Source organism: Agrilus planipennis, unplaced genomic scaffold, assembly GCF_000699045.2.
Source record: "Agrilus planipennis isolate EAB-ADULT unplaced genomic scaffold, Apla_2.0 scaffold218, whole genome shotgun sequence".
NCBI lineage: Eukaryota > Metazoa > Arthropoda > Insecta > Coleoptera > Buprestidae > Agrilus > Agrilus planipennis.
Window position 1 is genome coordinate 49,688 of NW_020440118.1, and position 54,266 is coordinate 103,953.

Sequence of the window (54,266 nt, forward strand, 5' to 3'; positions counted from 1 at the left end):
TGCCAGACGCGGATCGCGATTTCGATCTTTTTGGATCTCATCAGCGCGTCGCAGGCAGCTCCGACAGAACACAGACCAACTTTTACCTGCTGTCTTAATAGTGCGTTTTAGAAAATACTGCAAATGACGCAGTAAACGCCATCTGTATCACGATGCTACATTTTAGGATTACGTATGCTCCAACAAGACCACTTCAAATTATTTTATTCGATTAAGCCAACGTGCCTATCACGTTGAGGTTGGCTACGTCGGGATTCGTTTTCAGCAAGTAGATATCCACACACGTGGACCTTGTTGGAGCATACGTAATCCTAAAATGTAGCATCGTGCTACAGATAGCGTTTACTGTGCCATTTGTAGTATTTTCTAAAACGCACTGTTAAGACACTAGGTAAAAGTTGGTCTGTGTTCTGTCGGAGCTGCCTGCGACGCGCTGATGAGATTCAAAAATATCGAAATCACGATCCGCTTCTGGCAGTTTCCACAGAATACAGACCACTTCAAATTATTTTAAAGCCATTGTTACTTTAATTCATCAACTATCACTAGTTCCAAATGCTGTAGCTAAGCGAACCGTGTGTCGACGACGAAAAACTGAGAAGAGTCAGATCTTAACATCCTCGCCCTACAAAGATGCGCTAGCTGAGAATGAAGCAACAGTGGATAAGCCTGTACTGATTAAAAGGAAACAATTTCAAGGCAAGAAAACTAATGACCCGACCAAAATAAAAGAGTAGAAAACCGAATTCAACAACTAAGGCAATGATTCCTGCAACATCAAAATCATCAACATCAGTGATCGAAAATACAACAACTTGTTTGATCTACCAAGAAAATAATGATGAAGATTGGATTCGCTGTCAAGCTTGCAATCATTGGGCTCACGAAGCGTGTGCTGATGTTGCAGAGGGGTCATTTAACTACATTTGTGATTTTTGCAGGATGTACGATTAAAACTTCCTGATTTTTAGAAAATGTTCCTAGTTATGACCAAAGTTTGTTAAGATATAGTATAGTTTTCTTTGTTAATTCCTTAATTTGTTCTATTGTAGAGTTTAAATAATAAAGAAAAAGTTAACCGTCCGATGTTAGGGGACATTTTCGAAAATGTTATTTTTATTACATAACTTTTTGCTAGTATCTACTACAATAAGATAATATTTGGGAGCTCATACGGCTGTAATGATCGGATATATAGTTTAGAATTCTCTAAATCTAAGTAAACAAATTACATTATTGTAGATATTTTTTTATTTTTATTTTTCCTTAAGCGTCCGGTATTGCGGGAGGACCTCCCCTTTTAACCGGATGGTGGTGACTTGGAGGTTGCGTATTTTCTTCCGTGTTGTTCAGAAAGGTTTTTGTAGCAAACTACACACCTCCGGCGGCTACTTGTTCCAACTTCTTTAATATAATGTCTTTTTATTGATGGAGACTTTCCTTTTTGGGCAATTTCTTCTCTAAATTGTGTAATACTAACATCTTTTTGTGTTATGTTGATCTCAGAAGAATTTCAATTCCTATTTTGTGATACTATTTTATACTACGCCGGAGACAAGAGACATGTTTTTCTTTTGATCTAATAGATCAATAAAACTCTTATTTTGGTTGAAATACTTAATAGTTTCGGGTTTTTACTTTTTTGGAGTTATATTGTTTGTTTATTTGTCGTCAACATCAAGACTTCGCGTTTATCGCACCCTTTGATAATTACTATGCCAGTATTACTCTGGCATTTGTTTCACCTTTGTCTTTAGGATTGCCTTTTTTAGTTTTTCTTAGGGTTTTCACTAAGTGAGTTTGTCTATTTAACAACTTATGGGCTAGTTCAATGTTAGTGTTATAATTATCTATGTATATCCACTATCTAGTAAACTCTTGCAAAGTCCCATAACAATGGAAGAATGCAGCAATGAACATATTCTAGAAAACGAAACTAAACGCGACAATTTTGAAACAAAGTATTTTGAACTAATGGCACGTAGCAATAAAATTTTAATTAATGTGTAAACACCAACCCTTACAAACAGTACGAGCAGCAGCGACACTGCTTTTGCAACCAATAATAATAATACAGATGATAATTTTAACGCAAAATTACCCAGTAAACATTCCAGATTTTAAAGGCGATTATGCCAAATGGTCTAAATTTTATCATACACTCAGTTCACTCATAAATAACAATCCAAAATTAAATAACGAAGAAAAATTCTATTATTTGGAAAGCTTCATAAAAGATGAAGCTGCAAGTCTTATAAGTTCATCGACATCTCAGGTGAGGGCTACAAGGATGCATGGCAAACTTCAATTTATCGATACTATAACAACATTATTGGCGCACATTTAAAGAACATTGTTGAACAACGGGTAATTACAAAAGAATCGTATACTCAATTGCGACATTGTGTCGACGAATTTATTATTGATTTTCGGTCATTAAAAAATCTCAAAGAACCAGTTGATGGTTGGGACAGTTTTACTATTTTTGTTAAATTCAAAATTAGACAAAGACACCAGATGCGATTGGGAAAAACATAAAAAAGGGGCAACCAAAACCCAACAACATAAGAATTTATTGACTCTATAAGTGACAAATGCAATACATTACAGTCAATTGAAAGAAAAGGTAACGGTGCTTTGACAGCATAAATTAAAAAACAGTCAAATTATAAAACATTAAGTAATACATCATCAACGAATTCGGTTACTTGTCCAGTATGTCAATGAAACTATTTCATTTTTAGGTGCAAACAATTCTTAGGTTTAGCCTCGGAAGAACGGCTAAACGAAATTAAAAGTTTAAACTTGTGCATAAATTGTAATCACAGTGGTCATCTAAATTCAGAATTCCAAGGAGGTAATTGCAAACATAAAGGCGACATAATTCGCTCCTTCACTTCCAAACCAATTCACATATATCAGGCAAAAGTAAATGTTACGAGAATAATGCAAACACGTATTCTTCAACAAACTTTAATGAAAATAATATGCACACTTTGCTGGAATATAGTAATCAAACCTTACCAACAACACCAGTTCACTGTAATTTAAATACAGAAATAATATCGCAAGTACTTCTTTCTACAGCAATCGTCATCGTTCACGATTCATTAAACAAACCAATTAAATGCTACTACTTGACAGTGGCTCGCAATCGAACTTTGTCACAAACGATCTTATATCAAAATTAAATTTGAAAACGTCTCGTGTCAATCTCCCAATTTCCGTAATAAATATTGTTGAAATAAATATAACAAACACAGCAAATTTCATATTCAAATTATTACATGACCCATAGCAAGTTGATTTAATATTTTTAGTCATTAGCAAAATTACGCATCTAATTCCACAACAGACTATTAACGCATCAAGCTGGCACATCCAGAATTTAATAAAGCTTCAAAAACCGAAATTTTATAAGGTGCCGAAATATTTTTCGATTTATTATGCGTTGGTCAAATGAAATTAGGCAAATCCCTACCAACATGGCATAAAGCAAAAATAGGTTAATAAATGGTTATAAATGAAGTGAAGCAATCATGTTTTCTTGGTGTAGATGCTGACATTCACGAACAAATAGAACGTTTTTGGAAAATTGAGGAGAATTAACAACAACCCAAAATTACCAAAGAAGCTGCAGAATGCGAAGATAACTTAATCAAAAATGCATGACGAGATCCGACAGGTCGATTGGTAGTCAGCCTTCCATTTCGCGACAATTTAAAAAATTTGGGAAATTCTTTAAAAAACGCAACAAAATCGATTTCTTTCTTTCGAACGAAGATTAAATAAAAATACAGAATAAAAACGTGATTATTGCGACGTCATAAATGATTATCAGTTACTTAGACACATTTCAGAAATCTACCAAGAAACAGTAAAACACACTTCACTTATCTACCTCATCATTGCGTTGAGAAACAGGACAGCGTTACTACAAAATTAAGAGTGGTTCAGCAAAGACAAACATCGGTAATTCATTAAACAACACGTTAAAGGTAGGAGGTAGGTCCCAATGTACAAAATGATTTATTTTCCATTCTGATGATAAGGTTTCACAAACACGAAATACCATTAATCGCAGACATAACAAAAATGTATCGACAGATACTCATTGAACCCTCAGAAAGAAACTTCTCATTAATACTTTCACGAGACAACGACAATTTTGACGAGTAACGATTCCATGTTGCGTGACAAAAAGAACAATACACTCAGAGAAAACTGTAGAACAAATTTCTACAATTATAGAAATTTTTATTACAAATAGTAGCGAATATAGGAACGTAAACAAGTTGTAGTAAAAATTAATATAATATTGTAATTACTTTTTTCCTACAAACTGTTTGCCTCTCTACTACAACCTTTAAGGAATATGTACTGCAAATTCCTCTTAAAAATTACTTTTCATTGTAGCATATCTCTATACAATAATTAANTAAGAAATCGACAAATAAATGCAGTAACCCTTAATAATTTGGTAAAGGAGGAATACTTTAACAATAAAGTTGACCATAGTGTTGGTTTGAAGGTCATTGCATTGCAAACACGTCTTTCGGGTAGATGCTCGTTGGTTAAAATTGAAACAGTTTGGTTAGGCCATAACGAAGGATCTTTTATCAGCCAGAAAGGACCATTCCACCATAACTTATTATCAGTTAAAGAACTAACTGAGGCGCCGCGCGAAATTAAATCCGCTGGATTATCTAACGAACCAACATGATGCCATTCATTTTGGCTAGTTTTTCGTTGTATTTTAGCGACTCTGTTAGCCACAAACGTTTTTAAATTTCTAGTGGGGGCTGCTAACCAGGATAATACTATACTGGAATCAGTCCAATGATATTTTCGATGAAACTTAATGTTGAGTGAATTAATTAATTTGCTTACTAAATCGGTTAAAAGTACCGCTCCGCAAAGTTCTAGCCTGGGCAATGAAAGATTTTTGACAGGTGCGACTCGTGATTTCGAAGTTAATAAGTGGCAAGAAAAATTACCATCTGAATAACCAGTTCTTACATATACGCAAGCGCCATACGCCCTTTCAGAAGCATCACAAAATGCATGTAATTCTAACAAAGTAATAGTTTTATTTTCACATATCCATCGCGGAATTGTTACTCGTACAAGAGATTCTAAATTTTGAACATAATTTAACCATTCGCTGTAAAGGTGAGGAGGGAGTGACTCGTCCCACTCTAATTTTAAACTCCACAATTTTTGCATTAGTAGTTTAGCGATTATGATAATAGGGGATATTAGTCCTAATGGATCAAAAATTTGGCAAATGGCTGATAATACTTTACGTTTCGTAATTTTGACATTTTTTATAGATTTGAATTCGGTATTAAATTTGAATGAGTCGGTTGAGGGATTCCACCATAACCCTAATGTTTTTACGTCTTCGTTGTCTTTAATTAGCACTAAATCTTCCTTCTTAGTTAAATCAGAAAGTAAATTCGGTACATTGGAAGCCCATTTGTTAAGATGGAATCCCGCGTTTGCTAGAACCGTAGAGACCTCCCTTTTGATTTGTTCAATTTCCTTTATGGACTGAGCGCCTGTCAGCAGATCGTCTACATAAAAATCCCTACATATGATATTGTGCGCGATAGGATGGGTTTTGCTAGCATCTAACGCTGTTTGGTGTAAAATTCTAATAGCTAGAAAAGGAGCACATTTCGTACCGTACGTTACCGTACAGAGGCGATATTCACGGATGGGTTCCTGAGGGTCTGAACGCCAAAAAATTCTCTGCCAATCGCGATCTCTACTATCAACTTCAATTTGACGGTACATTTTGGTAATATCAGCGGTTAATGCAAATTGGTGGGTGCGAAACCGAGCTAATATAGAAAACAGATCTTCCTGAATGGTAGGACCTAACATTAATTTGTCATTTAAGCTTAATTGGTTAGTTGTTTTTGCGGAACCATCAAATACAATTCTGACTTTAGTTGTCAAACTATCGTCCTTAAATATCGCATGATGTGGAAGATAATAGACCTCATTTTGTTTATTAGTTTCGGGTTTAACCACCTCCATGTGACCTAATGAAATATATTCATCTAAGAATTGATTATAGTGTTGGTTTAAAGTAGCGTTATTTTTTAGTCTCCTCTCTAAGCTATAGAACCGTTTGAGGGCCATATCTCTAGAGTTTCCTATGTGAACTTCGGGCTTTAGGGGAAGGCGTACTACAAAACGTCCTGTTTCGTTTCTTTGGTAATTAATTTTAAAATGTGTTTCGCAGGCATTCTCCTCGTTGGTATAGTTATTACTTGTTTGATCAGTTATGTTTTCGATTTCCCAAAATCTTGATAATTGATTTTCCAGATGAACAAAATTGCACTGTTTATTTTGAATTTGATTATTAACTATTGAACCTCCTATGATCCATCCAAAATGTGTCTTTTGGAGATTTAAATTTGAACCTAACTTAATTCTACCTATACACAATAAATCCCAAAATAATTCCGCACCTATTAATAAATCTATTTCTCGGGATTCGTTAAAGTTGGGATCTGCTAAATTGATGTTATTTGGGATGTTGAATTGGGTTTTGGTAAATGAACTGGATGGTAAACAATCGGTTAGCCTTTCTAATACAAAACAAGTTAACTGTCTAGTAAATGAATTGATGCATGATTTTAGTTTTATATTGACGGATTGTTTAATTTGAGATGGATTGTTACCTATTCCTGCCATAGTGAAATTAACGTTCGAAATGGGCAGATCCAACTTTTGGCACAATTTTTTAGAAATTAAATTGAGTTGGGACCCTGCGTCCAATAATGCCCTACAAGATTGAAGTTGACCTTTACGGTCATATACTAAAAGTTGTACTGTTGATAGTAATACTTGCCTATTAGGAACAGAACTAGAAAAAGAATGACCTACGACAGCAGAGGTTGAAGGAGTCGAGTTTTCTAACGCTTCATTTGTTTCTGAAGTTGTATCGGTTTTTTCAATATGTAACATGGTATTATGTACCTTATTGCATTTACGACAAGAACTAGCATAGCATTCGCGTGTTTTGTGGTTGGTTCGGAAGCAATTGGAACATAAATTAGTCCTTTGAATAAATTTAATTCTTTCGATTACTGGCATTTTGATAAACCTTTCGCATTGATTGATAAAATGTTTACTTTTACATAAAGGACAACTTAGAGAGTTTGGTTGTACATAATTATTTAATGCACGTTGCCTTGTATTTGGCAACGAATAATTTTTTGCATTTTTCTGAAATTCTACAGCAATCCTATCTGATCTAATATTAGAGTTATTAGTTTGCTCCAATGTTTCCAACAATTGGCAGCGATTGGATAAAAATTTAATTAATTGTTCTAAATTAGGTATTTCGGAATTCATTGATGTCTCCCATTCCTTTTTGCTTGTTAAATCTAATTTGGTATTAATTAAATATATTAATAAGATATCCCACTGTTCGGTTGGTAACTCTAAAGTTGTGAGAGACCTAAAGTGAGTGTTAAATGAGTCCAATAATCGTCTTAAAGAACTGGAAGAGTCCTTTTGAACAGTTGGTAAATTGAATAACGCATTAACATGCCCCTGAATAATAAGACGTTTGTTTTGAAATCGTTCCCTTAATAATTGCCAAGCATTTGTATAGTTATCGGCTGATGCAGTTAACGAACTGATTACATGAGCAGCCTCAGAGGTAAGACACATTTTCAGGTAATGAAATTTTTCTATCTTGGTTAAATTGCAATTTTCATGAATAACTGAATTGAATAAATCATAGAAAGACAACCATTCTTCGTAATTACCACTAAAACGAGGTAGTTCGATTTTCGGTAGCTGAATATTATTATTAATTGTTTGCGACGGACTTTGATTATTAGAAATGTTGTTGCTACATGCGAGATTACTGGGAGATAATGAATTAATTTTAGCATTGTAACCAGCAAGTAAATTATAATATTCATTTTCGAATAAGCCCCTTTCTTTATTATCGATTTCTGACTTGTCTAATAGTTCGATTTCGAATTGCACGTTTTCGAAATCGTCTAATACTGATTTAAAACCTTCCAATCTACTAATTAATTGATCTTTTGTGTGAACACTCTGATCAAAAGACTCTAAAAAATGTTTCGCCCTAGTCAATTTTGATTTCAAGATAGCTCTCCTTTTAGTGAGGCTCTCTATATCCGCCATAATATTGAATTAGTATTAAAATTGACACAAAATTGAAACAATGACAAACGAAGAATTCCTTTACAATAAGGAAAAAAGGAAAATATAGAATCGGTTGGGAAAAACAATGCCACTTACCTTGTTTCGACTGTGGAATGCTGGTTACGCTTACAATGAAGGATCGACTCGAATGAAGATTCCTGTACAGCTGAATACTGGCAATCGGGGAATCGGAAAATTCGGAATATCCGGCTCGAAGGACCAATGTTCGGTGGTTGCAGTATTCGCTCACTGCCCCATATATTCTTTCGGATTTTGTTGATGAATAAATCACTTTTTTGGTTTGTTTGGTTTATTTTGTACAATATAATACACTATGTACACTTACTATTTTATTGTATATTGAATATTGGTTGATAATTGAATTGTTGTTGAATGTGAATTGATTTGAATGTTAAAGCTTGAATGTTGATTTTCGAATACTAAAAATTTGAATTGTCGTTGTTTAAATAACGTTGGCACAAAATAGGCAACGCCTATCGTGCACATTACCCCTTCGCCGTCGCTACGTACCCCTAAGGTATTATCTGCACATTCCGAAGTGATGACGTAGCGACGGACTTGGGTTTTCCATTAATGAATGGTTTTGTGAGACCTACCTGGACCGATCTCTTCGTTAAAATTGCTGCATTACCTATTCTAAGAAACTAATATTTATCTATACCTACAGAAATAAATACATTAAAATTGACTACAACTAGAATAAAATACAAAGTGTTGACTAACTAAAAATACGAACAAAATTGAATATTTACAAAAATTATAAACACTAACAAAATTGAATATATATATACAAATATTAATTGAAGCCGCAACATGCCGCCCGCCTTGAAAGGACTACGTCTCTTTCAATCATTAAAAAGAATTGTTATTAGGTAACGGGCACACCTTAGTCACTGCACTTTTCACTATTTCAGTCGTGGTTTTTATAGATACAGCGCGCACTAGGTTGTCTTGTCCTGGGTAAATTTCTACGACCCGGCCAACAGCCCACTGGAGCAGTGGAAGGTTGTCCTCATTGAGAATAATAAGAATAATTCCTACGGGAATATTGGTTTTGATTGGTTTCCATTTTGGCCTTGATTGTAGCGAAGTCAAGTATTTACGTTTCCAGAAATGTGGGTTGGGTTGTCGGATGTGTTGCCATCGGAATACCCGATTTGGATTTAACTCGGTTAGATCCGGTTCCGGGATCGTAGTAAGTGGCATACCGATTAGGAAGTGCCCGGGTGTGAGGGCTTCTTGGTCATTTGGTGCATCGGGAATAGGTGGGAGAGGACGGGAATTTAGGATTGCTTCAATCTGAGTTTGAATGGTGTACAATCCTTCGAATGTCATTGTCATGTTTCCAACAATGCGTTTGAAATAATTTTGGATAGACCTTATTCCAGCCTCCCAAATTCCTCCAAAGTGTGGGGATTTTGGTGGTATAAAGTGCTACGTTATTGATTCGTAAGAGAGAGCATCGCATAACTGATTTTTAAATTTATTATGATGATATACATGATCCAATTTTTTAAGCCTTCGATTAGCACAAACAAAATTGGTGCCATTGTCGTATGAAATATTTTTGATCCTACCCTGTCTAGTAATAAATCTTTTGAGTGCTGCTGAAAATGCCTCTGAGGTCAGGTCCGTAATCAATTCGATATGTACTACCTTTGTTGATAAGCACATAATAAGTGCAATATATACCTTAATGAATCTTTTGCCACGTCCGCAACCTTCTTTCATTAAGATATGACCGGCATAATCAACACCGGTATTAACAAAAAGTTTGAATTGTTGAAGTCTAATTGCAGGCAGATCAGTCATAAGCTGATGTATTGCATTCGGTTTTGCCTGCATTTGAAAATATTTGTTGTGATATTGGGATATTGTTAGCTTGGTAATATAATGTTTAGGCACGATATAAGAGTGTTTTTAATAATATGCCACATTTGCGTTACCCAATCTACCACCTACTCGTAAAATTCCGTGTAAGTCAAAAAAGGAATGGAGTAATAATATTGGACTTGACTTATGTAACGACTGAATTGAATTTAACTGCCTGAATTTTGGATAGAAAACTTCTTCTTGCACGGTTTTAACTGTTATATTATTTGCTTCTGCTATCGTTAAACTTGATATTTGTTTATTGTTTGAATTTCTACAATTATTAAGAAATCGACGAATGAGTGCCGTTACCCTTAATAATTTGGTATAGGACGAATATTTTAACAACAAAGTTGACCATGGTGTTGGTTTGAAGGTAACTACATTGCAAACTCGTATTTCGGGCTTTAGGGGAAGGCGTACTACAAAACGTCCTGTTTCGTTTCTTTGGTAATTAATTTTAAAATGTGTTTCGCAAGCATTCTCCTCGTTGGTACAGTTATTACTTGTTTGATCAGTTATGTTTTCGATTTCCCAAAATCTTGATAATTGATTTTCCAGATGAACAAAATTGCACTGTCTATTTTGAATTTGATTATTAACTATTGAACCTCCTATGATCCATCCAAAATTGAGTTGGGACCCTGCGTCCAATAATGCCCTACATAATTGAAGTTGACCTTTACGGTCATATACTAAAAGTTGTACTGTTGATAGTAATACTTGTCTATTAGGAACAGAACTAGAAAACGAATGACCTACGACAGCAGAAGTTGAAGGAGTAGAGTTTTCTAACGCTTCAGTTGGTTCTAAAGCTGTATCGGTTTTTTCAATATGTAACATGGTATTATGTACCTTATTGCATTTACGGCAAGAACCAGCATAGCATTCACGTGTTTTGTGGTTGGTTCGGAAGCAATTAGAACATAAATTTGTCTTTTGAATAAATTTAATTCTTTTGTTAACCGGCATTTTGATAAATTTATCGCATTGATTGATATAATGCTTACCTTTACATACAGGACAACTTAGAGAGTTTGGTTTTACATAAGTATTTAATACCCGTTGCCTTGCATTTGGCAACGAATAATTTTTTGCATTTCTCTGAGTTTCTACAGCAATCCTGTCTGAACTAATATTAGAGTTTTTTGTTTGTTCCAATGTTTCCAACAATTGGCAGCGATTAGATAAAAATTTAATTAATTGTTCTAAATTAGGTATTTCGGAATTCATTGATGTCTCCCATTCCTTTTTGCTTACTAAATCTAATTTGGTATTAATTAAATATATTAATAAGATATCCCACTGTTCGGTTGGTAACTCTAAAGTTGTGAGAGACCTAAAGTGAGTGTTAAATGAGTCCAATAATCGTCTTAAAGAACTGGAAGAGTCCTTTTGAACAGTTGGTAAATTGAATAACGCATTAACATGCCCCTGAATAATAAGACGTTTGTTTTGAAATCGTTCCCTTAATAATTGCCAAGCATTTGTATAGTTATCGGCTGATGCAGTTAACGAACTGATTACATGAGCAGCCTCAGAGGTAAGACACATTTTCAGGTAATGAAATTTTTCTATCTTGGTTAAATTGCAATTTTCATGAATAACTGAATTGAATAAATCATAGAAAGACAACCATTCTTCGTAATTACCACTAAAACGAGGTAGTTCGATTTTCGGTAGCTGAATATTATTATTAATTGTTTGCGACGGACTTTGATTATTAGAAATGTTGTTGCTACATGCGAGATTACTGGGAGATAATGAATTAATTTTAGCATTGTAACCAGCAAGTAAATTATAATATTCATTTTCGAATAAGCCCCTTTCTTTATTATCGATTTCTGACTTGTCTAATAGTTCGATTTCGAATTGCACGTTTTCGAAATCGTCTAATACTGATTTAAAACCTTCCAATCTACTAATTAATTGATCTTTTGTGTGAACACTCTGATCAAAAGACTCTAAAAAATGTTTCGCCCTAGTCAATTTTGATTTCAAGATAGCTCTCCTTTTAGTGAGGCTCTCTATATCCGCCATAATATTGAATTAGTATTAAAATTGACACAAAATTGAAACAATGACAAACGAAGAATTCCTTTACAATAAGGAAAAAAGGAAAATATAGAATCGGTTGGGAAAAACAATGCCACTTACCTTGTTTCGACTGTGGAATGCTGGTTACGCTTACAATGAAGGATCGACTCGAATGAAGATTCCTGTACAGCTGAATACTGGCAATCGGGGAATCGGAAAATTCGGAAAATCCGGCTCGAAGGAACAATGTTCGGTGGTTGCAGTATTCGCTCACTGCCCCATATATTCTTTCGGATTTTGTTGACGAATAAATCACTTTTTTGGTTTGTTTGGTTTATTTTGTACAATATAATACACTATGTACACTTACTATTTTATTGTATATTGAATATTGGTTGATAATTGAATTGTTGTTGAATGTGAATTGATTTGAATGTTAAAGCTTGAATGTTGATTTTCGAATACTAAAAATTTGAATTCGCGTTGTTTAAATAACGTTGGCACAAAATAGGCAACGCCTATCGTGCACATTACCCCTTCGCCGTCGCTACGTACCCCTAAGGTATTATCTGTACATTCCGAAGTGATGACGTAGCGACGGACTTGGGTTTTCCATTAATGAATGGTTTTGTGAGACCTACCTGGTCCGATCTCTTCGTTAAAATTGCTGCATTACCTATTCTAAGAAACTAATATTTATCTATACCTACAGAAATAAATACATTAAAATTGAATACAACTAGAATAAAATACAAAGTGTTGACTATCTAAAAATACGAACAAAATTAAATATTTACAAAAATTACAACCCTAACAAAATTGATTATGCATATATACAATTATTAATTGAAGCCGCAACACTACCTCTACAACGTTATAGTAATTTTTCTTGCAGTATTTTTCTGAGTGTACTTTCGTGTATTTCACAGATCTTTGATCAGTTGGGATTATTCGGTCCCATGATAATTCAAGCCATATTCATTTTACAGAAATTGTGACAGTTACGATTAGAGTATGATGAAGCCATAGCTACCGATTTATTTGTAAGTTGGCAAAATTTCCATCAGCAGTTAAGCAAAGTTGAGTCCATATATAAACCACGTCATGTTGGCATTTCAAATCAAACCAACATTCACTTACACAGTTTTTTGGGCGGGTTTCAATTATCCTACGGATGCTGTATATACATTCGGAGTCAGGATCACAACGGCAACAAAATGTCAAATTTACTTTGCACAAAATCGTGTGTCCTCTTAAGTCTATTTCCCTATCAAGAATTATGTGGTGCTTAACTTTTATCGAAACTCATGAACAAGGTCATGCAAGCATTAGAAGTATAAATATCAAACATTTTTTATTGGACAGACTCCGACTATTGTACTGTGTTGGTTGTCAGCTGAACCTAGCACTTTGTCAGCAATAGAATTTCAGAAATTCAACAATTATGTAATGCAAACAACTGGCATCACATCAGATCAAAAAGCAATCCAGCAGACATTATCTCTCGTGGTACAGATACTCATGAGAAATTCAGAAATTATCGAATACAAATCTAAATCAACAATTCAATTTTATTTAACTTGCACCAAACAGTTTGACATCTTTAACAAATTTTAAATTTTACAAAACTAATTTTTGTCATTGCTTACTGCCTGCGCTTTGCAAGAAATTGTACGATTATGCGTGAATCGCATAGCAAGGATTGTTTAACTCTTGAAGACATACAAATTCTCATAAGATTAGTACAATCACAATCATTTTTTCATGAAATTCAGTCTCCTAAAAATAAAAGCAGAGTCAAGGTTACCAGTACTTTAAGCACATTAAATCCTTTCATAGACAATCGCATTGATGATATATTAAAGCATTAATTCCTTGCTTATGATCAAAAACACCCAATAGTATTACCAGTCAAAAAATCAAACTAAATTCACTCACTTATTCACCATCATCAAGAAAAAATACTTCATAGTGGTATACAAACAACCCTATCACATATACGTTTGCGCTATTGACCACTAAATGGTAGGTCCATAGTTAGCTCAATTATTCGTAAATGTATCGTTTGTTTTACGACCAAACCATTAACAATTTCTTAGCAAATGGGTGACTTACCAGAAAGTCACGTAACATGCTGTTGGTCATTTGCCAATACTGGAATCAATTTCGCTGGTCCAGTGTATATTAAAGATGGACGGATTCGCAATCGGAATATTATTGAAGCTTATATTTACATTTTTGTTTGCATGGCCACCTAGTTTCGGACTTATGTACCCAAATATTCATGAATTCTCTGAAACGTTTCGTTGCAAAACGCGTTTTATATAAAAATATTTTTTCGGATATTGTTACATATTTTGTGGGCACCAATAACGAGTTGTTAGAGATAAACAAAGCATTGCAGGAGCCGTTGCAAGATACACCATTTCAAAATTATTTGCAAGAACAGGAAATTAAGTGGCATTTTATACCTGCGCCTTCCCCTAACTTTGGCAGTTTGTGGGACGCAGCCGTAAAGGCGGTTAAACATCATTTATGACGCATATTAAACAACATTGTTCTCACATACGAAGAGTATTATACTTTACTAATCCAAATCGAGACAATCCTCAACTCCCGGCCATTGTACCCTTCGCCAGGCGACCCCAACGACCTGAGCTCTCTGACGTTTGGATACTTCATCATTGGCCAACCGCTGACAGAAATTCGATGATCTGACATGTAAGATACTCAATTGACGCCACTGGCATGATTTCAAAACATAAGTCAGATGTCACAACACTTCTGGACAAGATGCAAAACCGTATATCTTCGCCATTTACTACCTGTTTGCCATTTTTATGTTAAATCAGTAGTATGCGCACTATGCACCAATACAAGTGACGAGTGACTAGTTGCGTATCAAACAGTACGCACCCATTCATTTCATCATTTATCATCATCAATAGATTTATAATTTTGCCCTATATTACAAAGGTCTTTAAAGTATATTTCCTATAATTAAACAACAAAAAGAAAGTGTTTTATTACTTCGACACGAAGAATGATATAGCAGTATCGGCATCTAGCAAGAATGAGTTAGAGATAGCTTTAAATGAAATGCAAGCGGTATTGACAAAACAGTACTGTATGAAAAAGTAGGGAAAGAGAAAATACAAAGACAGGAGACGAAAGATTAGAAGAAGTCAGATAAGTCAGGACGGAAGGAGTGGTAGGGATATAAAGCAGAGGATAGCGCAGGTCGAGTCGCCTCGAATAAAAGGAAGTCACTTCTATGTTCGCAAACGGTTAATTTAGAAATTCGAAAAGGGTTCTTAAAGGTATATGTTTGGAGCGCGGCGCTGTACGGGTGTAAAACATGGACGGAGGATGCGGCGGAAAAGAAAAGGTTAGAAACGTTCGAAATGTGGTGTTACAGCAAAATGATGAAGATACTGTGGATCGAGGAGATTAGAGATGAGGAGGTATTAGAAAGAATAGGAGAACAGAGAACTCTATAAAAATCAATAAGAAATAGGCGGAATAGGTTGGTAGGACACGTTCTCAGGCATGAAGGTTTAGTCGGAGACATATTAGAGGCAGAAATACTGTAATTAACAGGAGTAGAGGTAGGTCTAGAATAGATTATTATTCGCAAATAGTTAAGGATGTGGGATGTTCTAATTTTAGGGAAATGCGAAAATTAGCTCAGGCTAGAAAAATATTTTTAAGGATACCTTTGATTACAAAATTTTCCGCTTTTTCGAGTTATGAGATTGCTTTTTTATTAAAAAAAAATGACTTGATCAGCAAACAATCGCGAAGGTCATCAGCTATTTTCACTTTAGAAAGGAAACAACTTTTGTTAATGAGACCCATTTAAGGAATTTCTTTGTCTCAATATAAATTACTCACACTGTATTTATTTTGTGATTTTTACTATACGAAACAGAATACAATTTTTAATCAAGTACTTAAATCGTGCATGTACATTGCACATATTTCACATTAATTTGGACTGCATTTAAAAAGCGGTTAACTGCATTGTTTTACCTTATTTCTCGGTTGATCGACAATTGGTATTTATTTTTGTCGGGTAAGTTACCAGTATTCGTTTTCGCCAATCTTTCTTCTGTTTAAAGAAGAAATTACCCACTTAGTTTCTCTCAATGCAGTAGCAGTTGTATAAAGAAAAAAGAGTAAAAATATTAGCAAAATTTTAATCCTTAATCTGTGTAGATGTGTGATATTAAATCGGCATAATAATTGGCATAATAGAGTGAAGTGGTAGATGGAGAGATATATCGATTCAGATCAACTTCTATCCCAGAAGTTAAACTTCGTGTTATGATCTTTTCCTATCGTAGGAGAAAGAGATAGGTTTAATCTAAAGTTCAGTTAAAATATAACCATGAAGTTTTGAAATAGTATGAACAATGAAACTTACATACGTACATATCTAACATGTTATAGTTGATTATGTAATTAATCTGGTGATATGATACGTTTTTTCAATTAACTTTTAATTGAAATTGTAAATACGTAAATAACATACCTGAAGATAAGTTTTAATATAAACTTGCTTTATGTCTGATATCATTTTTAAGTGCTTTTAAGTAGTAGATCTAAACTATTGGATACTAATTAGAATATCTATAATTTAAATACTTTAAAAGTTAATATAGCAATAAAGGAAACTTTTTTTACTAATTTTATTGTATAATATTTCAAATGAAAAATATGAAAACTGTTGCTTTCCAAATTATATTTGTAAACGAATTCAGTTAAAACCAATAGGATATAATTTATGTTGTATATAATTGAAAGACAACGACCAGACTTTCAACGCAACAACTTGTTTCTTCATATAATAGGTAGGATATTATTCTGTAGCTACCACTTCCCCGGTTTAGTAAGTAGTTATTAATCCGTTGTGTCTAGAAGTGACTGTAGGTAGTGCTTCAGTTGTGGTAATAACAGTTCTTATTGAGCTGTCTACTCGTCAGCTTGCCTTCTTCGTACATCTAAAAAATGTGCCGCCTTTAAGGAGGTGTTATAATGCATACTTAATTATTCGTTTTTGATTAGTTTTATATTATCGTTAACATTTTATTCGACGCGATAAAAATGATGAACAGAGTTCATAAACCTCATTAAATTATTAAGAAGAGGATTACAATAATATAATCTGCACTGTAAGTTCTTTTCTATTTCTGTTTTTTTATTGTTGCTTTAGGATTGTTTACTAGTACATTTCATCAATATTGGTACATTTTTAGGCACATATTAGTTTTTTAAATTTATAACATGTAGGTACCAAGTTCAAACGTTTCGGTTATAACGTAATATATTGTTTTTATGGGTGTATTAATCACTTTTTAGGAGAATATAATTATTCAAATTAGCCGTATCGTTATGAAATAACATTTAATGAATCAAATTACAGAAATGAAATCGGTTGTGAAACGTACATAAAAGTAATTGGTCAGTACATCAAAATATGATTGCCAAGGTTTTAGGTTTCATTGGTAATTGCCATTCATTATTGTGTTACAATTCCGTTACCTACTGCAAAAGTAAAGGTGTTTTCGAAGGTCTCGGAGGATTTCAGTATTATTATCTTGTCATTCAACTTTCAAATATTGTTACGCCCATGTTTTCTCAATTTAACGGATATTAAAACTTCGTATGCACACATACCAACAATTAGCTATCCACAGAAGTTTTGTCGTTCGTTTTTTACCGAAATTACTAGACAAACCAAAAATAAAAATATTGTTACAGTCGTTATAATAAAGCAGCTGTAAAGATATATCTGTTAATAGCTACGTTATTCCATGAAATAAAGAAAAATAACTTGCGCTTGTTAAAAAAATCTTGGCAGCAGTACAATTTTGATACCACAACCACAAATAAGTGAAAAATTTATACCTGCTTAATTTTTCGACTATGCGATAACCGTGTAATACAATTATTTAAAATATTTGACCTAGAGTTGTACGGCTACTTTCGTAATTCTTCTAGGATATGGTCTAAAGGTTATGCCTTATTGGTATGGTACTAAAAGATATTTATTTGTCATTTAGATATTTTTAAAATCTATAATAGTATAAAATTCACAATTGTTCATGATTTTACGTAGCTAACGTTGAAAGTACATACATACAAATATACGTAGAACAAGAAAATCTTACTCGTAGTTTTGTAAACGATATTAGAGTATATAATTTAATTTGTAGTTCAAAGTACAGTATATGTTTCTCTGTGCGATAAAGAATTTTCTAAATTAATATAACAATATATTTTAGTAGTTATCGTCACAACCTTTTGTTCTATTTTGTATATACCTAATATCTAACTATGAAAATATTAAATTATGAAGTATTGAAAGCTATTAATATATCTGGAAACTACAAAAATGTAAAAATATTTCTAATCTGTTCAACAATGCATGTAACAGGTATATTTAAAGTGTTAGGCTGAAGTCATTGATTTGGTACCTCTACTGCTTAAGAACCAAGTTTTTCGATTCAAAGACTTACAGATATTTTACCGGTTTTGCAATCGACCTTTTGGTACAGTTAAAACGTAAAACATTCACGGATTATATCTCGCGTAACAGTAATATTCTTAAATTGCGAGTAATTCATCTAAAATATATATTTGTGTACAAAGTTTTGTGTTATAAAGCACATAATATGTTATTTACTCATTGATAAAATATCTTATTTCTCAATCAACTAAAATTTTAATGTTAGATGTAATGCATAATGCGTATGTACGTCCTTAATTGACTTAATGCTTCGTGACATTTATCTTGTACGTACTTTGTTTGTATAAAAATTTGAATGTTTACTTGAACTATTCACGTTCTATATTAAATATATTTTTCAGAATTAGGTTAACAGTATTTATCAATAAGAAAGCAAAAATAAAAGAGAGCACATGCTAACGTCATAATTATTAAGCATTTGTTTATTCTATTGCGAAACGTTACGTAGACAAACTACATGTAAAAGCCATTAAAAAATTGCAAAGTTGTAAAATCGGGATTGGACAGTTATAATGAAATAAGATAAAAAGTGAGGTGCACAGGCACGATTATGTTCCAAATACTATACTGTCAAACATCCCTAACTCGAACTTCTTAAATGCAACCAGTTGGAAAGGATTCAATCAAGGAATTTTCTGCTTTACCGTGAAACTTTTTAAATTTGTAATGTGTTCCATTTTTAATTTTTGTTTCGAAAACATTACTGTTGTTATGTCTACCTCCAATAATCCTTGTTTTTTCTGCCGTAGCCGTGTGATTTTTGCTTTTTTTTTGCTGTTTTCTATATATCTAATATTGAGTGTCGCATTGAAAACTTATGGTAGAAATAGTTTGTTTAAAAACTCGAACCAACCACTGAGTATTGCTGCTGTTGGTTTTTTTCAAAAAAATCAGTAGAAACTCGAAGAAAAATTCGAGTTAAAGAGTTTGTAATAAATGTAAAACAATATGTATGGCAAGGAAAAAAAGATATCCGAGTTAGAAATAATTTTAAGTTATAGAGGTTCCAGTTAGAGAACTTCGATTGTAATGATTTTTGAAGTTTTTTATTGAAGAAACTTTAAGCGAGACCGAGAAGTAGTGGTGGTAAATATTTACTTAGAGTAAAAATAAGTAAGCAACAATGAGTTAACAAAATATGTAATGTATATATAATCATTATTTCTGTAAACAAGGAAACGAAAACTACATCGAAGTGTATACATGCTTAAATTTTTTTTGCGAAATAATTGTAGTTGAAACATTCGATAGTAAGTTTTGCTGTTACTTATTAACTAGTACATACATTTTTTTTATCTAGAGCAGAAAATTAGGTCAGAAACTGTACAAAATTATCTAAATTTTGCAATGATTACTGGTGGAAACAACCCTCAAACGAAACATGTGATAAACATGAGTCCTAATGTATTAAATCTCCAGTCTTTTTAATTTCTAGTATAACTTTAGGAATTAATATTTCGTTGCTTCCGAAAGTTATCCAATAACTAAAGTTAATTGGCGGTAAACTGTTGTTATTTGTTTTAGCAATCGACAACAATATATATCATCTAATGGTCCAAGTCTCCTTCATGATAATATGTTCTGATTAGCAAATAAAAAGAAAAAGGGGTCACTATATGAAATCAACAAATTCTAATTAAAATGTGTGCCGCATGATTTTTAATTTTAATAAATAAAATTGAGGATAATCTTTGTAGTGCTAGAAATGCTAAACTACCACTTTTTATTATTTTTTTATTCTACAATTTCTGATTAGTACTCATCCGTCAAAAATTGGGTCAATTTCATATTTGCGAAGTAATATTATTTTTAGATATATGTACATATATCTTTAAAACATTCATTGTTTATTTTTATAATTACCGTTATAGCATTTTGTTTTTTATTAATTGGAAAATAACATAGTAAGATATTGAATTGGGAAAAAATGGCTTATCATCATAAGGTCGTCAGTCCTAAGACTGGTCGGACACGTACTTCCACACTTTCCTATCCTCAGCTAATCTTCGCATTTCCCTAAAACTAGAACAACCCACATGCTTAATTATTTGCGAACAGTAATCTAATCTAGGTCTAACTTAAACTATTTGTGGTGTAATTTTTGTGAAGCTGCATTGTTATTTTAAGCACTTTCAAGGCAAGTTTCAGTAATTTTTAATTCTTTGTATATGTTACCGGAAATGTATAAAATCTAGGAATTGTATACAATTCCGAGGCTATTTCGGAAATTTATAAAATATTGTTTCAAACACACACACCCTGGGAAATGTATACATTTCCTAGGAATTGTATGAAATTCCGAAATTGTACTAGGAAATGTATAAAACTAATACTTTCTGTGAATAAAATGAATAAAACACCTTAGTAAACTGAGAATCAGAGTTATCTAGGAATACGCGGTTCTAGTGTCCTCCCCTTACTTCGCTATCTCTAAATGTAAATGTAATACATTTCCGATTGCTATTTAGGAAATGTATAGATTTCCTAGGAAATGTGTTTAATATAATTTATTTCACACATATTCGGGCGATTTTAGGAATTATATACATTTCCCAGGAATTGTATTCAATGACGGATTACACACATATATACTCTTTCAAACGGTCGTATCGGCCGAAACAAATTGATCGAGTTGGATTAAAAATTAGTAAAACTTTGCGTTTGTTTTATTTGAAGGGCTTGAAAAAAAAGGCTTATTTTGAAAATACACTGCGTTAAAGTCACCATTTCTAATTTGAATTATATTTTGTATGTATGTTTTGTAACGTGTTGATTGAACCATTACATAGGTGCATATATATATATATATTGAAACCATCAAACAGATTTATTACTACCTGTACAGTGAACACCTTTATTTAGAATTTAGAGTTAGACATGCATAGGACTTGAAATAATAACGACAAGGTAGATGTGAACATAACAAAAGAACGATAAACGTGCACTATCAGTGACAGTCGCAGTTAATGTTGAATATGTACAACCCTCTGAAGAATGGGCGATAATGTTAAAATAGTATTAAACGAAACTTTTGCCGTTGAAAAGTGTTACGGGCAATTTACCAGTACATAATATATCTATGGTATATAAAATTCTGAAAATGGGTAATAATATTAAAAAATATTTAACTGAAACATATGAATCAAAGTTTAATCATGACGTACTTATATGCATCATTATTTGAGAAATTTTCATCCATAATTAGATATATATCGCAAATGGACAGTTCTATAGTTGCGAGCAGTTTCTAGAAATACCAGTTTCTACTAACTATCGGTTACCCATTCACTTTTCTTTATAGTTAATGCTAGTTCATTATTTCCAGTAACTGTATCATAAAAATATGACTTTCCATAATAATTTTTTCTAGACAAACCATTGAGCACGTTTCGTTTTATTACTATAAATTTTTAATGATGTAAATTTAGTTTTATTAGTATACATTGTTCTAGGTTATTCAAGAACATCCAACAACTTAAATTTCTACTAATTTAAAAATGGCGGATCATACTTATCGTCCGCTCAATGAATACTCCAACCATCAAACCAAGACCAATAATCTTATGTTGGCTAAATTTATAGCTATGGGCGTGTTGGGGATAGGTTCATTCCTTTTGGGACTACTACCCATTAAACTTACTAAATTTGCAAATGTAAATAAAAACAATACAGATAAAAACTTGTTCATTTCATTGCTGCTCTGTTTTGGAGGCGGTGTTTTGTTATTTACTACTTTCATTCATTTACAACCGGAGGTTAGATCGTCCATGGAAATTTTGCAGTCTCAAAAAAAGATTCCTAATATTGGACATGATATTCCATTATCGGAGCTGGTATTTTGTATAGGATTCTTTTTCGTGTATCTTGTGGAGGAAGCAGTTCATTTAGTTTTGGACAGGAAACCTCATGATGATGTTTTGCATAGATCTCTATCTGTGAAGTGCCTAAAAAATGGCAATCTTACAATCCCTCGTGTAAACTTGAATAAACTTGAGGAAAATGGAATAAGTTTTGTGAGCAGTAATTCCACTAAGGAGCTTCTAAATTCACAAACAACTTTGGATGTGTTAGGAGCGAACAAAATGGTACTGGAAGAGACCCATTACGACCATGTACATTTTTCAAACCCGTTTAGAAGTCTGTTAGCTGTTTTGGCTCTTAGTTTTCATGCAGTATTTGAAGGTCTAGCTGTCGGACTAGAAAATAATCTACAAAAAGTGTGGTATCTATTCGCTGCAATAGCAACTCATAAATTGGTAATAGCGTTCTGTGTCGGGGTGGAATTGGTAGTATCAAAGACGAAACTTGCCTTACTTCTTCTTTATATTGGAACATTTGCTTTAGTTACACCATTGGGTAAGTTAAAACATAAATACAGTTAATTGTCTACAAATTACTTTGTTTTAATAGCTCTATGCTGTAAGCTTTAAACAAAAACTTATTTAAATTCCAAATCTTCAATGTACTTTTAAAAATTTTCTGTGTTGTTTATTTAATAAAATACTTAAGGCTTTTCCCAGGTATTGGAATAGGGATAATACTTAGTAAAACGCAAAATTCCGAAGAGAACGTCACGTCAGTTATCCTTCAAGGTATGGCAGCTGGCACCCTTCTCTATGTGGTCTTTTTTGAAGTTTTGGCTCGAGAAAGAGGAAATAAGCACAATGGTGTTTGTCAACTTCTTGCCATTTTGATTGGATTTTTGTTGATGTTTTCTCTACAATATCTCAGTAAGTTACCTAGATTATAAACATAGTTTAACAGTTTAAAATTTTCTACGCTTTAGTAATGTGTATAATTTTTTATCATACGTTGTTTAATTTGTCTTAAGGACGCCGCAATGATTTACAGTTTTGGCTTTTGATTTTTCGCTTTTATTAAGGTTTACGTCTTTATGTTAAGGCATTTTGTAAATTTGAACTTTTTCAAAAACGACATTTAAGTTTTCAAAATTTGAGTGTTATTGGTGATTTCATAAAGTTTGTGAATAAACTTGCGTATAAAGAAATACATAAATCTGTAATTATTGGTTGCACTAGGTTGGCAAACTGGCATACAACAAAAATGCTTGGAGCTAATGAAAAACGTTGGTTTGCTAGTCCAAATTATTTAGAAAACCTGTTGAAATGATGAGGGAAACTGTTTTATCAAAAAAGTGGACTTTAAAAACATACAATAATATGATAAATGTTAGTGTATGTAATTAAACTACTACCTACTTTAATCAGTACGTTCAATTAACTTTAAGTTTTCAAAAGTAAATTAATTAAGACGCTTGGAATATCGGAATTACATTTTTACTTTTTATTAATCGTTAGTAACTATTTTTCAGCAATTTAAGCTACTTAATTTTCAATTGCTGTAATGGTCTAGAACGAAACCATTTTCATTTAATAGTTTTTGCTTTCATTTGTAACTGGAATTTATTAAACAATTGAAAGAAAGAAAAGATCAATTAGGGTAATGAATCTTTTAAATTGTAGCGTAATTCGATTTTTTAAAACGTTTTAACGCAGTAATTGGTTTACGTGTTCTTGTATTTTTTTTCTATGCTTTAGAATTGTTGTCGCTTACGCTCACGTGCCGACTTAGAAAGTTGTCTTTCCTCCTATAACCGGAACAATGCCCCGGAGAGTCATTCAACATAAAAGCAAAAGTTTCTAAGCAAGGTCGTTATGGGAGCGGCCTTGTTTTTTGGTGTCACTTTAAAACAATTCATCGATCAGTTTTATAATAAAATTAAAGTTGGCAATAAAATTCGCATAATTAATTATCGTGTTATCGAATAATTTTTTATTTGGGGTTTAATTTATATTTAAAATTTTAAAATGAGCATTCAATATAGGTTTAAAAACTAATATTGGATTTACGTGAATAAGAATTCAGTTATGCTTGTTTAAGAAAGTAAAAAACTAATTTGTATGTTCTGTTTCAACTTCGGTAATATATATAAGAATAGTTAAACAAAAGATATATTATTAATTTTGCTCAATTTTTTGTCCCTCAGATAAATATATTCATGATAGGTAAACCGACCTGAAACAATAAAAATATACTATGCTGATATTATTTTATATTATTTATTTAATTAGACAAGCAAAGCTCTATGCAAAAAAATACATCTGGTACACAGAAAATTATTATAATTATTACTCGAGATGCTCAAGATCATTATCTAACTTAATAAAATGCTTGCTGAAGTTATCTTACTGTCATCTTAACGTATGACGTATTCGTACAATGGGTAGTGGTTTGCTACAGCTTACTTAAGCGACCTTCATGGATTATCATCATCATAAGGTCGTCAGTCCTAAGACTGGTTAGACAGGCACCTTTCCTTTCCTGAGCTAATATCCGCATTTCCCTAAAACTAGAACATCCCACATCCTTAATTATTTGTGAACAGTAATATAATCTAGCTATACCTCTACCCCTCCTAACTCCTGTTTCTGCTTCTAATATGTCTCTGACTAGTCCTTTATGCCTGAGGTGTCCTACCAATTTATTCCTCCTAATTTTTATTGACTTCCGTAGAGTCTTGTGTTCTATTCTGCCTAATACCTCTTCACTTCTAACATTCTCTATCCACGGTATGTTTCACTCCGTACAGCGCCGCGCTCCAAACATTCACCTTTAACAAACTTTTTCGAATTTCTAAACTGTTCGCGAGCATAGAAATGCCTTCTTTTATTGAAGGCGACTCGACCCTAGCGCTATCTTCTGCTTTATATCGCTACTCCTTCCGATCCTGATTTATCTGACTTCGTAGATACCAAAAATCAGTCACTTCTAATTTTTCGTCTTCTATCTTTATATTCGCTCTTTCCCTACTTTTTCTTCCCTTGCATATCGGTATTTTTACTTTACTTTTATTTATTTTTATAGAATACTGTTTTGTTAATACCACTTCCATTTTATTTAAAGCTATACTTCTAAACTCTTCCTTGCCAGCTGCTAATGTTACTATATCATCTGCAAATCTAAGCACACTAATCTCTTGCCGCTGTATATCTATCGCTACAGTTGTACTGTCTTTATTGATGCGTCTTCGATGTACAGATTAAGAAGTAGCGGTGACGGTGTGCATCCTTGTCTCGCTCCCTTCCTAATATTTACTTCTGTACCTTGCTGCTCCAGCTCTACAACTGCCTGTTGCTCTTTATACAAACATAGTATCACTGTTCTATCTTTGTAACTCATACCTACATTTTGAAGTATATTTAGCATCTTGTTCCATTTAACATTGTCAAAAGCTTTTTCTAAATCTACGAATTCTATATACGAACTCTTTCTTTTTTCTATCGTTTTCTTTATTGTTACCCGTAAATCTAGAATGACCTCCCGCGTTCCTCTATTTCTTGTAAACCCAAATTGATCTTGCACTAAAAGATCTTCAGCCCTTTTTTCCATTCTTCTCTGCACAATTCTAGTTATTTTTTCTACGAATGAGAAGTTAAGTTAATTGTTCCGAAAGTCTCGCACCTATCCGCGCCTCACTTTTTCGGTATTCTTACTATCACGTTCCGTTTATAATCCTCCGGAACTTTCACCGTCTCGTAAATGTGACTAACTAGCTTAAACATATGATCTCTAACCTTTTGACTTGCATATTTTAAAATATCATCCCATCTATACCTGGCGCCTTATTATCTTTTAAGTTTCTTAATGCTACATCAAACTTTTCTTTTATTATGGGATAACCTAGCTTACCTATCTCCACATTATCTTTCTTCTTTGGTATATCTTCTAACTCAAGGCCTGCGTATAGGTTCTCTAAGTATTCTTTCCATCTGTCTGCCGTTTCCTCATTTTTTATCAAAATGACCCCTGCCCTCTTTTCTTATATTACTACTACTATACCCTACTTCTCTAAAACGTTTAATTATATTATGGGTCTCATCATCTATGACTATTTATATTAATATTTGACTTTCCTTTAGTTAAAAATTTTTCCTCTTTTAAAAAATATATAATATGTGGGGTGCATTCGATGGGTGAGTATTTAATTACGAAAATAATCCTTTGGTAGTTTATCCTTTGCTTTTTTCACATTAATTCCTAGTAGAGTCTATCATCTACTATTCGTTGGTCATTTTAAAGTGTGTGGTGTTAATTTGAGTTTTACTCATTAATTTCTGTAAAATGGCTTATGAAAAATTACGAAAAGTTCGACATTTTCGAATGTACTATTTAAAACAATAACAATTTTGGTGTGATAGCAGAAACAATTCAACAGTTATATAGAAAGAATAAAAGAAAACTTAAGCGTTCATGGTATTTATAAACGAACAAAGAACTAGTATCTAATAATAATTAATATAACGTCAATTAAAGTAAATATTCAAATTAATTCTAATAGATAAATTAGGTGTCACTAATATGATAATCCGAACAGCATTATGAATGTGAATATTTGAAACTTAATTGACACATTATATGAAATTTGGTCTTGCTACTAATTCATTCAAATTGTTATTGATTGTTTTGTATAATATATTCATAATATGCCCCTAAAAGAAGAAGTCCAGTGATCATGGAGGTGGCCTCACTTTTCTACTACCTCCTATCCGATTGGAAATTGATGTTTAATAATCCCGAAACGGCTTTGGTATTACGAGGAGATGCGTCATCTTGCTGAAATAACTTGTTATTTGGTTTATGTAATAGTCCATTTTGTATAAATTCCTTAACAATATGCTGGTCTAAGATGTTACTGTACCGTTGGCCATTAAAATGTTTTTGATACAGGTGATAAGTTAAAACTTAAAACGATTGCCAGCTAGAACACACCAAACACTGAAACAAAACCCTCCGTGAAATCTAACGTCAACGATACAATGAGAGTTGTTATCGCACCAGTAGTGCTTGCTGTTGCTGGAAAATTCTAGCATTGCTAATGTATGAATGAAGAATCGATCTTTGAAGTATTGAAGTAACCAACGGGTGATCACTATCATATATGTGTCAAACTCCTACTAGAAACTAATTTGAAAAATGCAAGGGATAAACTACCAAAAGATTATTTTCGTAATTAAATGTTTACCCAACGAACGCCACCCCACATATTACCTATATATTTTTTGAAAGAGGAAAAAAATATTTTTTTGACCAGAGCATAGTTAATTAACCCGAAAAGAGATGTTTTTTTTTTTAATTTTTTCCTACGCCACTGCATTTTATCTAAAAATGTCTCTGAAGAACATAATAGTTGCTTTTCTAATGTTTCTAAAGATATGGACATGTAGTCAAAACTCGAAATTTTCGAAAACAAAAGACGATTGCAAGTTTTTGAAAACATCAGTAAATTTAACTGTTTGTCTGTCAGTCTGTCTAAAGTGGCATATATTTGATCTATTCATAAGTATATAACGGTTTTAAGTGAGGTTTTCTCCTCTGATAAATTTCCAAGTGAAATTTACTTACATTATCGCTTAAAGGTCTATTGCCCCTTGTTTGGATGCATTTACCAGAAATATAACTACTTGGTTAATCTTAATTCGGTGAAATACACCCGTCTCTTACCATCCACTATTGTAATTTAGTAATTTAGTTATATTTGTCATCCGATTGTGCAGAGGTGAACTTAAAAATGCCTAAAGTAAGTTGTAGTCTTGTGTCCGTATACATTTAAAAATATCAGAACTAATTTTGGAAAAAGAAGTATTCAGCATTAATTTATGTATAAATATTGTATAAATTAATTTTCATTAATATCAATATTTTAAGCAAGTTTTCAGTGGTTAATATTTTAATAACTGTTATTCGAAAAATAACGGAATTTTAAGAATGACGTATGCTCCTCGATTTTTTATCAGAATTATAGTACTTAAGTCTGAGATTACATTTTTTAGGTTCGTCCATTGATATTCCATTTACACATTTGTTCATAAACAACCGTTACTAATTGAATATTTAATTATTCGTTTATAATATTTGGTTTTGATGACTTACGGTAAATGTTTTAAAAGTATGAATATGAAATTAATTGTCACACAGATATAAGTGAATACTTATATCACAAGATAATTTATTCGTATATTTAATTTCAAGGTTAATAACCACTACGTGAAATAGACGAAACTAAAAATTACACATTCACTTTCACATCCTACGGCTTCTAGGTTATACATAAAAGTAAATAGGTACTACATTCAGGTAGCTGCACATCATATACCTAATTTGGAAGTACGCTTTGTATGTTCTAATCAATTATTTCTTTTGCAAGTAATTACTATTCATAGTAGAAAAATCATTGCAAATAAGCTGGAAAAGTCCCCTATATTAACGCGGTAGACACCATGTGTGGTAGTAGTTGTAGAATCTAGGATTCCTTACTACTTTAGAAATCAATTGTTTTTGCACGTCATGTCAATATGCTGAAGAGGGATACAATCTCATATACTCAAGCACCCAGCCACCCGACAACCATATAATATAAAACCAATTTTACATTGATGAACAGACGAATAGTATACACTCACGCTTGTAATAACTAGAATTTATTGTAAAAAATATCAAACCGGCAAGAGCATAAATAATTTACTCAAGGTAGTTCCAGCATAAAACAACTTGTCTACAGATTTGACCTGTTTTTCTTTACAGACTCAGAATAGCATTATCTATAAGACCCCCAAGTTTCAGAATTTTTAGTCGTTTAGATCGCGAAATTGTCAATTACAAAACTCGGTATTTAGAGAGTCACTTTCCATATGAAGCATGTAAAACTGTTTAGAAAAAAGGGAGGGTGTGGAGAAATGTAAAGGACCGATGCTGAGGCGCCACTTTACGGCGTGTCGTAAACTGTTGTTAAAAATACCTACATAAAAATGTTATTTGATTGCGTTCGTGTTCAAAAGTCTCTGAGGGGATCCTTTACTTTGTCTGGGAGGTATTCTGTTGGTTTTGATTTTGATTGTTATACGGTTTATTTTTTGGTCACTTTCTTTTGAGTTGCAGTTCGTTTATATTGTTTGTTTTATTAATAGGTTAGGGCAGTCTTTCATTTGTATCATTAATTGTCTAGGGTGGTCATAAAGTTTTGTGATATACTTGTTTGCAAGTTGTTTAAATGTTTCGACGTTCAGGTCTTTGTATGGTTGCTGGTTTGTGAAGTAGTAAGGTGCATTGGTACATATTCTTAGTATTTTATTTTATTTTGTTTGGGTCCTTTTGAATTTGTGCTTGGAAGCTAGCTTCCACATCTGAATTCGGTATGTAATAGTTGGCTGGATAATATAAATGTCAGTTTAATGTCGATATTTGGAACGTTCGATCGCAACTTATTTTGTAAGTACGATTCTTATGACTGTATCGCGTTCGAGAAAGGAAGACATGGACACTTTAGTTAAGTCGGGCGATGCACGACTGACTCACCATGAGGCCTAGCGCGCTAACTAGGCTTTTGGTCGTGAGCTTCCATTGGCTGATTCTGATGGCGTGACGCTCGACCAATGGCCGTCACTTCCGGTACATCTTTCCCTTTTTATTTGAAAAGGGTTTGATTGAATACATTGGTAGATATAAGTACAATGGAAATATACAGCATTAATGACAATAACAAACGTCTTTAAAATAGGTTACATATAATTTTCTTATCATTCTAACTCTGGAATATAATCTCTCATCCAAGTTGGAGGGCGCTTATTTCTAACTGGACGATCGCTACGATTTTCATTTACATTTTGATTCGGTTGTTATGGTTGTGGGGTTTCCTTATTTGGTACAATTTCACCTTGATGTATCTCTCGTTGGACCTAAATTAATAACGTCGTTTTCACTATTTACACCTGTCTCAACCTCTCAACCGGCCAGTAGTCCACGCGCAACGTAGGATTTTCTACTGTAGAATCTACTTTCTGCTTTTTATACGGGGGTTCCATCAAATGACAACGATTCCTACGATATTTTTTTTTCGCCTACTCTGATTTTGAACGAATTTGGACACTCCTTGTAATCTATTACCGTTCCATACTTTTTAAATCTACTACCCATAGCGTCTCCTACCTTTAATTTTGACAGATTATTCGTTAGATCCCTTTTACTATAGTTTTCTTTTTGTTTGTTTTTAATACTACTTACTTCGATTGGATACTTTTATTATAAACACAAGTTCCTAGTTCGTTCGGGTGAAACGGAATCTTTGATTTTATTTGTCGAGAAAACATCATTTCTGGTGGACTAAGTCCATTTTTTAACGGCGTAGTTCTATAAGCTAATAATTCTCGATTGATATCTTCGGATTTCATCAAAATTTTCTTCGCGATTTTTACAGTATTTTCTGCTTGACCATTACTCTGCGGGTAATACGGAGAACTAGTTACATGCTTGAAACCATAGTTTTTTGCAAATCTACCGAATTCTGATCTGAATTGAGGCCCTTTATCATTGCCAGCCTCCTCCGGTACACCGTATCTCGCAATAGTTTCCTGGCACGCTACGGCAACGTCTTTTTCAGCTAATTTCTTTAAATCTACAATTTCAAAGAAATGCGAATAATAGTCTGTGAACCATTTATCCAACTTGAACAAATCTAGAGCGACTTTTTGCCATGGCCTCTCGGGAAACTTTTGTGTCACTAAGTCCTCCATATTATTTATCCTATTTTCTATGATATGTCGTTTCTAAACGCGAAGTAAGGCTTTAGTTCTTCTGACAAGTGTTTTACTGCGGGCCAGTCCCCAACACAAAATTCTTTTATTTTAGCACAAAGGGGGTCCTTTTCTTGTTCCGATTTAATCAAATTAACCATATCATTTGTAGCAGGAATGTTTTCGGCAACGAATCTGACATATTTTGCGTTTTCAAAATCTATTTATAAATCCTCTTGTTTCCCCGCTATCGGATTTCTAGACAACGAGTCCACCAAAACTAATTGTTTTCCTGGTACGTATCGGACCTCATAATTGTATCTCACCAGACGCAATCTGATTGTTTGCAATCTTGGCGTTATGTCATCTAACGGTTTACTCAGTAAAATTTGAAGTAGTGACTTATGATCGGTTTCTAAAATGACGTGAATCCCGGTAACGAAATCTTTCTATTGTCTTTCTGACAATTTACGCGAAGTATAGGCTACTACTTCTCTGTCCTCTGAGGTGCTTTCCTGAATTAAAACCCCTCCTATATCGTAGCTAGAGGCATCTGCCTGAACAATAATTTTCTTTTTGTAATTAACATAAGCTAACGTAGGCGTCGTTTGCAACACATTGTTTACTTCATCAAACGCTCTTTGTTGACTCTTGAACCAACACATTCAATGGATCCACGATTTTTGATTTATTAAGAATGAATTTAGCCGCGTAGTTCACCATGCCTATATATATACATTTGTTTTATTTTTGGCACTGGAAAATCTACTCTTGCTTTAACCCGATCTGGCAGAACGCTCATACCATGTCTTGAGTATTGATGTCCCAAAAAATCAACTGTATCGACGCCGAATATATCGTGATTACTGCCTTGTCGAGCTTTTTCAAAACTTACATCACTATACGGTCGTGGTTTTCCATAGAATCCGCAAAAAGAAAGATGTCATCTGCATGGACTTCTACCCCTGGAATTCCTGCCAGAATTTCAGAAAAGCGTTTAGAGTAAAGGAACACATCGGTTCAGTTCTGTATAATCACAACATAACTTAATTCCTGACTCTGACGCTTTCGGAACGCAAACTATTAGACTACACTACTCAGCCTGAAAATCTACGGGCTCGATTACCTTCAATTTCGTTAACCTGTCTAATTCCGCTCTTAGTTTGTTCAATAATGGTAATGGAATCACCCTTGAAACGTTTTGACAAAAGGGCTTTGCATTATTGATCAGTTCTATTTTACGAAACGATTCTAATGGTTTCTTTCTCTCTTTAAACTGTATGTATGGAAGACGTTACTGTCTTTAAAATTTCTGTACATACTCCTGTAGTCGTCCTTCGGTTGATGGATAAACACGAATCCTTTCATTTGTTGTTTGTGCTTTGATATATTTTATATTATTTATTTTATATATTATTTACCTTGATGTTCTATTGTTGATCTATTGGGTTTTGTCTCGTATAACAATTAGCGGTATTGAGCTTTTGTGCAGATGTTGTTGATCCTGTTGGGTATTTGTATTGTTGTTTGTTTTTTGCACGGTTTTGCGTATTTTCCTTTTTCTGTGATTACTTTTACTATTTTATTATTCTCTTGTATTTTCATTGAGTGTTCAATAGTCTTACGTTTTTGTGTTGGTCTGAGGGTCGTCTTCGTATGTTCATTATTTAATCTACTTACGTAGATTTCTTCGCTCTCCTTTTATTCCTGTCTTTGGGTAGTATTGCTATTGGTAAATTTGTCGGCACTGCACTTAGTTGCATTGTTTACGTTTGACTTTCTTTTAGGAGTGTCGGAACTTATTTTAACTTTTAACGGTATTGTCTGTCGTTGTGATATTATCGCTGAGTAAATGTAGATGGTTTGTGGTTAGGTTATGAGAACGTTGACTATGGGTAGGGGTTCACTTAAATTAATTGTTTCTATAAATTAGATTTCAAAAATACATTCCATTTTTCGTGTGCTTGATGATTTTATTGTAAAACAATATTCTATTTAAAATTATATATAAAATTCAGAGGTATGCAGGTACACAGACAAAATAGCTCTTACTAGACACATAAAGTTGACATTAATACAAAAGTGCTTGTAGTCTCTGATAAAGTGATAATATAAGAATTAAGGCGTACTGTATATTTTGTCCAAAGAAGAAACCACTTCAACAATTTCGCTGTGTGTTTTAACAAAACACAAACAGGTACCTATCTATCAATTAAATCCTTAAATACATAAACACTAATGGTCGTTACGGACTTACGAAAGATAACAGTAATAATCAAAATAGAAAACATTCTGACGAAAAGTTTTATGTATATTTTGGGAATTTTCTAGGTGTGCATAAAATTCAGTCTGTTTTAATATCAGTTGTTTAATCAACGCGTGCTGGGATTAAACGTATATTATTTATTTAAAAAAAAACAGCCGTTGTTTCGCTCAAGTTGTTGGATTTGTCAAGGTTAGTTTTATTTGGCTAATAATTTAATCTGTTTTAATTTAACTGTAGAAGCGAATATACAGGATGTAACAGAAATAAGTGCGGAGCTTTGGAGGGTATACACTAGATGCAGTATGGAATCGCATAGTGAGCTCAGTAGCATGGTTAAGGACAAAAAATTTGTTAAGGAAGATACAACAATTTGAAACAGGTCCTGTGAATGAATTGGCAACGTAGGTGTGTACGAATAGCCAAGTGAGATTAAAACTCTACATCAATGAATAATGTAAACAATGACGGTTATTGAACGTATAAGATAAGCGAACAATTTACTACTATATATACGAGGGTGGATTGATAAGTTTCCGGCCTGACCAAGAAAAACAAGGTTTTTAAAAATTTTTTTTTTTTATTTCTCAACATAATCTCCTCCAAGGCTGATACATTTCTCATAGCGGTGTTCCAGTCTATTAATGCCATCTCTATAGACTGATTCGTCAAGCTCCTCAAAATAACCATTTACAGCTTCGATTACTTCTTCATTGTCCGCAAATCTCTTACCGCCAAGCCATTTTTTGAGATTAGGGAACAGAAAATAGTCACTCGGGGCTAGGTCTGGAGAGTAAGGAGGGTGCGGCATCAATTCAAACTTTAGATCGTTGATTTTAGCCGTCGCAACGATTGACGTGTGCGCTGGTGCGTTATCGTGATGAAACAAGATTTTTTTCTTCGCCAGATGAGGTCGTTTAATTTTCACCTCGTGGCTCAAACGTTGCAATAAGTCTGCGTAGTATTGACCAGTGATAGTATTACCCTTTGCAAGGTAATCAATGTATATAATACCTCTTGCATCCCAAAAAACAGTAGCCATAACCTTGTTCGCCGAAAAAATTGTTTTTGCCTTCTTTGGAGTTGGTTCCCCTGGTCCAATCCACTGTTTAGACTGTTCTTTGGTTTCAGGAGTGTAGTGGTGGACCCACGTTTCGTCAACGGTTACGAATCGACGCAAAAATTCGCTTGGATTACGCTTATACAATGACAAATTTGCGGTAGAAATGTTTTTTCGAATCAATTTTTGGTCGACTGTTAGCAAACGCGGCACCCATCTTGCACAGAGCTTTTCCATATGCAAATGTTGGTGCAAAATATGTTGCACACGTTCATATGACATCTTACAGGTCTCAGCTATCTCACGCACTTTCAATCTGCGGTCTCCCAGCACTATTTGATGAATTTTTTCGATCATATCTGGAGTTGTGACCTCAACGGGGCGTCCTGAGCGAGGCCCATCAGAGGTGCTCACACGACCCTTTTTAAACTCGGAAACCCACTGCTTAACGGTTGAATATGACGGGGAGGATGTCCCCAGTGTTGAGTCCATCTCTTTTTTAATTTCCTTCGGCGTTAACCCCTTCAAATAAAAGTATTTGATGACAGCACGATTTTCCTGCTTTTCCATTTTTACGAAAACCACAGAGGCGTCTTGTTCAGCGTGCTGTCAAACCTACACTAGCAAGGAGATCGGGCTGAAACTATAGCTACAAGCTATCCAAGGATGGTACTATAGAATGTCACCTCAAGGTAGGCCTAGTGGCGTCATCTCTTGGTTAGGCCGGAAACTTATCAATCCACCCTCGTAGTATTTGGACTCCTTATTATGATAAAAAGAATTAAATAAATATATTTGTTCATCGCTGATAGCATGCAGTGATGTGTAAATTACACCTCAATATGCATTAAGAACGTAAAAGTAAATGATATAATTTGGATAACTAATTTTATTAGGTATAAGGTAAATTTTCACACCACCATCGAGGCATTGTCAGGCGAGGTAAATTATTTACTAATTTTTGCTTGTAATTGAGCTTATCTTTGCCACACAGTCATATGAGAAGAGCCAATGCTCTCTGCTATTTTGTGTGTACTATTTTGCGGTTTGTCATTTATGTAATGAAGGTTTCATCCTCTACAGTGGCAATATGGTTGAATCCCGTACATAAGTGCCATGTCACATCATTGTTGCAGCAACTGTTCTACAGTGACATACTGACATGTTCTAATGTCTGATGTCGTATTACTGAATTGATTTATTGAACTGCACATCGATTAACTAAATACAAAATTTAAATGTTAAAAATATAAACAATTCCCTGTTACATAAACACCTTGGATAATACTTAATTTAATCTAACAAATAGCAAACAATAAATGAGCAACAAAAATACAATACGGATGCTGCTAATTGCCAGCTGATTGAACGCGACGTTGCGTTGTCGTATTTTTTACATGGGTCGGAATTAAATCTACTTGTACTTACAACTACGTTTTTCTCGAAAACGGCGAATATTTGGACGTACGAACATTTACCTAATTTTCATGTTTTATAGTGCCCTATCACCTTCTGCAAATTCCGCACATATTTTTGTTAATTAATTAGATTAAATTTGGTCTATTACTACTTAAAGTTCTAACAAAGGACTTCTTGGGTAAAATATGTTGTTTTGTAATTATTCTCAGTAAAATACGTATGTATTTATTTTATTACGTGATATCATACAAACTACAACTTACGCAAGAAAGATTGTTTTTATTTTATGATATTATCATAAGATACTTCCAGTGAATATGTGCTAAAACCTATTTTTTGTGTTAAATGAAGGCTAATTCATTAGCGGTCAATAGCATAGAATTTTTAATTAGTTAAACAAGTTCATGTCTCAATGGTTGATATAATGTAGTACAATATTTTGTTCTATTAATTCACACAAACATGCTATCTACGTACGAGAGAAAGTTGTTATGTTATTGAACTTTTTATTAGATATTATATTATCATATAAGATATTTTTCAGTTTTCTTAATTGTTTCCAAACCTAAACAAGTAACAGATAAATATGGCGCATCTAAATATTTATATTTTTAACCTTCAAATAAAAACTAATTTGTAACATTTTAAACAAGTTCTTATATTTTATCTCTTTTATAGTTCCGCATGACCATAATCATGAACATGGAAAGTGATACTTGCCTAAGAAATTATAAAGGAAATATTCGTCCTGGGGTCATCATAAAGTCTGATAACAACGATCAATTTGTCAAACTTACAGTTAAAACGAAGCTGATTTGTAATGAATTCATGGAATTACCAATGTTGCATATTTATATGTACCTACTAATTGTAGAAGTCTTCAGTTTCATATTCATAATTTGTAGACTGTAAATATATTTAATAAAAGCATTTATTATTATACATGTACATTTACAGATGTGATGTATTTACCACAACAACTTAGTATTTTATTTTATTTTGTTTGGGTCCTCTATATATTTTTTGAAAGAGGAAAAAAATATTTTTTTGACCAGAGCATAGTTAATTAACCCGAAAAGAGATGTTTTTTTTTTTAATTTTTTCCTACGCCACTGCATTTTATCTAAAAATGTCTCTGAAGAACATAATAGTTGCTTTTCTAATGTTTCTAAAGATATGGACATGTAGTCAAAACTCGAAATTTTCGAAAACAAAAGACGATTGCAAGTTTTTGAAAACANAACCCAGGCATTTTATTGACTTTAATAAAAATAGAGAAATACAAAACATATTTTCTACCTTTTTTCTTAACCGTGGAAACCAATACGACTTACTTATGATGTCAATGATCTTTTCAGCCCCCAAGCTCATCATGATATTTAAATAAAATCCCCTTTTCCATTTCCGCGGGTACATAAAAAAATAGTTGGTCACCGATTTTCCGATATATTATTCTGTTACGTAATTCATAAAATTTACTCTCCGTTTTTTCCAGTTCAGTTCTAATTTTAGTTATTTCACAATTAAGATTTTGCGTTAAAATTAAATTTGTTTCAAATGAATTATCTTCTATTACGGCCACAAAATTACAGCGACTTAACCCATCAACATGTGACATACGCTCTCCAGCCCTATGTTCAGTCGTGTAATCATAATTTTGTAATTCCAAGACCCACCGTGCAATTCGCGGAATAATATCTTTCACTTTTTTTTAACGCTAGCGCTAAAGAATTGCAATCTGTAATTATCTTAAATTTTATCCCTAGAAGATATACTCTAAAGCGATCCAACGCGTATTTTATTGCAAGCATTTCTAGTTCAAAGCTATGATACTTGCTTTCACAGTCAGCCGTTCTTTTAGAAAAATAAAATACAAGGTGCATTTTCCGATCCTTTCCCTTTTGCATTAAAACTGCCCCAAATCCTAATGAACTTGCGTCACAATTAAGTTCGGTTTCTGCATAAGGATCATAAATAGTCACTAACCAGCTTTTGTTTCAAAATGCTAAATGCTTCGTATTCGCGCTCACCGAATTTGAATTCACACCCTTTCCTTAACAAATCATAAAGTGGTTTCGCAATAAGGGCAAATGATTCAATAAATCTACGAAAATAAGAAACAACACTTACAAAACTGTGTTCCCCTTTTATGTCCTTCAGTACAGGAAATTTCATAACGAATTTAATTCCTTTGTCTGCTGGCTTTACGCCTTTCTCAGAAACGAAATAACCTAAATAATTTATTTCGGAAACTAAAAAGTGACATATCGTAAGCTGTATTTCAAGCTTATTTTCGACTAATGTTTTAAAAACTTTACGTAAAATACTAAGATGATGATCATTGGATTTTGTTGCAATTAAAATATCGTCAATGTAAACCGTAATGTCGCCCGAATCAATTAGTTCTTTAAATGCGGTATTAACAAATTTCTGAAAATGTTGGGATGCCACTTTCAACCCGAATGGCATTTTCAAAAATTCAAACTGCCCATAAGGCGTTACAAATGATGTATATTTAACTGATTCTTTGGCCGTATTCACATGATAAAAGCCATCTTTTAAATCAGTTGAACTAAAATTTTTTTTTCCTTTTAATATCTCAATTTGATCATCTATCAATGGTAATGGAAAATTTCCCGATTTTAAATGTTTGTTCAAAGTTCGAAAATCGATATACATACGCAATAACCCATTTTTTTCTTAGTTAAAACTACTCGAGAAAAATTATCAGAGTCACTTTCTCTGATTATCTTTCGCTTTAACATATCATCCGTAATTCTTTTTAATTCTATTCTTTCCGCATAAGCTAAACGTCTAGGTGTAAAATTAAACGCTTCATGCGGTTTTACTCTAATTTTGTCATTGGCGCTTCAGGTTTTTTGGATTCAATACAAATTTTTCGAAAATCAGCCCGTAATTTTATGCGTGTACTAAAATCTATTTCCGAATTTATGTCCAATTTATCACAAAACCATAGATGAAACCATGGTATCATCTTCAACCACTAGTAACTCAATCTCGCGTAAATGATCATACTATAAGCATTTCATCTTTACCATACCTAGTGCATGCATTTTAGATTGATTTATTCCGCAATAATTTGCATCAGACTCGCTTAACTTCGATAAAAATTTTGTATTGACATACCGAACTTTTATAAAACTAATCGGACTTCCGCTGTCCAGTAACGTTCGTAAGCTTAAACCATATTCTTCATCCTCATTCTCAAAATACAACGTAACTCGCGGGTAATATCTGTCACTACATTCGTTTGAGTTAGCAACATTAACTACCTCACCACCGTTTTTTTTTCCTTTTTTCTAATCGGGCAATCTTTCATTACATGTTCCACAGATGCGCATTCAAAACATGAACCCCGAGGTCGTTTTTCCTTAGGACACGCTACAGCTAAATGACCAGGTTCGTGGCAGTTATAACACCTTAACGGTTTATCGATTCCCTTTCTCTCACCTTCATTCCAATTTTTACTGACCGCTTCTTTAGTAATATCTTTACTTTTATTCACAACTACTTTTCTGTTTAACGACACGTTCTCAAAAGAGCTAATTAATTCATCAACCACATCAAATCATTGAATCCGCGCTTGATTACACAACATCTCATCCGCTATTCCCTCGATCAAATACTCGATCAGCTCTCCACGTGGTTAATACCAACCTTATTTGCCAAAATTGTTTTTTCGTGAACGTATTTACAAAACGATTCGTTACGCGCCAATATTCGACTTTCAATTTTTTTTCGTAATTGCAATTTACTCGATCGTGGACAAAACATTTTTCACATCTCCCGGATTAAGTCATCGTTTGATAAATTTAAGCAGTCGGGCTTCGAATGAAACCATCTCTGCGCCTTACCTTTTAATTTAATGCTAATGGCAACTCGCATCATTTTATCCGATAATTTATACCCGTCCCTAACTATACATAATTGTCGCGCCCAGACTTCAAAATTTTCCGCATTTCCTTCAAACGGACCTGTTTATTTTGAGGCTTTAAATTCACTTATCCGAGAACCGTCTAAATTTTTCTCTTATAACCGTAAACCAGAGCATCCTTGTTTACATTGGTTCTTTGTCCTTTTTCGGCCAAAATTTGTTTTAATTCTGATACTGTTAATTCATGTGCCATTTTAATTTGGTTAACAGTAAACACCACAATAACTTTTTTTCGTGCAACTTAAAATCAGTCGATGTTCAGGTATGTTTTGGTATTATTCACTGCTCCTAAAGGTGAAGCACGTGTACCAAAATTTGTGCGAGGTGCGTGCACAAAAACTACAATGACACGCACAACACCGTACCATAAGCTGGTGCACTGAAAACTAATGTAACAGAAATGTGCGAGCACTTATTGCATTTCCATAAATGAATCAATAACTATCAACGTGTCCGAAGTCGTGCGTTTTCATAAAGTAGAAAAACAAATCGGTAAATTCTTGCTCAATCCCACTTCCGAAACTGTAAGGGATAACTGTGGGCTTACATAATTAAACTTGAATACGGTATATTAGAAATATTTATTGATAAAAGCCTATTAAACTACAAAGAAACTACACTCCGACGCACATGCTTCCTAACGCTCGCACAGCTAGCTCAACTCTATCCTTTGACTCATCCTTCTTCCGACAAAATCCTTTCCGCTGTACGGAATCGCCCACGTATATTCCACTTATAGGAACCGCTTAACTATACTAGCTATACCCACTCTTACAAAAATAAAATATTTTGTTGATTAGGTCTCCCCGCTGCTAAGAATACAAGTACAACATGTGATCATTCGAGCCCTTTACCGGGTGGTACGAACCCGTCAAATCTGGTGTTGGAGAGGTATAAATAAAACACGAATGAACCCATAAAATATGTTTATTTAATTAATCGAACCAATTAGAAGTGATAGTGATTGCCAAAATTAGTAGGCTCTTTCTATACTTACGTTGTGCAATATTGGTAACTTACAAGCATTATGTGCTAACTGTGACCGGTCCGTCCCGGGTCAGGTACGAACTCGTCAAAACCGGTGTCGGGTAGGTAAAAACAATTAAAAGAGAAATAAATCTTCAAAAGAAGGTGAAAAATTAGTAACTTATACAGATTCCTTTATGAGTTCTGAACCTGAAATGACCCAACATTCGTTGCAAGGATTGGGGAAACCACAACAAAATCTAATCAGATCATTAAACCTTAAATAACCAACAAATGACAAAAGGCAAGGAAAGGGAAAGTGGCCGACAAGCACCTTGTATACAGGGTAGTCCATTAAGCGCGCCTTTCTCCCTAGCGGTCATGCGGAAAATAATTTCACAGATGGCGGGCTTCTGGATATACTGGAAATATACATCAGTTGCCTTATTTTAAACGGAACACCCTATAAATATATTATATATTTGAATTCAGCATCGATTTTAATGTCTAGTTTGTTAAGCATAGTTTTTGCCTACGCGGTATTTTTTTGGAATTATTTAGTAATTTCTAGAAAATTTGACGTTTGTAGTACCTTACAAAAATTTTAATATATCGGCAATTATACTCGGTAAAAAGATGCGGCTGTCGCCGTTGAAAAGAACATGAATAGCACTTGGCTTTCCATTTAAAAATTTCTGTCAAAGCACATTAAATCATTACACCAGTAAATATTTCAAACTCATTTAGTTTAACCGACAAATAGATCGCCGGGTTAATTCCTCGAATTTTATGTAACACAGACTGTGTAGTAATCAGTATGTATAGGCAAAGACAAAAGCCTCTTGTATTCATAAGATGAAGACGAAACTGCCGTCATACCTTTTGTTTTTCAATCATCAGTTTTCGGTTATACTTCGGTTACACTTCACATAAATTTCAAAAGTGGTTGTTGTTATCCAATAAATTACAGTTTTCAAAAATAGATAAGTGAGTTATAAAATACGTACATTAGGTATATCATCTCAATAATAACCTCTTGTAATAAAACAATTCTTTTAGTATAGTTTTTCAAAAGAATCACTTATGCAAGCTAATAATTCAAGTAATGAAGACCCAATTTACGAAGATCTAACAAATATAGATTCAATAGAGAAGCTGGATAATATCAATCACATATAACCGACCATCCAAGAAGAAAATTAATAATAATATTACAACACCCATTTGAAGAGAAAATGTTAACATCATAGTCAAACATGGGGTAAGTTTTGTCACAAGATTTGGGCAATTTTATATCACTTCAAAGAAAATGAACACAGAAAAACAGTGACAGTGAATATGATATACCANGACGATGCGGAAAATTTAATAAATAAAGTTAAAAAGTGTGCTCCGATTTTTTATAAAAAAAATTGTAAGATGAAAGTTGTCAATTAACTGAGAGATCATCAAATTAACGACAGGTTATGGGCCCAGAGTCGCTGTAAGTCAGAATCTCCAGTTGAGGACAACGAAAGCAGAAAATTGACAGGACAAACAGCACGCAGGAGCAGCCGTTGCCAGCGTTACCGAACTGCGAGTCGACAATACGCAAGATTGTCAGAAAAATTGTTTGAAGATTGTTTAAACAATTTTAACTTTAATTTAAAATAAGTCTGGAAAGTGCAATTCAAGTCAAATCTATTGCAAAACAAGTCAAACAAATTGTAAAACTAGTCTGAAAATTGTGAATAAAGTTGTAAAGTTAGTCTGAAAAATGGACACAGTCAAGTCAAAATTAGAATTACTGTCTGAAGATTCACAAGGCAAGGTCAATTATGCGTCCTGACGTTTAAAATTAAATTTAGCTTTAAAAACAAAAGAAGTGCATGAAGTCGCAATCGGCACAAAAGTCAAGCCAGCAGGTGCCTCAACTGATGAAAGTGTGAAAACATGGGTCAAACAAGATCTCGAGGCCCAAACACTCATCGCACTCAACGTGAGCAGTCAGATAGCCAGCAAACTCGCACACTGTGCAACGTCAAAACAGATGTTGGACAAAATCATCAACTTGTATGGAACGAAGACTAAGGTAACCAGAGAGACACTACGACAAAAGTTCTTCTCATTTGTCTACGACGAGACAAAGTCAGTTGCTGAGAATTGCATGGACATCACCGCCATTGCTGAGGAACTAGCAAACGATATTGATCCAATTCGTCCAAGTTGGATAATATCAAGGATCCTGGGTGTGCTGCCACCCAAGTTGGCGCACTTCAGGACAGCATGGGACAACGTTGATGCGGGACAGCAGACAGTGGAGAGGCTATATTGAACGACTCAGACTTGAAGACGAGAGGCTGAAAGAAAATGGAAATGGACATGAAGTAAGCAACCGAAATGCACTGATCAGCAAGTACCACAACAAGAAAGGACAGAAACCAACGAGTAAGAGTGAGGCCAAATCAAAAATCTGTTTCAAGAGTGAGAAGAAGGGACATTTCGTGAAGGAGTGCACATGCAAGCCAACACTCAAGTACATAGAATATTGCAAACGCAATTACGCCTGCAACAAGTGCGGAAAGAAAGGACACTTCAAGAATGAATGCAGATCACGCTCAAGTGAGCAAAGTAACCAACCACCTTTGGCACTTATGAACACATTTCACAACACAAACTCACTACTGAGCAGCAACCCAGTGAGCAAGGACGAATGTTGGTTCCAGGATTGTGGAACGAGCCAGCATATGTCATCGCACCGTGAGTGGTTCACCGACCTAGTCGAATTGGACAAGCCTGTTCCTATCCTGATTGGAGATGGCACTCAGCTAGATGGCACTGCTGTTGGAAGTGTAAAACTGGAAGCGTATGATGGCCAGAAGTGGAAGGAAGTTGTTCTCATAAATGTTTTGTACGTGCCAAGTCTCGGATTTAACCTCGTCTCAGTGGGGCAAATCCTGGATAAAGGTTTTCAACAAAAAGCTGATCACAAAACGTCAAAATTTGTCAACCCAAGGACAAATGAAGTAGCTGTCATGGCAGAACGAGAGGGCAATCTGTTCAAGATGCTACTGAGAAGAGAAAACAAAGTTGAATGCACCTTTGTTACGTCCATCAGGACATGGCACGAGAGACTCGCGCACCAAAACATACGTAAAGGACATTTTGAAAAGTCGAAATGTGAAGTATGTGGATGACTGGGATGGCACCAACTGCACAGGCTGTGACTACGGGAAGCACCACCGGATCTCTCACCCAGCAAATCCGAAGAAAGCAAAATAACCCCTGGACTTGGTGCATGTGGATATGGGCGAAATGGACGTTCCTTCTCTTGGAAACTCAAAGTACTTCCTACTATTTAAAGACGATTACACACATTATCGCACAATATACTTTATGAAGTCTAAAGATGAAGCTTCAAGCAAACTTGAACAGTACATCAACCTAGTAGAGAATCAGCTCGGAAGGAAAATAAAGAAACTCAGATCAGACAACGGAACAGAGATAAGGAACGCCCACACAAGAAAGATGGTAGAAGAAAGAGGAATTTTCCACACAGTCACAAACAGCCATACACCAGAGCAGAATGGAAGGATCGGGAGGGAAATGCGAACCATCGTAGAAGCCACACGTACAGCGATTCACTCCAACGGACTAGACAAGAGACTATGGGCGGAGGCAGCAAACTACGCAGTTTTCACCATCAATCAGACTGGCACAAGTTCCGTTGAAGGAAAGACACCGGCACAACTTTGGTTTGGACGACAGGTTGACATCAGCAAGTTACGTGCATTCGGATGTGAGTGCTACGTACTGAAATCAAGCCACAAGAGAGGAAAGATGGATCGCAAGTCTGAAAAAGGATCCTGAGTCATGCTGCAACAGAAAGAATGAAGTTGATTGCATTTGATGTCAAAACCGCTTTCTTGTATGGGAAGTTGACTGAAGTTCTACACATGACTCAACCAAGGATTCGAGGATGGAAGTGAGAAAGTATGCCGTCTACTCAAAGTAATTTATGGTCTGAAACAAGCTCCAAGAGCATGGAACGTGAAAATAACGGGAAAACTGAAAGAACTTGGACTGAAAAGTACCGACGATGACCCTTGTGTCTATTATAATCAGGACAGGAGTATCCTGATGACACTTTTTGTAGATGATGGGCTTATCGCAGGAAAAGACGTGGCTGAAATTTATAAGTTGTTGACGAAAATTAGTCAAGAATTCGAAATCACCTACAGTGAGACCGTGCAAGAGAAAATTTCATATCTGGGGATGGAACTGAAAGTGAAGGCTGATGGGATATATGTGAGCCAGCCCAGGTACACGATGTAGATGCTCGAGAGGATGCAACATGCAGACTGCAACCCTGTCTCAACTCCCATCGACATTGGAGTTGCAAAAGCAGTCATGGAGAAACCAAATGTCCAAGCAACAGTCACCAAAGTACCCTACCGAGAAGCAATTGGCAGCTTGCTGTACCTTGCGACAATCTCCAGGCCAGACATAAGCTTTGCGGTAAATCTTCTCAGCAGATTTTGTGCACAACCAAACGACACTCACTGGACCATGGTGAAGAGAGTATTCAAGTATTTGAGAGGAACGATGAACACTGGAATCTTCTTCAATGGAGATGACAAACTTGAAGCTTACTCAGATTCGGACTTCGGAGGAGACAGGGAGACTATGCAATCGACGACTGGAGTTCTACTCATGCGAGGTGGACCACTGGTGTGGTATTCGCAAAAGCAACGACTAGTTGCAACCTCTACAGCCGAAGCCGAGTACCGGACAGCAGTAGCTGCTATTGATGACGTCTGTTGGATGAGAAGAATCGCTCGTGAGCTCAACATTTTGAAGACCGATGAACCCACCAATCTCTACGTAGACAACAGATCTACAATCTACATGCTCAAGAACGCTCACGAAGGCAAAACCAACAAAGGCAAGAAACACATTGAAATTCCTCGCAAGTATATTCAACAACACATAGACAAAACTGTAAGTCCAAAACCAATTCCAAGTGAACAGCAATTAGCTGACATTTTCACTAAACCATTGAGTAAAAAAAATTTTGTAAATCTACGAAGTAAATTAATTCAGGAGGAGTGTTGAGGTGAATTAATTTTATTTGTCACCATGTTAAATTATTATATAGAGTTAAAACATAAGTTGGCAGTAATCAAAATGTAATTAGAAAATGAAAATCAAGTTAGTAGGACGATGCGGAAAATTTAATAAATAAAGTTAAAAAGTGTGCTCCGATTTTTTATAAAAAAAAATGTAAGAGGAAAGTTGTCATTCCGATCGATATTTATCCTTACATTGTAAGAAGAAAGTTATCAATCAACTGAGAGATCATCAAATTAACAACAGCAATCGAGTTCAATAAGTTGCTTTCGGTACCTTTGTTGTTGAGTGCTGTATTGACGGCGAAAGTGGGTGTTGGATGGAAGTCGTCGAAGCCAAGGTTGACTTAAGAAGTATGCGATCGCCGATCTCTTCCTCACTGATAAGTTGACAGACGCGTCGATTCTCGGACGCAGATAAATGGTCAAAACTGTGTACGGATTTAATTGATCTGTAATGACATCTTCGATTTGCCATGCGATGCTTGCGTCTAACTGAGAGACAACGTAATGGAATTTCGTTACATCGTTAGTAATATCAGAAACTGTAAACTGTGAATCAGCTTGTGTGAACCACGAAATGGGCAGTAATTTTACAGGGATTTAATTGCAGGGCGATGATCGGTCATGTGAAGGACGGCGCTCTGAGTCTGCTGTAGGTGTTGTTCTTCGGTTTGTTGGCTTAGTTTTTCAATCTGACATAGAAGCTGCTCGTTTTCCTCAAGTGGAACGATAAGTTGATCCGCGTCACGAACCACCTCCTCTTGTTTATTTGGGATGCGTTCCTCGTCGGGGTCACCAATATAGGAACTGTGGGATATTAAATTAACCTAAACTACACTTTTATTGACATTACTTATAAAAGATATAATAATCAGACCGTTTATATTTAACATAACATAACAAGCGTTGCTAAGCTTTTTGTTCGCCTGTGTTGTCGCCACACCTCCATAACGTTATATAAATTCTTTGCCAAGTTTATATTTTGCTTACGGGACTTCCATGTGGAACGTCCAAACTGCCTGTTATACCTACTGAATGTATTTTAGCCTACTTTGAGATTTTATTACAAAGGACTTCGAAATGTGGGTGCCTCCAGAACCAAAGATCCACATAGCGTTGCTTTCTTACATCTGAAAATTCTTTAGTACTTTAATTAATTGTGAACACAACCTTTTGCATATAGTCTTTGCCATACAATAATATGACATGCCATTCAAAAATCTATCAATGTAATGAACAGCTTTCTTCTTGGTTGCGATAATTCCATAGCTAGTTTTACATTCAGGTCAAAAATATTTTCCTTTGTACATTTATCCTATTAAAACTCGTTCTCTCCCTTCAATTGGGCCCGATGTTTTTCTACCGGGTTTTTTTATGATCGGCGGCACTACATGTTGGTCCATATTCCTCATTGCAACCTCCATACCTTCTCATCATGTCATTTTTCTTCGCAAATAACTCTGTCTCTTATATCCAATCATTTATACCGCTTTATCATTTGGTTGTCGGTCCTCCTCTTTATCTTTTTATTGCCAACACTCAGCACTGTACGTTAGAATTGACTTTACTAGTGTTTTGTACAGGGTGTAAAAGAAATAAGTCCGAAGCTTGCGGAAGGCGATTGGGCACTATAAAACAAGAAAATTAAGTAAATGTTTGTATGCTTACATTTTCCGTTGATGTAGCTGTTGAGTTTTTGTTGCAGTGCAGTATTTGGAAATACCTACGTTGCCAATTCACGCACAAAACTTTAGATTAGTAATTATTGTGATTGTCTTAAAACTTTAACAAGTTGTAAACTAACCATGTGATTGTTTACTGCATGCAGTTTACAACCTCAAAAGTTTCGCACTTATTTCTGTTACACCCTGTATACGTTTATTTTCATTTTAAGAAGTATTCTATTTGATCATAGAACCAGATTCAGCATACCAATTAGTTTTAGGTATAATAATTCTCCAATACTTCTATTTAGTACTCCTTTTAATTCCGTGTATGTATAGATCTGGATATTCAACTTTTTAGTGATATATATTGTAGTGAGCACGAGCGTGTTTGTGTACGATCGGGCGTACGTGTGTGTGAGCGGCTTATCGATTCGCCGAGTAGCCGCGGGCGCCTTTCTTCATGTGCGCCGTAATTGTAAATGTGTGTCGTACCTGCGATCTGGGAAAGCAGTTGAACAGTTCGAAGAAAAAGAAACTTTTTCAGACGTTTCGAGAAGTCTCCCGAAAATAAACAAAAGACTATTTAAAGGAAGGGGACGATCGCTGAGTAGAGTAGAAATCCATCCAGAAATAAATTGACAGTGATAGCAGTGAAATAAATATCGCAGTGAATGGTGATATATTAATAATTAGTGTAAATAAATAGTTTTGTCGTTATCAGTATTAGAAACTAATTTTATTAAACCCACGAACATTACAACTGGTGTCAGGTGTGGGGTTGAGTAAAAGACATTACAATGGCAAAGAAGTTGTACGAATTAAAAGTAGCCGAGTTAAGAAGAGAATTGGAAGAACGGGATGAAGCGACAAGNTATTTTGAAATATATACCTATCAATTTTTTTACCGTCAATTATTTACCATCACATCATGAGTTAAAATTTATCTAAATATGATGACAAACATTGCCGCATGTAATACAGTAACTCTGGTAAACTTGAAAGGAAGATCTCTGAATAGTCAAGAATTTTGTTTTCAGGACTTGAAAAGAAAAGCTCATGAGTCAGTGAGAAGTAAATTGAGCTCCTAGAACTGAGGTGACAGTTTGAGGAAAGACAAAACTAGAAATCCAACAATTCAAAAGTGTATGAATCACAGAATCTGTTTTAATATTCTGTAAAGAATAAACCTCAGGCTATCGATGACAATTAAACAATACTGAAAAAAATGTGCAGGTGGAAGTGGGCCAGTTAGATTTATATGAAGGTGAGAAAATCTCTGTGTCGGAGTTTTTAACGATCCAAGAGGAGCACAAACATGACGAGAAATTTTTGATTGTTGCCATTCGTTGCAAGCTCGAGCCCAATTTTGACAGTCTTTATTCCTGGATAGCTCAAATTATGATGAGCGAGAACGTAACGGCGTAATAAGAGGTGTGATAAAAGGTCGAGGTTTTCATGTTGATGTATCACAAAACACAGTAAGTGATGATTGAGGAATTGGTACTTGCTTGATGTGGAGAGAAGAATTTTCTTTGATGATTTTCTTGAGCTCTTCGTCTTCTTGAAATTTAATCAACAACTTGTAATCAAGGGGTGTGGAAACAATCTCATCCGGGAAAGTGTATCATCTATGACTTTGCCTATATCTTGGATGTGCTAAAAGTCTGTCGAAAATTCCGACATGCAAGAAAGTTGATTTAATCGGACAGGTGAAAGTCTTCCAGGTTTCTGTTGAAAAGCATAAATAGACAGCTTGTGACGTGTGTAAATTGTGAAAGAATGCCCTAAAAGATGACAATAATGCTGAATTGCAGAATAAATAGCCAACAGTTTACGATAATAAGTGGGTCAAGAACTTTCTTTTGTAGACGTCTTTTTAGGAAGGAACAAAAGAGGTTGCCAAACATAAATAAAACTGAGGGTGTAGGTAGATTAAATTTTCGCAAACTGTCTTGGATTAATCAAGAGATTATAATGGTAATACATTATCAGAAAATGTAAATGACAAAAGTATGAGATGCAAGTGCGCCATTTCCAGATTTAGAGCCACCATCATTTAAAGCGATTCAAAAGATATTAAGAAGTTTGTCCGATGTAACATTTGTCAGAATCTTTTCTGGAGGATCTGTATTTTTCAGTTTCTGAAAATTTATTTGTTGGTGACAATATTGCAACTTGCGATGTTAACTTTAACGTCTCATTCTGAGATCCTTTGAAAGGCAATGGGCTAGAGAATATTCCTTAGATATAGCAAAGAGGTCTCGTCGGATTTCTTGCGTCACTCCTAATCTCCTGTTAACATAGGGGCCTTCCTTCGTGAACTCTTCGAACTCGGAGCCCATTACGATTTTAGTACTTGGGTACAGGAAGAAATTTGCTGCCACGTTGGTCGTTTTCTCGGTCGTGTTTTATATTTTCATCACCTCTTCATTCTTTTTCATTTGATCACACTGCTTGAAACGTGTTTGACAAGATCTTCTGGAAAGTGCATCGGCATTCTTGTGTCCGGATCCAGGCTGGTGCTCTACGTCAAAATCATATTCCTGTTGCATCTCAATCCATCGAACTACCTGGCCCTCTGGATTCTTGAAATCCAGAATCCACTTTAAAGTTGCATGATCGGTGCGTAGGGTGAATTTTTGTCCATATAGGTATTTATAAAAATGTTCTGACTACAGCCAGCATCTCTCGCCCAGTGACATAGTAATTTCTTTCGCCGATTACCTTTTATTTTCCAAACTGTTACTGTTTTCTTGCCTTTTATTTTCCAAACTGTTACTGTTTTCTTGCAATTTATTTTTCAAACTTTTACTGTTTTCTTCCAATTTACGTTTCAAACGTTTACTATTTTCTTCCAATTCACGTTTCATTTTCATCATTTGCGACAATTCGTCTTCGAAAACGAACGTTTCAGGATCCTTTTTCAACGCCTCCGCGAGCCGCCACTTAAGTTCCGCTTTGTTACCGCCTGTGGCTTCATACTGTTCCTCCAATTCTCTTCTTCACTCAGCTACTTTTAATTCGTACAACTTCTTTGAGTTCAGGTGTCCAGGTAGATTGCTGATTACGTCATATAATGGAGCTTCGTATTCCCAGGCGTGAGGTATGAGTCTGCGGTAAAAGTTTAACATATCCAGGAAACGACGGAGATCAAAAGCTGTTATCGGCAAAGCGAAGTTGCTAATTATCTGGGCACGTTCTTCAGGTATTTGAATTCCAGCAGTAGAGATAGTGTAATCAACAAAAATAACTTCAGAAACTCCAAAAATGCACTTCTATCTATACGTTGATGACCATTCCGTATTTTGCAAGTCGTTCAAAAATTATTCTAAAATGACGTTTATGGTCATCTTTGGAACGAGAGAAAACAAAAATATCACCCATATAGACAAAAAAGAAAACCAAACTACGTAAAACTTCGTCCTTGAACCTTTGGAAGGTTTGATTTGCATTTCGAAGGTCGAATGACATGAACTCAAATTCGAAAAGGCCAATTGTAGTTATTATATCAGTTTTGGAAATGTCTTTTTCAGCCACTAGTATTTGTTGATAAACTCTTACAAGGTCGACTTTGGAAATTACTGTACAACCATCGACGAAGTAAGTCACGTCGTGAATGTGACGAACAGGATAATGATCCGGAAAAGTTCGAGCATTCAACGCGCGAAAATTTTCACAAGAACGCATACTAATATTTTGCCTCTGTATATCTATCCTTACAGTTGTACTGTCTTTATTAATTTTGAGTGCGTTTTCGATGTATAGATTAAGAAAGTAGCGGTGACATTGTGAATACCTGTCTGATTCCCTTCCTGATATTTACCAATATGATATCAACACACACGGTCCTTATTTTGCCGTGAGTTTTCTTATGTACCCGTCGTGTTTCTTCGTCTAATTGTAAAACTGCTGTTAAAACTGCGAAAACGAAAACGAGGACACCAGCGAAAAATTGACAGTTCAACGATTTACTTTTGTAAATCAGCAATTGTTGAGGTGAATTAATTTTATTTGTCACCATGTTAAATTATTATATAGAGTTAAAGCATAAGTTGGCAGTAATCAAAATGTAATTAGAAAATGAAAATCAAGTTAGTAGGACGATGCGGAAAATTTAATAAATAAAGTTAAAAAGTGTGCTCCGATTTTTTATAAAAAAAATTGTAAGATGAAAGTTGTCAATTAACTGAGAGATCATCAAATTAACGACAGGTTATGGGCCCAGAGTCGCTGTAAGTCAGAATCTCCAGTTGAGGACAACGAAAGCAGAAAATTGACAGGACAAACAGCACGCAGGAGCAGCCGTTGCCAGCGTTACCGAACTGCGAGTCGACAATACGCAAGATTGTCAGAAAAATTGTTTGAAGATTGTTTAAACAATTTTAACTTTAATTTAAAATAAGTCTGGAAAGTGCAATTCAAGTCAAATCTATTGCAAAACAAGTCAAACAAATTGTAAAACTAGTCTGAAAATTGTGAATAAAGTTGTAAAGTTAGTCTGAAAAATGGACACAGTCAAGTCAAAATTAGAATTACTGTCTGAAGATTCACAAGGCAAGGTCAATTATGCGTCCTGACGTTTAAAATTAAATTTAGCTTTAAAAACAAAAGAAGTGCATGAAGTCGCAATCGGCACAAAAGTCAAGCCAGCAGGTGCCTCAACTGATGAAAGTGTGAAAACATGGGTCAAACAAGATCTCGAGGCCCAAACACTCATCGCACTCAACGTGAGCAGTCAGATAGCCAGCAAACTCGCACACTGTGCAACGTCAAAACAGATGTTGGACAAAATCATCAACTTGTATGGAACGAAGACTAAGGTAACCAGAGAGACACTACGACAAAAGTTCTTCTCATTTGTCTACGACGAGACAAAGTCAGTTGCTGAGAATTGCATGGACATCACCGCCATTGCTGAGGAACTAGCAAACGATATTGATCCAATTCGTCCAAGTTGGATAATATCAAGGATCCTGGGTGTGCTGCCACCCAAGTTGGCGCACTTCAGGACAGCATGGGACAACGTTGATGCGGAACAGCAGACAGTGGAGAGGCTAATTGAACGACTCAGACTTGAAGACGAGAGGCTGAAAGAAAATGGAAATGGACATGAAGCAAGCAACCGAAATGCACTGATCAGCAAGTACCACAACAAGAAAGGACAGAAACCAACGAGTAAGAGTGAGGCCAAATCAAAAGTCTGTTTCAAGAGTGAGAAGAAGGGACATTTCGTGAAGGAGTGCACATGCAAGCCAACACCCAAGTACATAGAATATTGCAAACGCAATTACGCCTGCAACAAGTGCGGAAAGAAAGGACACTTCAAGAATGAATGCAGATCACGCTCAAGTGAGCAAAGTAACCAACCACCTTTGGCACTTATGAACACATTTCACAACACAAACTCACTACTGAGCAGCAACCCAGTGAGCAAGGACGAATGTTGGTTCCAGGATTGTGGAACGAGCCAGCATATGTCATCGCACCGTGAGTGGTTCACCGACCTAGTCGAATTGGACAAGCCTGTTCCTATCCTGATTGGAGATGGCACTCAGCTAGATGGCACTGCTGTTGGAAGTGTAAAACTGGAAGCGTATGATGGCCAGAAGTGGAAGGAAGTTGTTCTCATAAATGTTTTGTACGTGCCAAGTCTCGGATTTAACCTCGTCTCAGTGGGGCAAATCCTGGATAAAGGTTTTCAACAAAAAGCTGATCACAAAACGTCAAAATTTGTCAACCCAAGGACAAATGAAGTAGCTGTCATGGCAGAACGAGAGGGCAATCTGTTCAACATGCTACTGAGAAGAGAAAAGGAAGTTGAATGCACCTTTATTACGACCATCAGGACATGGCACGAGAGACTCGCGCACCAAAACATTAGATACGTGAAGGACATTTTGAAAAGTCGAAATGTGAAGTATGTGGATGACTGGGATGGCACCAACTGCACAGGCTGTGACTACGGGAAGCACCACCGGTTCTCTCACCCAGCAAATCCGAAGAAAGCAAAACAACCCCTGGACTTGGTGCATGTGGACATGGGCGAAATGGACGTTCCTTCTCTTGGAAACTCAAAGTACTTCCTACTATTTAAAGACGATTACACACATTATCGCACGATATACGTTATGAAGTCTAAAGATGAAGCTTCAAGCAAACTTGAACAGTACATCAACCTAGTAGAGAATCAGCTCGGAAGGAAAATAAAGAAACTCAGATCAGACAACGGAACAGAGATAAGGAACGCCCACACAAGAAAGATGGTAGAAGAAAGAGGAATTTTCCACACAGTCACAAACAGCCATACACCAGAGCAGAATGGAAGGATCGGGAGGGAAATGCGAACCATCGTAGAAGCCACACGTACAGCGATTCACTCCAACGGACTAGACAAGAGACTATGGGCGGAGGCAGCAAACTACGCAGTTTTCACCATCAATCAGACTGGCACAAGTTCCGTTGAAGGAAAGACACCGGCACAACTTTGGTTTGGACGACAGGTTGACATCAGCAAGTTACGTGCATTCGGATGTGAGTGCTACGTACTGAAATCAAGCCACAAGAGAGGAAAGATGGA

The 54,266-nt window shown here is 34.9% G+C and overlaps 1 protein-coding gene across 2 annotated transcripts; it reads left to right on the forward strand.

Annotated features, from left to right (window-relative positions):
- Window positions 1-17,011: 17,011 nt before the first annotated feature.
- LOC108738832 (zinc transporter ZIP1) lies at window positions 17,012-36,972 on the forward strand. Of its 2 annotated transcripts, none has more exons than XM_018472429.1 (4): window positions 17,012-17,303; window positions 22,099-23,017; window positions 23,182-23,391; window positions 36,669-36,972. In XM_018472429.1, exons 2-4 carry the CDS (start codon window positions 22,159-22,161, stop codon window positions 36,701-36,703), a joined length of 1,104 nt encoding a protein of 367 aa, XP_018327931.1. In that variant the 5' UTR covers window positions 17,012-17,303; window positions 22,099-22,158; the 3' UTR covers window positions 36,704-36,972. The 2 variants fall into 2 exon arrangements, with proteins under 2 accessions (XP_018327931.1, XP_018327930.1); XM_018472428.1 differs by having other exon boundaries at window positions 22,114-23,017.
- The last annotated feature ends 17,294 nt before the right edge of the window (window positions 36,973-54,266 follow it).

What these genes read in the sequence shown, in the direction of transcription:
- LOC108738832 (XM_018472429.1), top strand. Translation starts at nt 22,159, where the DNA reads ATGGCGGATCATACTTATCGTCCGCTCAATGAATACTCCAACCATCAA. An exon ending in TGCTTTAGTTACACCATTGG is followed by an intron (nt 23,018 to 23,181) that starts GTAAGTTAAAAC and finishes GGCTTTTCCCAG; the next exon opens with GTATTGGAATAGGGATAATA. An exon ending in GTTTTCTCTACAATATCTCA is followed by an intron (nt 23,392 to 36,668) that starts GTAAGTTACCTA and finishes TCTCTTTTATAG; the next exon opens with TTCCGCATGACCATAATCAT.